This window comes from Ovis canadensis, chromosome 7 (genome assembly GCF_042477335.2).
Source record: "Ovis canadensis isolate MfBH-ARS-UI-01 breed Bighorn chromosome 7, ARS-UI_OviCan_v2, whole genome shotgun sequence".
NCBI lineage: Eukaryota > Metazoa > Chordata > Mammalia > Artiodactyla > Bovidae > Ovis > Ovis canadensis.
The window spans coordinates 38,177,338-38,249,426 of NC_091251.1; the positions used below are offsets into that span (position 1 = coordinate 38,177,338).

A 72,089-nucleotide genomic window follows, 5' to 3' on the forward strand; every position below is an offset into this window, starting at 1 on the left:
GGGATTGGGAGCAGGAGGACAAGGGGACGACAGAGGATGAGATGGCTAGATGGCATCACTGACTCGATGGGTGTGAGTCTGAGTGAACTCCGGGAGTTGGTGATGGACAGGGAGGCCTGGTGTACTGCGATTCATGGAGTCGCAAAGAGTCAGTCAGACATGACTGAGCGACTGAACTGAACTGAACTGAACTGAACTGAACTAGATTTATTAAAAAAGACACCAAACAAAAACAATTATTGTTCAGAATGTGTATTCAAGGAAATGTTATGCCTTGTGAGTGGGTGTAAATTGATTTAAGTACTCTGAATAATAATTTGTATTGTAAAGATGAACATGTGTATAAACTACATCTCAATAATTGTATCCTAACTGTTCCCTGTGGCCAAGTGCCTATTCTTACTATTACTAATAGTAAATCTCTCAAATATTAGCTGGATACATGAGTCCCCAGCTATACAGTAGATTTCCTATTCCCTATAGACAGTTGTATCTGAGTGACCAAGTTCTGGCAATAAGATGTGAGAAGTGATTTGTGCATCTTTCAAACCATTATTTTAAAGACATCAGCTCAGGATTCCTTTCCCTGTCCCAGTGACACAAAACACCTGGCAAAGATATCTTGTAGTCAGTAATGGATGCCACAAGTTGAGATGAGCAGAGACAGTGTTCCAGCCAGGAGATGGATGGACTCCAGAAGAAGATCAGACAACTTGAATGTTGATTGGTAATGTTCTATTTATCATTATACCATCTTCACTTGTGCATCGTTCTTCATGACATATTTATTTGGTTTGTTACAATTAAAATATTGTATAATGCAAAGTTAAGGAAACAATAAACAAAAGGCTTTCTCTTTGGATTTCTACAAACACGCACACACAAACCCAAAGTCCATGTGGTTCTGGGCTGTATAACTAACCAATATCTGTTATTCTAGGGAAAATGCCTTCTAGGGAATAAGCCTTCTAGGGAAGTTTTCACTCAATAACTTCCCCAAAAATATACATGTTCTTAGACACATGTATCATACTCAGAGAGTAAAATATATCTGGAAGGAAAATGAATGCAGTTTGGTGTTACTGTAAGTTGTTTACTAGTTATGTCTGCATCTTACAGACTTCTTAAATGAATCTGCCTGTGTAATAGTGCATGTTTCATAGCCCTAGTTGATACATGTCACTTGCAAATAAAATTATATTAACAAATCTTTACAGTATATTAATTGTTACTTTATTCCTGTGAACTGAAGAAAAAAGTTGATTTCTTGGGTCAGATCCCTATACCAGTAACTATCAACTCAATCATGACATATCAATCTTTATACCAGTAAGTTAAAACACTACTAATGATAATATAATTGACTTTAAAAGACATACTATTATTGCTATTAATTTCCTAAAAAATTTAAAAAAAAAAAAAAACAAGATGTACAAACTACACCAAGGAATAATTGCAGAAATTTACATTTGGCCAAACCAGATGATCAAGAAAGCATCACTTACATCAGTGTCCAGACACATTTGGGGACCTATAATGGCTTCTTGAAATATTTTTTAGATGAAAATATCTTAGCTGTGCTCACTGATATAAATCTTTAATTCTAGAAGCCACCATTCATTGATAAGTGATTTGAAGCCTGAATGTAATTTCCTTTCACATCCCTCTTGGAAAGGAATATAATAATGGCACTTCATCCTGATTGAGTCCTTACTAATTTGAATAATTAGTTCTGGTAAACTTACAAACTGAGATACTGCTATCCACCTAGTTTCAAAGCCCACAAATTTCATGTAATTCATTATCAATTTAATACAATTTGATTATAAAATCCATATTTAAAAAAAATCATAATAGAAATTCATAGAATCTGCCTGCCAATGCAGGAGACACAGGTTCAATTCCTGGGTCAAGAAGATCCCCTGGAGAAGGAAATAGCAACCCACTCCAGTATTTTTGCCTGGGAAATGCCATGGGCAGAGGAGCCTGTCAGGTTATATAGTCCATGGGGTTTCAGAGTCAGACATGACTTAGCGATTAAACAGCAACAATAAAAAATACAATATCTACATAAGAACATATAGAATGCAGTTACAGTCATGCTAGCAGAGACGTTACTACTCATGCATGTATTTTTAGAAAATAGAAGATGCATGTCAATGATCCAGGTGCTCATGTCAAGTTAAACTATAGAAAGTAAGGATGAAATATCAAGAACAAATATTAATTAATAAACATATTAAACCTAAAAATCCCAACAAAACTAAAATTGCTTATTTTAAAAGTACAATAGAGAATTGAAAGAGACACATGTACCCCAATGTTCATCGCAGCACTGTTTATAATAGCCAGGACATGGAAACAACCTAGATGTCCATCAGCAGATGAATGGATAAGAAAGCTGTGGTACATATACACAATGGAGTATTACTCAGCCATTAAAAAGAATTCATTTGAATCAGTTCTGATGAGATGGATGAAACTGGAGCCGATTATACAGAGTGAAGTAAGCCAGAAAGAAAAACACCAATACAGTATACTAACACATATATATGGAATTTAGGAAGATGGCAATGATGACCCTGTATGCAAGACAGGAAAAAAGACACAGATGTGTATAACGGACTTTTGGACTCAGAGGGAGAGGGAGAGGGTGGGATGATTTGGGAGAATGGGAATTCTAACATGTAAACTATCATGTAAGAATTGAATCGCCAGTCCATGTCTGACATAGGGTGCAGAATGCTTCGGGCTGGTGCATGGGGATGACCCAGAGAGTTGTTGTGGGGAGAGAGGTGGGAGGGGGGGTCATGTTTGGGAACGCATGTAAGAATTAAAGATTTTAAAATTAAAAAAATAAATAAATAAATAAAAATTTAAAAAAAATAAATAAAAAAAGAAAGAAATACAAAAAATAAAAATAAAAATAAAAGTACAATAGGAAAAAAAAATGACAATACAGCAGTAAGATTGATTGAGAAAAGACAAAAATAACCAATGCCAGAAATGAAAAGGGAGATATATCTACACATGCCAAGGTCTGTGCAAATATTACAACATGATATTATATAAAACTTTATACAAATACATTTTGAAATATATATGAAATCAGAAATTTCCTCAGAAAAACCAGCTACTAAGCAAAACATATTAATGATTCTATGTCTATTAAACAAATTTCATCTAAAATTAAAATACTTTCTTGTCCATTAGTTAGTGACTCCCAACTCTGCTTTCTGCTTTCTGCTTCCACACTCTGCTTTCTGCTCCTGGGAGTACGCAAATCACATTTTTATTTTCCCATCTGGCCACATTTTGTGCTCTGAAGAGCATGCTAGAGGAAGATTGCACGTTAGAAAAGGAGAAAAGGATCCTCTCCCGTTTGCTCTCTGGGCTTTCCCTCTGCTAGCTGCGCCTGTGTGGGCATTACCACAGCCACTACAGCAAGAGTTCCTTCCTATGGCATGAGTTGAACCCAAGGTGAACTTGTTCCAACAGGCGCAGCATTAGTCTCACCATGCTGCTTTAGAGGTAAGAGCATCACTAGGCTAGGTTGACAAGCTCATCTTTATCTTTCTTTATTTTCTGTTTCTTCAAAGTATAGAGTGTGGGTTTCAGACCTGATGCTAACTCTATTTCCTAGTTTATCTATGAAGTGGTATAAATTTGATATGAACACCAGAAAAATGCACTAAAATAAAAAATTTATAGGATATGCACTTACTCAACATCAACACAAAGTCAAAATAATGATAGTGGAACAATATATAATAAGAATAATATGTAACAACAAATTAATTTTATAATTGAAGTGCAAGGTCGATTTAACAACTGGAAATCAATCACCAGGCTAAGAAAGGAAAAATCATATATCTCCATAAATAGGGAAAGAGCATTTCATTAAATCAAATACACTTTCATAATAAAACTCCTAGTTGTAGATTTAGAATTAAAATTATTTATTCTTTTTTTTAATTAAATTTTTATTTTTACTTTATTTTACTTTACAATACTGTATTGGTTTTGCCATACATTGACATGAATCCACCATGGGTGATAAGTGATTAATGTAAAATATCTTCATCATAACTTATAGTTAATGTTAAAATATTAGAAACCCCTCTCCCATATCCCTAACATTGGGAATAAGAAAAAAATGCTTCCTCTCAACACCAACATTTGGCATTTTATTGGAAGTCTTGTCCAGTTGAATAAGAAAAGAGAACTAAATAAAATGAGTAAAAAGATATAAACTATTGTTCTTCACAGATAATATTTTTGTTTAAATGTTATATACACCTCTATAGTTTCCTCACTCTATGGCAGTGTACTTAATTATAATAGCTTAACACATAATATTCCTGTTTCATTTGTTTTTCTTAATAGATGACAAGCTTGATAAGCATAGGATTGTTGGAGAGTAAAGATAAATATAGATTTAATAGTGTTTCAGTCTACTGAATGGGTGAAAATATTAACATTTGTAAATCATATATCTGATAAGGGCTTATAATCCAAAATATATAAAGAGCTTATAGAATACAATAGCAGAAAATAAAAGGTTGGATTTTAAAAGGCAGAGGATCTGAATACACATTTTTCCAATGAAGACATACAGATGGGTCCAACAGACCCATTAAAGAATTTTCAATATCAATAATCATCAGGGTAATGTAAACCAAAACCACAATGAGAGATCTAACACCTGCCAGAACAGCTATTATTTATAAAAACAACAACAAATAACAAGTATCAATGAAGATTTGGAGAAAAAGGAATCTTTGTGTACTGTTGGTTGGATGTAACTTGGTGCAGTCAATGTGGAAAAAAGTATGGATCTTTCCCTTAAAATTAAAAAAATAGAACCACCATATGTTACAACAATTTCACTTCTAGGCATTTCTCTGAAAACAATTGAAAACACTAATTTGAAAAGATACATATATCCTCGTGTTCACTGCAGGACTATTTACTATGGGCAAGTTATGGAAGCAACTTACATGCCCATTTGTAAACAAGTAAAGAAGATGTGAAGGATGGAGTCCAGATGGTGGAGTAGGAAGATGGAAACTCATGGCTCCTCACCACTAGGGCACCTACCAGGCTCTGGTGGAGGACCTGGAACACCTCAGGGAACTGGATGAACCCCTACAAGACTGGGTAAGAGATGAGGAGGAAAGAGAAGGATGAAAAGTAGAGACAGAATGGAACCAGCACCCACTGAGGGGTGGCTGGGGGAGGGAAAGAGTTCCAAAACTTGGAGGGGCCCATTCACAGTGAGGAGAGCAGCAGACACAGAAAGAGACCTTTAGGAGATTAGGGGATGGGAACACAGCCAGTGTTTCCCGTGCTCTTGAGGGCTCTGGTGTGTCTCCTGGGATCCTGGGCCCAAACCTCAGTCCTCTGAGACCCCCTCAGGCCATAACATCCTGAGCCCAAACCTCCTCCTCATGGCCTTTTGTGGCCATGAGGGATTTGGACCTAAGCTCCCCCAAGGCACTCTTCCAGTCAGGAAGATAGAGGGGCTGAGCCTCCATCTCCCACCGAGGCTTTTCTGGCTTGCTTTCTTTTTCTTTCTTTCTTTTTTTTTTTTTTTGCCATCATGGTTCTATTTTGCTTTGTTGTTATTTCATGTTTATTTTTATTTTTTATATTTTTCTTTTATAATTTCTTCTTTGTTATTCTGCTTCTTTTATTGCTGGTTGTTTTTTTTTTTTTTTCACCATGGCATGCAATTTGCATGGTCCCTTGGTTCACTGGCTGAGGTTCAGGCCTAGCTCTTATGGTAGGAGCACTGAGTCCAAACCACCAGACTAACAGAGAACCTCAAACCACAGAGAATATTAATAGCTGTGAATTCTCTCCAAGGTCCTCATCTCAGCACCAAGACCTGGCTCCAACCAACTGCCTGCAAGCTCCTGTGCTGGATGCCTCAGGTCAAAAAACCAGCAAGACAGGAACATAGCCCTGCCCATAAAAGAAATAAAAAAATAAAGAGACAAAAAATATATTACAGACAAAGGAGCAAGGTAAAAATCTAAAATACCAAATAAATAAAGAGGAAATAGGCAACCTATCTGAAAAAGAATTGATGATAACAATGATTCAGAATCTCAGAAGTAGAATGGAAGCACAGATTGAGAAGATACAAGAAAAGTTTAATAAGGAACTACAAGAAGTAAAGAACAAATAAATAGTCATAAAAACACAAAATGAAAAATACACTAGAAGGAATCAATAGCAGAATAACTGAAGCAGAAGAACAAATTAGTGAGCTTGAGGATAGAATGGTAGAAATAACTGCCAAGGAGAAGAATTAAGAAAAAAGAATTTAAAGAAAGGAGAACAGTCTCAGAGATCTTTGGGACATTAAACACACGAACATTGAATTACAGGGGCACCAGAAGAAGAGGGGAAAGAGAAAGAGTCAGAGAAAATATCTGAGAAGATGACAGTTGAAAACTTCCCTAATATGAGAAAGGAAAGTGAAAGTGAAGTCACTCAGTCGTGTCCGACTCTTTGCGACCCCATGGACTGTAGCCCACCAGGCTCCTCCATCCATGGGATTCTCCAGGCAAGAACACTGGAGTAGGTTGCCATTTCCTTTTCCAGGGGATTTTCCCAACCCAGGGATCGAACCCGGGTCTCTCACCTTGTAGGCAGACGCTTTACCATCTGAGCCACCAGGGAAGTCCATGGGAAAGGAAATTGCCACACAAATCCAGGAAGCACAGAGTCCCATAAAGAATAAACCCAAGGAGAAACATGGCAAGACATATACTAATAAAGCTAACAAAAATTAAACTCAAAGAAAAATTATTACAAGAAACAAGGAAAAAGCAACAAATAACATACAAGGGAATCCCTGTAAGGTTATCAACTGACTTTCAGCAGAAACTATGCAGGCTAGAAGGGTTGGCTGGATATATTTAAAGTGATGAAAGAAAAAAACCTACAAAAAGAGTACTCTACCCAGCAAGAAGCTCATTCAGATTTGATGGAGAAAACAAAATCTTTATAGACAAGCAAAAGTGAAGAGAATTCAGCACCATCAAATCAGCTTTACAAAAAATGCTATGGAAACGTCTCTAGGTGAGAAACACAAGAAAAAAAAAAGAGCTACAAAAACAAACTCAAAACAATTTTTAAAAAGGGAAATAGGAACATACATATCAATAATTACCTTAAATATAAGTGGATTAAATGCCCTAACCCAAAGTCAAAGACTAGATAAATGTATACAAAACAATACTCATATATATGCTGCCTTCAAGAGATCCACTTCAGACCTATGGACATATGAAGACTGAAAGTGAAGGAATCATAAAAGATATTCTATGCAAATGGAGATCAAAGTAAAGCTGGAGTAGCAATATTCATATTAGAGAAAATAGACTTTAAAATAAAGAATGCTACAAAGGATAAGGGAATGATCAAAGGATACATAATGATCAAAGGATCAGTTCAAAAAGAAAATGTAACATTTATAAATATTTATGCACCCAACATAGGAGCACCTCAATACATAAGGCAAATGTTAACAGTCATAAAAGGGGAAAATGATAGGAATACAAAAACAGTGGAGGACGTTAACACCCCACTTATACCAGACAGAAAATTAATAAGGAAATGCAAGTCTTAAGTGAAACATTAGACTGGATAGATTTAAATTTATAGGATATCCCATCCAAAAGCAGCAGAATAAACTTTCTTCTCAAGTGCACAGAGAACATTCTCCAGGACAGATCACATCTTGGATAACAAATCAAACCTTGGTAAGAATATCATGCATCGAAAGCATAACAAGCATCTTTTCTGATCACAATGTTATGTTTTGGTTATCAATTATAGGATACTTTTTTGAATTGTGGTGTTAGAGAAAACTCTTGAGAGTCCCTTGGACTGCAAGAATATAAATCAATCCTAAAGGAAATCAATGCTGAATATTCATTGGAATAACTGCTGTTGAAGCTGAAGCTCCACTTTTTTCTTGAGGTAGAATTATATAAGAAACACAATTGAATGGAGGCTAAACAACATGCCACTAAATAACAAAGAGATTACTGAAGAAATCAAAGAGGAAATCAAAAAACATCCAGAGACAAGTGAAAATCAAAGCATAATGATCCATAATTTATAAGATGAAGTAGAAGCAGTTCTACCTCAAGAAACAAGTAAAATCTAACCTTACATAGGCTGCTCTGTCCATGGAATTTTCCAGACAAGAATATTGAAGCAGGTTGCCATTTCCTACTCCAGGGGATCTTCCTGACCCAGCAATCTCCTGTGTTACCACTAGTGCCACTTAGGAAGCCTGAGTGCTGAAGAACTGATGCTTTTGAATTGTGGTGCTGGAGAAGACTCTTGAGAGTCCCTTGGACTGCAAGAATAGCAATCAATCCTAAAGGAAATCAATGCTGAATATATATTGGAAGAACTGCTGTTGAAGCTGAAGCTCCACTATTTGGCCACTTGAAGAGCCAATTCATTGGAAAAGACTCTGATGCTGGGAAAGACTGAAGGCAAAAGAAGGATAAGGAGAAGGTAGAGGATAAGATGGCTAGATAGCATTACCGACTCAATATAAATTTGAGCAATCTCTGGGAGAGTGTAAAGGACAGGGAAGCCTGGCATGCTGCAAAGAGTCAGACATGACTTAGCAATGGAACAACAACAAATCTTACATTAAAAGCAATTAGAGAAAACATTTTTTAAATAATCCAAAATTAGTAGAAGGAAAGAAATCATAAATATCAGAGCAGAAATAAATAAAAAAGAATTGAAGAAAACAGTAAAAATCAATAAAACTGAAAGCTGGTTCTTTGAGAAGATAAACAAAATTGATAAACCATTAGCCAGATTCATCAAGAAAGAACAAGAAGAGAACTCAAATTCACAAACCTATAAATGAAAAATGAGAACTGACAATGCAGAAATGTGAAAGACCATAAGAGATAGCTATAAGCAACTATATACTAACAAAATGGACAACCTGGAAGAAACCAACAAAAATCTTAGAAAAATACAATCTTCCAAGACTGAACCTGGAAGAAATAGAAAATATGAACAGATCAATCACAAGCAGTATGATTAAAAATCTTTCAACATACAAAAGGCAGAGCCAGATGGCTTCACAGGAGAATTCTATCAAAAATTTAGAGAAAGAGCTAACACCTGTCCTACTAAAACTCCTCCAGAATATTGCAGAGGGAGGAACACTCTCAAATTTATCCTACAAGGCCACCACCAACTGATATCAAAACCAGACAAAGATGTCACACACAAAACAAAATTATAGGTCAATACCACTGATGAAGATGGATGCAAAAATCCTCAACAAAATTCTTCAAACAGAATCAAATAACACATTGCTTTTTGTTATTCAGTCACTAAGTTATGTATGACTGTTTGTAACCCCACAAACTGCAGCATTCCAGGCTTCCCTATCCTTCACTATTTCCCAGAGTTTGCTCAAACTCCTGTGCATTTAGTCAGTGATGTGATCCAACCATCTCATCCTCTGCCGTCCCTTTTTCCTCTTGCCCTCAATCTTTCCCTGCATCAGGGTCTTTTCAAATGAGTCAGTTCTTCGCATCAGGTGGCCAAAGTATTGGAGCTTCAGCTTCAGCATTAGTCCTTCCAATGAATATTCAGGGTTGATTTCCTTTAGGATTGACTGGTTTGATCTCCTTGCTGTTCGAGGGACTCTCAAGAGTCTTCTCCAGCACCATAGTTTGAAAGCATCAATTCTTTGGTACTTTCTCAGCCTTCTTTATGGTCCAACTTTCACATTCATACATGACTACTGGAAAAACCATAGCTTGGACTATGCGAGTTTTGTCAGCAAAGTGAAGTCTTTGTTCTTTAATAAACTGTCTAGGTTTGTCATAGCTTTTTTTCCAAGAAGCAAGCATCTTTTAATTTCACAGCTGCAGTCACCAACCACAGTGATTTTGGAGCTCAAAAAAATAAACTCATTGTTTCCACTTTTTCCCCTTCTATTTGCCAGGAAGTGATGGAACAGGATGCCATGATCTTACTTTTTTGAATATTGAGTTTTAAGCCAGCTTTTTCACTGTCCTCTTTCACCCTCATCAAGAGGCTCTCTAGTTTCTCTTTACTTTCTGCCCTTAAAGTGTTATCATCTGCATATCTGAGATTATTGATATTTCTCCTGTCAATCTTGATTCCAGATTGTGATCATCTAACCCAACATTTCATATGATGTACTCTGCATATAAATTAAATAAACTGTGTGACAATATACAGCCATGAAGTACTCCGTAAGGTTCTAACAATTTCTTCTTGACCTGCATACAGGTTTCTCAGGAGGCAGGTAAGGTGGTCTGGTATTCCCATTTCTTAAAAATTGTCCACAGTTTGTTTTGATCCTCATAGTCAAAGACTTTACTATAGTCAATGAAGCAGAACTGGATGTTTTTCTGGCATTCCCTTTCTGTATGATCCAATGGATGTTGGCAACTTGATCTCTGATTCCTCTGCCTATTCTAAACCTAGCTTGTATATCTGGATGTTCTCGGTTCACATAAACTGCTGAAGCCTACCTTGAGCATAATCTTACTAGCAGGTGAAATGAGTCCAAATGTATGGTAGTTTGTACAATCTTTGGCAATTGTACAGTAGTTTGTATATTCTTTAGCAGTGTCCTTCTTTGGGATTGGAATGAAAACTGACCTTTTCCAGTCCTTTGACCACTGCTGGGTTATCCAAATTTGCTGGCATATTGAGTGCAGCACTCATGTTAGGATTTTAAATATCTCAGCTGGAATTCCATCACCTCCACTAGCTTTGGTCACAGTAATGCTTCCTAAGGCCCACTTGGAGTTTGTTATAGAAACGCAAATCAAAACTACAGTGAGATATCCACTCACAGCATTCAGAATGGCCATCATCAAAAAATCTACAAAGAATAATTGCTAGAGTACCAGCAGAGGAAAAGGAACCCTCTTTGCACTGATGGTGAGAATGTATATCGATGCAACCACTATGGAGAAGAGTATAGAGCTTCCTTTAAAAACAAAAAATAGAACTACCGTATGACCCAGCAATCCCACTCCTGGGCATATACCCTGATAAAACTGTAACTCACAGACATGTACCTCAGTGTTCATTGCAGCACTATTTACAATAGCCAGTGTATGGAAGCAATCTAAATATCCACTGACAGATGAATAGATGAAGGTGTGATACATACATACAGTGGAATATTGCTCAGCCAAAAAAACTAACAACGTGGGTCATCTGTAGAGATGTGGATGGACTTAGCATCTGTCATAAAGACTGAAGTAAGTTCAGAAAGATAAAAACAAGGGAGCCGTTCCCTTCTCCAGTGGATCTTCCTGACCCAGGGATCAAACCCAGGGATCACACCCACATCTTCCACATTGAAGGTGGATTCTTTACAATCTGAGCCACCAGAGGAGCCCAAGAATCCTGGAGTGGGTAGCCCATCCCTTCTCCAGGGGATCTTCCTGACCCAGGAATCAAACCTGGGTCTCCTGCATTGCAGGTGAATTCTTTACCTGCTGAGCTATGAAGGAAGCCATTAAAAAGGAACAACATGGGCCATTTGGGGAAATGTGGGTGGACCTAGCATCTGTCATACAGAGTGAAGTAAGTTCAGAAGGAGAAAAACAAATAACATATATTAATGCATATGATATATACAATATAAAAAATTTTATATGTGAACCTATTTGCAGGGCAGGAATAGAGATGCAGAGAGAATGGACTTGTGGACACAGTGGAGGAGGGAAAGGATAGGGAGAATTGAGAGAGTAGCTTTGTTTAACATGTATAAAACTACTGTGTGTAAAATAGCTCTTGGAAGTTGCTATACATAACAGGGAGCTCAGGCGGGTGCTCTATGTTGACAAAGAGGGGTGGGATGAGGGTGGTGGGAGGAAGGCTCAAGAGGGAGGGGGTATATGTATACTTATGCCTGATTCACATTGCTGTACTGAAAAAAGCAATACAATATTGTAAAGCAATTATCCTCCAATTAAAAAAAAATTTTAAGGGGGAAAAAAAAGAAAAAAAATATTGCCATTGCAGCAACTTGAAGGTATTATGCTGAGTAAGACAAAGACAAATACCATATGATTTTATTTATATGTGAAATCTAAAAAATAAAACAAACATAAGACAAAACAGAAACAGCCTCTTAAAAAAGGGAACAAACTGATGGTTGCCAGATAGATTGAGTGTTGGAGAAATGAATGAAATAAGGGTATCAGAGGGACAAACTTCCAGCTATGAAATGAATAATTAATTGGATGTTATGTACATATAGGAAATACAGTCAGTAATACTGTAACAACTTCTAAAATGATAGAAGTTAACTGGGCTTATTATAAAGGTGATTATTTCATAATGTGTTTTTCACATAACTATGTGAAAACTGAAAGTAAGATAATAGTCTATGTCAGCTGTACATCAATAATTATATTTTTATCTATTTGTGTGTTATTAATACTTGCTATTTTACCAAGAGCTTTTCTTTTAATCAGGAATTTTGAAATGTATTCAGTAACATTCTGACATGTTCACTTTTTAAAATGTTTATGCAAATTCCTCTGAAGACAAATATTGTTCATTACTTCTCACAGTCTTCTGTGATATGCTGTGGGATTTCAGGAATTTTTTCTTGATTGACTGATTAAGAATATAAGTACAAAACCATGTGATCGTATTTGACTTTCAATGCACATAACTGGAAACAGACTACGCAATGAGCTGGAATTGGGGAAGAACGGAGAAGAGAAATGCATCAGTAGTCTTTTAATAGTCTTTTAAATTGTCAACATGGGAAAACATGTAGACTAGAAGCAAAACATGAAAACAGAAGTAAAGAGAAGAGATGCAAACTGAAACATATTTGAGAGTAAAAATTATATAACTAGAGATAAAAAGTGAAGTATGGACAAGAATGCCACATAGGTGTCTATTCTGGGCATCTGGGGGATTGGTAATGACATTTATCAAGGCATTGGGGTATATTACAATGTTATAAGTTCAGTTTTGACATGTTAACTTGAAGGTGGAAGTAGAACTTCCATTTGGGTATGTCATATATAGCTCTCGATAGATCTCTCTGGAGACCAATGATAAAGCTACAGATACCGACATGACCATGTACTAGAAGGCAAAGACGGAAGACCATTATGGGCTCTGATTAAGTGACTCAACACGCATCTTGGGTCCAGTTTCTTTCTAAACTTTTCACTATTACTCTTTGTATATGGGCTCTATAAGGCTTCACTTTTGGCATAACATTAGCAGCAAATGAAGAAAAAAAAATCAGGAAAATCCATCTGCACATGAAGATTTGTCCTTTTGTTTGGGAAAGACAGATCCCCAAAACTGACTTTGGTTTGTATCTCATTGAATAATTCTGGACTACATGCCCACCTGACAACACTCAATGGCTAAGAAAAACTAGAATATAGTAACTGGTTTAGAAAAAACATCATATCACATTAGAAAAGAGACACTCAGTTCCATCTACCTCTTGCTTGTTTCTTCCCTGCGACTGTCTTTTGCTATTCACATCAAACACTCCATCTCTGACACTTCTGATCACATGTGGAGGTTTTGCCCCATACAAAGCAATTATCGGCAACAACTTAATTCTGGGTGTCCCACAAACTCAGTTCAGTACTGTGTACTTGAAGCTATGCTACAGCTCATAGGTAAAGGGCTCAGTCCCACTAGACTCTCTCTTTCTTTAGATGCCAATCTAAGGTAATAGGTCCCCAGATTATAGACAACTTCTGTCTGATTTGTCTGTAAATCAGAGGCTCCCAGGGTCTCCTCCTCCATTGCAATTAACTTCCTAGAGTGGCTCACAGAACTTAGGGATCTATTTATCTAAACTTACTAGATTATTTTAAAAATATAATAAAGAATCTAGATAAATGTCCAGATGAAGAGATACACAGGCAAAGATTGAGATGGTTCTGAATGTAGCAGCTACTGTGCCTGTCACATTGGGATGCATCATCTCCAGGTTTGTGGATGTGTTCACCAACACTGCCTTTCTATAGTCTATGAAGTTCTCATATGCCCACATTGGGTGAAATCAGTTCTTAAAGACCCTTCCATTTATTCTAATATCTTCTAATTCCTTTTGGATTTCATTTGTTCTACCATTTTTAAAAGGATTATTAAATTGTGGTTTATTCATCTTTTGAATATTACATAGCTTAAAGAAATGAGACTAATCTATATACTCCAGGGAAGTCCATATTCTAATACAGACACACTGTCAAATCATATTGATAGATAAAAAATGAAATTACAAAATACAATTTGACACAAAAAAATTTAAAGTCCTTTTTTCAAGTATATGTTTATGAATATAAACTCTCAATAAAAATTTAGGAAGGATACATGCCAAATTCTAGAGGAAATAATTTTATTTGTAAACACTCAAACAAACTTTTTTCTTAATTTCTCAGTCTTTTATACATTTTTAAACTTGCAATTTATATATTTTAATACAATATTAAAGTGTCAAACATGAATAGCCTTAATTATTTCTCTAGCTTGAATAATTGCTTTAATGTTCTTGGTGGGTTCTGGGCTTTGCTGATGCATTTTTAGGACATAGAGAAAGAGGAAACAATCATTTACCCTCCCCCTCCCCCTTGTATATAAAAAAATCTCTTTTTTATAAAATACTTATATGGAAACCTCTTGCTCTTCTCTTGACCTTCCCTAAGTGTCCCTAAGAAATCTCGGAAATTTAAAAATAGGAATACAATAACTCTGGGTTGAAGCAAAGCTAAATTGGACCAAAGTCACCTTGGCAAATTGTTATGCTGTTTTTGTATTTTTTTTCTTTCAAAATTTTTTCACTGTTTAAGAAGGAAACCAGGTGTTTTGGGGGCACCCCCTTCCTCTTACCACTGGCCAGTAAACCATCTTTCTGCTTAAAACCTATTCAGTCTGAGAGAGATGGGATGATTTGGGGAAGGAAGGTGACCTCTCCCTTGTAAAGTGGACTGGCTCTCTTTTCTGATTGATTCAACTCATTGCCACCAATGTTTATAACAACACTTGTGCTGAATGTTTGCAGTAACAGTAATAGTCATAAATATGTCTCAAATTTAATTTTTAATTGAAAAATAGTTAATTTACAATGTTATGTTAGCTTCTAGTATACAACAAAGTGATTCAGTACATACATAAATATACACATATGTATATTTTATTACAGTTTTTTAAAGATATTAAATATAGTTCCCTGTACTATACTGTAAGTCCATGCTTATCTATTTTATATATAGTACTGTGTATATGTTAATCTCAAACTCCTAATTTATCTCCCTCCCCTTCCCCATCCCCTTTGGTAACCATAAATTTGTGTCTTATATCTGTGACTCTGTTTCTCTTTTGTAAATAAGTTCATTTATATCCACATTCCTTTTAGATTTCACATATAAGTTAAATCATATTATATTTGTTTCTCCCTTTGACTTTACTTCCCTTAATATGATAATCCCTAGGTACACCAATGTTATTGCAATTGGCAATATTTCATTCTCTCTTCTGGCTGAGTAGCAGTATTCCATTGTATATACAATAATCACATCTTCTTTATCCAGTCCTCTATTGATGGACACTTGGGTTGCTTCCATGTCTTGGCTATTGTGAATAGTGCAACTATGAACACCTGGGTGCATGTATCTTCTCAAATTAGAGTTTTCTTGGGGTATATGCCCAAGAGTGGACTGTAGGACCATTCAATAACTCTATTTTCAGTACTATCATTGATCAAATTTAGTAAATAGAGTAAATATTTGATGCAGTCAAATATTAACAAAGCAAAGCACCATACAATTTAAAGACAAAAATGAAAGTGAATTGATTTTAATGTAAACTTAAATCTCTTTCCCTATTGTTATTGGTTATTTACATTTGTTTCTTTTCTCAGTCACCTCTTTATAGAACAAAATATCTTATTTCAGAATTTTGTTTTTACTTTCTTAGTTTTCTCAAAATCAAGATTCCTACCACAAGCCATCTTTAGTAGGGAGGCAATCCTGGATGCACCTCAGTTTATTTTCCAGTTCTAATACTTTCTAAATTAAGACTTGGAAAAAAAAAACAAGTTTTTCTCCTACAAAATAGCAAGAAATGTTATTGTTAAAAGAGATGATGTGTGTGTATATAGATGATCAGATACTATGCTGTAAAATTACCAAAATTTGATAGCTCAGTTGGTAAAGAATCCACCTGCAATGCAGGAGACCCCAGTTCAATTCCTGGGTCAGGAAGATCCACTGAAGAAGGGAGAGGCTACCCACTCCAGTATTTTGGGGCTTCCCTGATGGCACCGCTGGTAGAGAATAGGCCTGCAATGTGGGAGATCTGGGTTCAATCCCTGGGTTGGGAAGATCCCCTGGAGAAGGGAATGGCTACCCACTCCAGTATTCTGGCCTAGACAATTCCATCGATTGTATAGTCCATGGGGTAACAAAGAGTCAGACATGATTGAGAGACTTTCACTTTCACTTTCACTTCACTTTACTTCACTTCTAAGATAAAGAAGTTGGAATTCAGTACTGAGATAATAGTCACACAGACATAAAACATGTTGATTTTTCATTTTAAAAAATAGTCTAAACCTGAAAAGAGCAAAACCCAATGGAGGAAAGAAAAAAAAAAAAATATATATATATATATATATGAATACAACAAATGGAGAGCAGGATAGTCAAAGAAAATAAGGCAAATAGTTGCAAAAATAGAAGAAAATCATTTATTAATATTGCAATAAAGAATTAAAATTCTAATACCACTTCTCATCATCATAATTGCGACATATTGTATTATCAATGCTGCAAAAAATGAGACAATCTTTACATTGCAATTGGAAACGCAAAATGCTTTGAGCCCTATGGAAGGAATATCTAGCAAATAAATATTTCTAAAGTTCTGAACATAGACTTGCTAGTTAATAAGGGCTAGTTATTCAACTTCATAATCTAAACTATATTGTTTAAAAACCAGGGTAGTAAGAATTAGAGATATGAAAAGAGACTAAAGAAGGAAAGAATAGAAATAAAGAAGGAGAGAAGGAAGGAACAGTTAGAAGCAACAGTTAGAAATGGACATGGAACAACAGACAGGTTCCAAATAGGAAAAGGAGTACCTCAAGGCTGTCACCTTGCTCATTTAACTTATATGCAGAATGCATCATGAGAAATGCTGGGCTGGAGGAAACTCAAGCTGGAATTAAGATTGCTGGAAGAAATATCAATAACCTCAGATATGCAGATGACACCACCCTTATGGCAGAAAGTGAAGAACTAAAGAGCTTCTTGATGAAAGTGGAAGAGGAGATTTAAAAAGTTGGCTTAAAGCTCAACATTCAGAAAACGAACATCATGGCATCTGATCCCATCACTTCATGGGAAATAGATGGGGAAACAGTGGAAACAGTGTCAGACTTTATTTTAGGGGGCTCCAAAATCACTGCAGATGGTGACTGCAGCCATGAAATTAAAAGATGCTTGCTCCTTGAAAGGAAAGTTATGACCAACCAAAACAGCATAATAAAAAGCAGAGACATTATTTTGCCAACAAAGGTCCATCTAGTAAAGGCTATGGTTTTTCCATTGGTCATGTATGGATGTGAGAGTTGGACTGTGAAGAAGGCTGATTACTGAAGAATTGATTCTTTTGAACTGTGGTGTTGGAGAAGACTCTTTTTTTTTTTTTTTTTACTTTATTTTACTTTACAATACTGTATTGGTTTTGCCATACATTGACATGAATCCACCACGGGTGTACATGCCATCCCAAATATGAACCCCCCTCCCACCTCCCTCCCCACAACATCCCTCTGGGTCATCCCCGTGCACCAGCCCCAAGCATGCTGTATCCTGCATCGGACATAGATTGGTGATTCGATTCTTACATGATAGTATACATGTTTCAATGCCATTCTCCCAAATCATCCCACCCTCTCCCTCTCCCGCTGAGTCCAAAAGTCCACTATACACAACTGTGTCTTTTTTGCTGTCTTGCATACAGGGTCATCATTGCCATCTTTCTAAATTCCATATATATGTGTTAGTATACTGTATTGGTGTTTTTCTTTCTGGCTTACTTCACTCTGTATAATTGGCTCCAGTTTCATCCATCTCATCAGAACTGATTCAAATGTATTCTTTTTAATGGCTGAGTAATACTCGATTGTGTATATGTACCACAGCTTTCTTATCCACTCATCTGCTGATGGACATCTAGGTTTTTTCCATGTCCTGGCTGTTATTAACAGTGCTGCGATGAACATTGGGGTACATGTGTCTCTTTCAATTCTGGTTTCCTCGGTGTGTATGCCCAGCAGTGGGATTGCTGGGTCATAAGGTAGTTCTATTTGCAATTTTTTAAGGAATCTCCACACTGTTTTCCATAGTGGCTGTACTAGTTTGCATTCCCACCAACAGTGTAAGAGGGTTCCCTTTTCTCCACACCCTCTCCAGCATTTATTGCTTGCAGATTTTTGGATCGCAGACATTCTGACTGGTGTGAAGTGGTACCTCATTGTGGTTTTGATTTGCATTTCTCTAATAATAAGCGATGTTGAGCATCTTCTCATGTGTTTGTTAGCCATCTGTACATCTTCTTTGGAGAAACGTCTATTTAGTTCTTTGGCCCATTTTTTGATTGGGTCAGTTATTTTTCTGGAATTGAGTTGCATAATTTGCTTGTATATTTTTGAGATTAGTTGTTTGTCAGTTGTTTCATTTGCTATTATTTTCTCACATTCAGAAGGCTATCTTTTCACCTTGCTTATAGTTTCCTTTGTTGTGCAGAAGCTTTTAATTTTAATTAGATCCCATTTGTTTATTTTTGCTTTTATTTCCAGAATTCTGGGAGGTGGATCATAGAGGATCCTGCTGTGATTTATGTCTGAGAGTGTTTTGCCTATGTTCTCCTCTAGGAGTTTTATAGTTTCTGGTCTTACGTTTAGATCTTTAATCCATTTTGAGTGTATTTTTGTGTGCGGTGTTAGAAAGTGATCTAGTTTCATTCTTTTACATGTGGTTGACCAGTTTTCCCAGCACCACTTTTTAAAGAGATTGTCTTTACTCCATTGTATATTCTTGCCTCCTTTGTCAAAGATAAGGTGTCCATAGGTGTGTGGATTTATCTCTGGGCTTTCTATTTTGTTCCATTGATCTATATGTCTGTCTTTGTGCCAGTACCATACTGTCTTGATGACTGTGGCTTTGTAGTAGAGCCTGAAGTCAGGCAAGTTGATTCCTCCAGTTCCATTCTTCTTTCTCAAGATTGCTTTGGCTATTCGAGGTTTTTTGTATTTCCATACAAATCTTGAAATTATTTGTTCTAGTTCTGTGAAAAATATGGCTGGTAGCTTGATAAGGATTGCACTGAATTTGTAAATTGCTTTGGGTAGTATACTCATTTTCACTATATTGATTCTTCCGATCCATGAACATGGTCTATTTCTCCATCTATTAGTGTCCTCTTTGATTTCTTTCATCAGTGGTTTATAGTTTTCTATATATAGGTCTTTAGTTTCTTTAGGTAGATATATTCCTAAGTATTTTATTCTTTTCGTTGCAATGGTGAATGGAATTGTTTCCTTAATGTCTTTTTCTACTTTCTCATTATTAGTGTATAGGAATGCAAGGGATTTCTGTGTGTTGATTTTATATCCTGCAACTTTACTATATTCATTGATGAGCTCTAGTAATTTTCTGGTGGAGTCTTTAGGGTTTTCTATGTAGAGGATCATGTCATCTGCAAACAGTGAGAGTTTTACTTTTTCTTTTCCAATTTGGATTCCTTTTATTTCTTTTTCTGCTCTGATTGCTGTGGCCAAAACTTCCAGAACTATGTTGAATAGTAGCAGTGAAAGTGGGCACCCTTGTCTTGTTCCTGACTTTAGGGGAAATGCTTTCAATATTTCACCATTGAGGATAATGTTTGCTGTGGGTTTGTCATATATAGCTTTTATTATGTTGAGGTATGTTCCTTCTATTCCTGCTTTCTGGAGAGTTTTTATCATAAATGGATGTTGAATTTTGTCAAAGGCCCTCTGTGCATCTATTGAGATAATCATATGGCTTTTATTTTTCAATTTGTTAATGTGGTGAATTACATTGATTGATTTGTGGATATTGAAGAATCCCTGCATCCCTGGGATAATGCCCACTTGGTCATGGTGTATGATCTTTTTAATGTGTTGTTAGATTCTGATTGCTAGAATTTTATTGAGTGTTTTTGCATCTATGTTCATCAGTGATATTGGCCTGTAGTTTTCCTTTTTTGTAGTATCTTTGTCAGGTTTTGGTATTAGGGTGATGGTGGCCTCATAGAATGAGTTTGGAATTTACCTTTCTCTGCAATTTTCAGGAAGAGTTTGAGTAGAATAGGTGTTAGCTCTTCTTGAAATTTTTGGTAGAATTCAGCTGTGAAGCCGTCTGGACCTGGGCATTTGTTTGCTGGAAGATTTCTGATTACAGTTTCAATTTCCGTGCTTGTGATGGGTCTGTTAAGATTTTCTATTTCTTCCTGATTGAGTTTTGGAATATTGTACTTTTCTAAGAATTTGTCCATTTCTTCCACGTTGTCCATTTTATTGGCATATAATTGCTGATAGTAGTCTCTTATGATCCTTTGTATTTCTGTGTCTGTTGTGATCTCTCCATTTTCATTTCTAATTTTATTGATTTGATTTTTCTCTCTTTGCTTCTTGATGAGTCTGGCTAATGGTTTGTCAATTTTATTTATCCTTTCAAAGAACCAGCTTTTGGCTTTGTTGATTTTTGCTATGGTCTCTTTTGTTTCTTTTGCATTTGTTTCTGCCCTAATTTTTAAGATTTCTTTCCTTCTACTAACTCTGGGGTTCTCCAATTCTTCCTTTTCTAGTTGCTTTAGGTGTAGAGTTAGGTTATTTGAGAGTCCCTTGGACTGCAAGGAGATCCAACCAGTTCATCCTAAAGGTGATCAGTCCTGGGTGTTCACTGGAAGGACTGATGTTGAAGCTGAAACTCCAATACTTGGGCCACCTGATTCGAAGAGCTAACTCATTTGAAAAGACCTTGATACTGGGAAAGATTGAAGGTGGGAGGAAAAGGGGATGACAGAAGATGAGATGGTTGGATGGCATCACCGACTCAATGGACAGGAGTTTGAGTAAACTCTGGGAGTTGGTGATGGAGAGGGAGGCCTGGCATACTGCAGTCCATGGGGTTGCAAAGAGTCGGACACGACTAAGAGACTGAACTGACTGACCGAAGGAAGGAAGGAAAGAAGATCTTGCTGTTTGGCTTACATAATACAGAAAAACTCATATACGTATATTTTGACAGAGACCAATTTATATAAGTGAACACTTTGGTACAAGTGATATTAAAATGTATGTGTTGTCTTCTAAGGGGAGTCAGGAGTAAACATAGCTTTCAGTATTTTATTATTTAGGCTACTCTCAAAGAAGAAATTTGCTTCAAGTGAGGGCCAAGGAGTAGTCAATATATGCTAATAATTGGAGTTACTCAGGCTCAGAAATATATAATTTTATGAATATATCCTATCATGGGGAGATTCAAAATGTGTGGAAATAAATATTAGCACTAGAAAAGTGCAACCAGCATCTGGGGTTTCTTTGTAACATGAACCTCTTCTCTCAAGCAACTTGATAAACTATTCTTTCTCACAGTTTTAAGACTGGTTCAATTCAGTCTGTTCATACACATCTACTTAGAAATAGTTTTGTTTCTGAGAAGCAAGTTTTGTGTGAGAAATGTAGTATTAGATTACTACCCTGAACAGAGCCTAAAAAAATAAAGAACTTCCAAATATATATTACACATTCATTTTCCCTGCAAAAAAATGCAGGTTAAAGTCTTGGAAAAACTGTTTATGAAATACATAGTAATGTGCCATACTGGCACTTGTATCCGAATATTAATTTTGCATAACCATAAGGACTATACCTTTGACAGGTAAAGTTTTTGACCTGCCCTTCTACATTTAATTAGCTCTGGAGCTAGGTGATTGTGACCACCATAAATTCGAAAAACTTTATTTTCATTTTGGAATTTAGTACACTGTTAAGGTTTCAATTTTCACGTGAGTGCACTTTATCTGCTTTCTAGCACCCAAACATAAATTCTGCTTTCCATTCTAGATGTTCTTAGTTCAGCTCTTCTGGTCACATTAGAAATGCGCTAAATGGAAGGAGCAAATCAGTCTGTGGTATCTGAGTTCATTTTTCATGGACTCTGTGATTCAAAGGAGCTCCAGAAATTCCTCTTACTGCCATTTTCTGCACTCTACCTGATGACCGTCCTGGGAAACCTTTTCATTGTGTTTTTAATCATCACTGACTCTCATCTCCATTCTCCAATGTACTTCCTCTTAGCCAATCTCTCATTTGTTGACTTCTGCCTTTCCTCAGTGACCACTCCTAAACTGGTCACAGACTTCCTAAACGATAATAAAACCATTTCCTTTGAGGGTTGCATGAGCCAAATCCTCTGTGTGCATGTATTTGCAGGAGGTGAGATGGTACTGCTTGTGTCAATGGCCTATGACCGTTATGTAGCCATCTGCAAGCCACTCCATTACTCCAGCATCATGAACAGACAGAAGTGCATCTGGCTAGTATTGACATCATGGATCATTGGCTTTGTCCACGCCACAAGTCAACTAGCTATGATTTTAGATCTTCCCTTCTGTGGACCCAGAATAGTGGACAGCTTTTTCTGTGATATTCCCGAAGTGATTAAACTAGCCTGCATGGATACTCATACTCTGAGACTGTTGATAAATGCTGACAGTGCAGTCTTGGCTACAACTTGCTTCATTCTCTTGCTGATCTCTTACACCTACATCCTGGTGACTGTCCGTCTTAGCTCCAAGCATGGGGCATCAAAGGCACTCTCTACCTGTACTTCCCACATCACAGTGGTGGTGCTGTTCTTTGGACCCTGCATCTTCATCTATCTGTGGCCACCTAGCATCACTTGGGTGGACAAGTTTCTTGCTGTATTTTACACAGTAATCACACCTCTCTTGAATCCAGCCATTTATACACTGAGAAATAAAGAGATTAAGAATGCCATAAAGAGACTGATAAGTTAGTATATGGATTCAAGGTGTAATTTTTAGATCTTTCATATAGTCAGCAATTCCACTGTGTGCTCCCCAATTTAGACATATTTTGACCTGTTAACTGAACTGAAAATATGTTCATATCTATAAGCTATAAGCAGTCTCAGATATATGATTTCTATTTATTCCATTAAGAATACAAATTCAAATTTCTAGTACTTATATTCTTATCACTTGAAGAGAATAAAAATTTGCCTATATATTCTTTTGTATATGATACAAAATTACTAGATGGTAATAATGATGATAACAAGAACTATAAAAAATAAATCTGCTGCTGCTGCTGCTAAGTCGCTTCAGTTGTGTCCGACTCTGTGCAACCCCATAGATGGCAGCCCACCAGGCTCCCCCTTCCCTGGGATTCTCCAGGCAACGACACTGGGTTGCCATTTCCTTCTCCAATCATGAAAGTGAAAAGTGAAAGTGAAGTCACTCAGTCATGTCCAACTCTTAGCGACCCCATGGACTGCACCCTACCAGACTCCTCTGCCCATGGGATTTTCCAGGCAAGAGTATTGGAGTTGGTTGCCATTGCCTTCTCTGAAAAAATTAATCTACTATTTATTAAATACTACCTATATTCCCAAGACTATGCTAAGCATTTTACCTAACTTATGTATACTTAATAAATCAGTTTGGTTTAATTATCATTATTCTCATTTCTAGAAATATTTGATTTACTCCTCCTAAATCTAAATCAGCTTATAAAGGTTAAGGAAGATATTTGAGTGGTCTGTCTCTACTTGGAAAACAAAATATAAATAAATCAAGCTACAATACTTGTATTGCACAATATAATCCCTGTAATTCAAGTTTTCAAGTGTCAAATGTTGATTTAAAAATGAAGTTCCCTTGAAAATTTTTTCTTAAATACACAAACAAATGGATTTTCACTGGATTGAAAAATTATCTTTTCTTATATTAATAAATTATTTTATTTACTTATTTTAACTTATATTGAAGAAATATTAAGAATTTGTTGCTTCAAAGCAAAAGAAATTCAGAGTGATGAGGTCAAAGTGAACCATCAACAAAAAACAATAATATTTTACAGAAATCAGAATACCTCCTATAAGTGAATAAAAAAGGTAAACATCCCAAAAGGGCAGAAAATGGGCAAAAGACATGAACGGGTATTTATTTCACTGAAAACTGTCTCATAAGTAATCTGGAATATGTAACAAGATCATGATGAAATGGTATTTTATATCTGTGAAACAGGTTTATAAAAAGGACATCAAACAACAGCAGTTATTGTTGAGAATGTGTATTCATGGAAATTTTTTGCCTTGTGTGTGGGTGTAAATTGATTTAACCTCTCTGAAAAACAATTTATATTGTTTTGTAAAGCTAAACATGTGAATAAACTATATATCAATGACTGTCTCCTAACTTTTCCCAGTGGTCAAGTGCCTATTCTTCCTATTACTAACAGAACACCTCTCAAATTATAGCTGGATACATGACCACCCAGCTACAGAGATTTCCTAATGTCCATAGATAGTTGTGGCTACATGACTAAATTCTGGCAACAGGATATGAGAAATGATGTGTGTGCCTTCAAGCTATCACTTAAAAGATATTGATATTAGCTCAGGATTCTTTCCTCTGTCCCAGTGGCTGGGATTAAGAAACACCTGGAACAGTTGCCTTGGAGTCAATAATGGAAGCCACAAGTTGAGCAAAGCCAATGCTCCAACCAGGAAAAGGATGTACTCCAGAAGAATACTTGAATGCTGTGGGTAATGTCCTATTTAGCATTGTACCATTGTTCAAATATGCATTGTTCATCCTGAGTTATTTATTTTGTCTGCTACACTTTAAATCTTGTATAATGCAAAGTTAAGGGAAAAATAAAGGAAAACCTTTCTCTTTGGCATTAAAAAAAAAATACAACTGCTCATTCATTCACTGCAGATTTCAGAAAGTCCTTGTAGTTCTGGGCTGTATACCTAATCGGTTTCGATTTCTAGGGAAGGGTTCACCTGATACCCCCTCAAAAAGTACATATGTACCTAGACACATATATCATATTCAAATAGTAAAATATATACAGAAGGAAAAGCCATGCAGTTTGGTGTTACTGTAAGTAGGAATGTACTAGCTATGTTTCCATCTTGTAAACTTTTAAAATGAGTTGGCCTGTGTAGTAGTGCATGTTTCATAACCCTGGATGATATTTGTCATTGGTTGAATAAAATTATATTAACAAATCTTTACAGTATATTCATTGTTACTTTATTCCTGTGAACAGAAGAAAAAAGGATTTATTGGGTCAGATCCCTATATTAACAACAATAAACTTAATCCTGACATCAATCTTTATCTCTGTGCCAATAATCAAAGCACCCATGATGACAATACAACTGACCTAAGAAAGATTACAAATAATTATAGTTATTAATTTTCTAAATATAAGAAAATACATTTTAGAAGAAGTGCATACTATATCAAGAGATAATTGAAAAATTTACATTAGTCCAAACCAGATGATCATGGAAACTTCATCTGTCTACAGACACATATTGGATCTTATAATGGCTGCCTGGATACTTCTTAAATAAAATTATCTTAGTTGTGCTCATTGATATAAATTTTTAATTTTAGAGGCCACCATTGATTCATAAGTGATTTGAAGCCTGCATGCAACTTCCTTTCATATCTCTCTATGAAAGAATATAATAACACTGCATCCTGATTGAGTCCTCTCTAGATTATATAATTAGTTCTAGCAGACTTACAAAATGAGGTCCTACCCTCCATCTAGTTACAAAGCATATAAATTTCATTTAATTCATGATCAATTTAATATAATTTGATTCTAAGTTATCCATATTTCACAAAAAAATAAAAATAGAAATTTAAATATTTTTGAATTTAATAGAAAAAATTATACAATACCTACATAAGAACATATGGAATGCAGCTATAAGATGCTTGCAGAGACTTTATATATCTGCACATATTTTTTTTTAATTTTTTAAAATTTTTATTTTTACTTTATTTTACTTTACAATACTGTATTGGTTTTGCCATACATTGACATGAATCCACCATGGGTGTACATGCGTTCCCAAACGTGAACCCCCCTCCCACCTCCCTCCCCATAACATCCCTCTGGGTCATCACCGTGCACCAGCCCCAAGCATGCTGTGTCCTGCGTCGGACATAGACTGGCGATTCGATTCTTACATGATAGTATACATGTTACAATGCCATTCTCCCAAATCATCCCACCCTCTCCCTCTCCCTCTGAGTCCAAAAGTCCATTATACACATCTGTGTCTTTTTTGCTGTCTTGGATACAGGGTCATCATTGCCATCTTTCCAAATTCCATATATATGAGTTAGTATACTGTATTGGTGTTTTTCTTTCTGGCTTACTTCACTCTGTATAATCGGCTCCAGTTTCATCCATCTCATCAGAACTGATTCAAATGAATTCTTTTTAACGGCTGAGTAATACTCCATTGTGTATATGTACCACAGCTTTCTTATCCATTCATCTGCTGATGGACATCTAGGTTGTTTCCATGTCCTGGCTATTAAAAACAGTCAGCACATATTTTTTAAAAATATTAATGAAAGATGTGTAGATGCATCAATGGTACAAGTATCCATGTCAACAAAAGTAAACTATGAATAGTAGAAGGGAAAAATAATAATAAGCATTAATAAACTTTTAAAATATTAAAAATCAACAGATCAACAAAAGCAATATTGGTTATTCAAAGAGGCCAAAGACCAATCAAGAAAAAGGGAAAAGGCACCCATAAAAAATACAAAAATAGAAAATGGGCACATCATTACAGCAAAAATGTTGCAAGTGGATATTATGCAAAATTTTTAAATTTACACAAAATAAGAAAGTTCCTCAGAGAAGCTAGCTACTAAAGCAGAAATATCTTGATGGTCCTGTACTACTAAAAAAAATGAACCCGCAATTAAAACATTTACTGTCTTATTTGTTATAGTCTCTCAACTGTGCTTCCTATTCATGGGACTCTGCAAACCACATTTCTGTTTTTCCCATCTGTCTCTATTTTGTGCTCTGAAGACAGAGCATGCTAGAGGAAGATGGCAAGACTATAAAGGAGAAAAGACTCTTTCCTCTGCTTTTCTGGGTTTTCCCTCTGCTTGCTGTGACTATGTGAAGTAAACTTACTCTTCATAGATAATTTTTTGTTTAAAAGTTACATATCCTTTCTATAGGCCTCTCAAGTATAGAATAGTCTTGTTGTTCAGTTTCTAAGTTGTGTCCAACTCTTTGTGACCCCATGGACTGCAGCAAGCCAGACATCCCTGGCTTTCACTATCACCCATGGTTTGCTCAAACTCACCCATTGAGTCAGTGATGGGTTTCGACCATCTCATCCTCTGTCACTCCCCTCACCTAGTGCCCCTCAATATTTCCCAGCAACAGGGTCTTTTCAAATGAGTTGGGTCTTTTCAAATGAGTCGGGTCTTTGCATAAAATGGTCAAAATATTGGAGCTTCAGCTTCAGTATCAGTCCTTCCAAGGGGTGTTTTCCTTTAGGATTGACTGGTTTGATCTCCTTGCTGTCCAAAGGATTCTCAGGTCTTCTCCAACACCACAGTTCAAAAGCATCAATTCTTTGGCTCTCAGCCTTCTTTATGGTCCAACTCTCCCATCTGTACATGACTACTGGAAAAACCGTAGCTTTGACTAAACAAACCTTTGTTAGCAAAGAGATGTCTCTGCTCTTTAACACACTGTCTAGGTTTGACATAGATTTTCTTCCAAGGAGCAAGCATCTTTTAATTTCATAGCTGCACTCACTATATACAGTGATTGTGGAGCCAAAAAAATAAAATCTGTCAGTCTTTCCACTTTTTCCCTATCTATTTGCCATGAAGTGATGTGATCAGATGCCAAAATCTTTGTTTTTTGAATGTTGAGCTTTAAGCCAGGTTTATCACGCTCCTCTTTTACCTTCATCAAGAGGCTCTTCAGTTCCTCTTCACTTTCTGCATGTCTGAAGTTGATATTTCTCCTGGCAATCTTGATTCCCGCTTGTGCTTCATCCAGCCCAGCATTTCACATGATGTACTCTGCATATAAGTTGAATAAGCAGGGTGACAATATATAGCCTTTACACACTCCTTTCCCAATTTTGAACCAGGCCGTTGTTTCATGCCTAGTTCTAACAGTTGCTTCTTGACCTGCATACAAGTTTCTCAGGAGGCAGGTAAGATGGTCTGATATTCCCATCTCTTAAAAAATTTCCACAGTTTACTGTGATCCACACAGTCAAAGGCTTTAGTGTAGTCAATGAAGCAGCAGTAGATGTTTTTCTGGAACTATCTTGCTTTTTGATGACCCAAAATATTAAAAATATTTTTTAATTTAATAATAATATCCATGTAAGAATATTCATGCTTCTAAACTAGTAGCCATATAAAACTGATCAATATTCCTGACTTTTGCCGTCAGTTTAAATAATAAATCATGTAATTACACATTCTTATTTTTTGCCTCACCTTTCCCTATAGTCCATACTCCTAAAATGAGGAGGAAAACAAATAGTCGATAGAGACTGTATTCTTAATTTTTAAACCCTGTACCTATTGCCTTCCCACTCTATAATTTTGCCTCACTGGGAACAGTAAATATTTATGGATTCAAGTTTGTAAAGAAAAGATCCTCAATTCACTTAGTTGTTTCTTCACTGCTTTCTTGTCTTGATTTTTCCTCTTCCACACAATTCACACTTCATACACTGTACTATATTATTACTCTGGTACAGTGTATGTTGGCAATTTGATCTCTGGTTATAATCTTATTGGAGAAGGAAATGGCAACTGACTCCAGTATTCTTGCCTAGAAAATTCCATGAACAGAGGAGCTTGGTAGGCTATAGTCCATGGGGTCACAAAGAGTCAGACACAACTGAGCAACTACACACTATAATCTTATTATTCTCAGACATTATATTCTCATCACTTTCTAATCCACTATTTGTCTAGCTCTATGAAAATTAGCCAATATACACATGACATAAAAAAACTTTGTTTGCCATTTTAGCCAAAACAGGACTAAAAACCTGGAGCTGATATCTCCAGAAAATAGATTCACCTTAAATAAATAGCTTCTCTTTCCTTTAGATGGGAACTGCATTATTTCTAGACAAAAAGGATCCCAAGCAGCAGCTCTACAGATAGAAATCAAAAGTGATCCTACAGTGAAGCCCTAGATAGGATGAGCTGTTATTAAGTGGTTTGTGAAGACTGTGAAAATACCAGTTACATGTTGCCTTCTACTAAAACAAATTTTGTCTCTAGAGTTCTACAGAATAATTTTAGGTATGAAAACTCCAAGTGAAATTTTTGAGTTTATATTCACACTATCTTCAAATTCCCATATTTTTCAAATACCAGCTCATTACTTCTCAAAATTCTAATTGGGATTAGTGATTAAAAGCATGCTATTGTATTTGGTCTTTAATATGATATCGATACTGAACAGATATAATCAATTATAATAATGGTATCAATAATTTAATGAACAGCTATAATCTCAAATTAGAAAAAAATATTGTCAGAACCACATAGTCACTACTTATAAGACCAATTGTTCAATCTCCCGATTACTCTGTTCTACATCTCCTGATACTTGGCCCTTGGGAAAAGCCAATGTTCATGACAGACCTAATTTCTATAAAAAGCCAATAATGGAAGAGATATTAGTCACTAATAACCATGGTAGGAACGGTTTAAATATTATATGTCTTTAACAATAATGATGAATATAAAAAGGAGTCAATCTACTTGTGTTTCTCAATCCTTTGAAGCTACTGAAAGAGAAATGTGAGCCTCTGCAGGTAGGGGAGAACTCTCTTAAATTCTTCAGCATCTGTCTCCACAATTATCACTTCCTTTTTGACTCGCCACAATTTATTTCTCTTTTTGTTGCCCTTCTCCTTTGTTAATTCACCTTATTTCCTTATGTGAATGACTTTCACTCATGTTGTTTTATATCGTATGGTCCTATTCTCATAGTTAATACTATTTTGTGCCATGAACATAAAATATCCTTCAAAGGTTTGTTTAAGTATAGCCATTTAATCCATTCTTTACTCAAACACTTAGTATTGTTCCAATCTGTTCCTATAAAAAGATGATAAGTAAACTAACATTAATACACATTGTTCATTTTATTTCCTTTCAAAATAATTCCAGTTGGACTTGGTGATACAGTTGAGATTTTTTGCATCTGTTACTCAATCGTCCTCTGGAATGATTGCACCTCTTCACATGCCCTTCAGCTGAGCATGAGAAGCATTGCTTCCTCCATCTCACAGCAATGGGGGTTGTTTCATTCTGTAGAGAATAAAATGTAAAACCGAATCTAATTTCTAAATCTGGATAGGACAAAGACCTCTTCCACCTTGCTTTAAAAACTAATTCAGAAATATTATATTAGAATTTTATAGTTTTACTATCAGATTTAAGGTTTTTAACTATCCCAAACTTACTTTGCTATAAATATGCAAGATGTATTATAAAATTTGAGGTTTCCAGTGTTGGGCTACATGTTTAACAACTATTGAATACTCTGAATGTGTTAAGTAACTCTTTACTTTTCTATATAATAGCAATGCCTTTTACCATATACTAAATTCCTTAATTTGTATCTAATTCTTAACTGTGCTTTGTTACATTTATGTTTTCAAATTTAGTCAAATTATTGAGGTTAATTAGCATATATTTATGATATATTTAAATATCTTTAGAAAACATTTCTTTTCTCCCCCAAGTGCCATTTTGCTATATTTTCAAAACCTGAGCTTTTAAATGAACTTTTGGATCACTTTTTAATGTTGTAAAATAACTCCACTGAACTTTTAATGAGCACTGTAATTATTTTACAGATTAGTTCAGTGACAATTTATATTTTTATAGCCTGAAGCTTTTAGCATGGTTTTCTCCATTAGCACGGTTTAATCTCCATTTTGTCTGTTTCAGATATCTCAGAAAAATTTGTTTTTTTCAATAGAATGCATACATAGTACATTTGTTTAATTTACAAATGAGATCTTTCTTATACTTCATAGGTTTTTGTTAAATTCAATATATCTGTTTAAACGATTTCACTAAAAAGTTTTTATCAGAAATCATTTTTGAGGTTTATTCAGTAATATTTTGATATATTCATACCCTAAATTTTCTATATAAATATCTTCTAAAATCAAATATTGCTCATCTCCTCTCAGATATTTTGTGATATGCTGTGGGATTTCAAGAATTTTCTCTTGATAGGCCAGAGTCTTTAAGTGGGAAAGCCCTTTGATTTTATGTGACTTTAGATAAACATCTGTAATCAGACTATAAATTAGTTGGATGCAGGGAAGCATGGATCAGAGAAATCATCAGACAAGGTAGGAAAATATGAAGTCTAGAACAACAACACAAAAAAACAATAAAAATGAAGAAAAGGGAAGTGAATTGAGAAATATTTGATGGTAAAAACTATACAACTAGAGATGGAAAGTGAAGTACAAACAAGAGTACCACACAGGTGTCTATAGTGGGGACCTGAGGGAGTAGTAATAATATTTATAAAGGCATTGGAGTGGATGTAATATGAGTTCAAATTTCCATGTGTTAACTTGAAGGTGCAGGTGGACTTCCGTTTGTATATGCTCCATAGAGCTTAAATAGACTACTCTGGAGACCAGTGGTAAAGCTACTGACGCTGATGTGACCATGTAGATACTAGAAGGCACAAGAATAAAGACCATTATGGGCTTTGATTAAGTGATTCAACATGCATTTTGGGTTCCTGATTCCTCCCTAACTTTTTGTTATTTCTTTTGTATATGGGCTTTCGAGTTGCATGATTGCTTCACTCTCAGGCATAAAATTAGCATCACGTGAAGGGAAAAAATGGGGTGGGAAAATCCTTTTCTTTTATTGTGAAAGATAGTTTTTATTGGTTTACATGTTGTTGAAAAGTTCCAGACTACATGCTCCTCTTTACAATAATCCATGGCCGAGGAAAATGTGATTACAATATCTGGTTTAGAAAAACCATATAACATGCTCTCAAGCTGGAATAGGGCTACTCTCTCCTAAAACTGAGAGATTGTAGTCCATTAACTGAAAAACTGAATTTTTATTGACAAAGAGTGAAAAGGTGAATAGCTTTAGTGAGGCAAGAATCAAGAGCAGAGGGTGGAGTCACAAAAGTCACATAATAAACAGTACTAAACCTCACAGGGAGATTAGGGTAAATAATCATTGAAAAGTGATTATTATATGATATGTTGAGAACACAGAGTTCCTTTCTATAAATAAGAAATCTGTGGGTACCAGTATTAGCTAATGAAGTGTGAGAATACGCTTGCCAATGAATAGTTGAGAAAAAAAGGAATAATAACAAGGGGACAAAAAATCCAGAGTTGTTTTTTTTTTTTTAACACAGTTCACTATACTAATAAATCAAGGAAAATATAAACTTGAAAGTTCATTGATGGATCCTTGGGAAATATCTAGGGTATACTTGAAGAGTCTGGCCTTTGAGAGCACAGTGCCAAGGTTTAGGGTATGCATTGCGGTACCTTTGAATCTAATCAAATAGTGCTTATCATATGGAATTTTATATAGGTAAAAAAAAGATCATGTGCTTATTACAGTGCCTTGCATGAAGGAATCAATAAATGTTATTAATAACAACTTTATTTTTTAAACACTTACTGGTGTTTATTCTATTATATCTAATATTTTATTTGAAATATAGGCTAGTGCAAGCACAATTATAGTAATGTATTGAATAGAACATTATGAATAATCTCAATCTGAGCCTCTTACTTCCCAGGTAAATCACACACACACACATACAAATAAAAACAAACAACAACCACATACTGGGTGAAGCAAGGTGAAATACAATTACATAAACAATTTTGGATGAAAGATCTCCATTTGACCAGTGAACAAGAAATTCAGATAAGTAGGACTACAAGTTAGTATGAGAGCATTAATATCAAGGTGACAGAAATGGCTAAGACTATTCAGCTGAGAGAATACCAAGGTCAGTAGTCAATGAAAATGTTTAGCAATTCTTGAGAGGTGAAACAAAATAATTATCTTAATAATGGGATAAGAAGGAATGCAACCATAATTATCCCCATCTGAAATATTCATTTTTCTCTCTTTATGTAAAAATTCTCCTGATGGTCAAAATATTTCTAGGTTTTTTTTTTTCTTTATCCAATTAAATTATTTCACACTCAGGAAAGTGGAACCCACAGGAAACACTAGCAAAAAAAAACTGGAAGTCTGCCTTTGTACTACTGACTGTGATTTTTCTTTCCCTATTCTCAGGTGATTTGAGAAAGAGCTCTTCTGCCCAAGTCAATGGATAGACCAAATGATTCTGTGGTTTCTGAGTTTGTGTTGTTAGGATTCTCTACTTCTTGGGAAATTGCACTTTTTCTCATGTTGATATTCTCCTTGCTCTATTTAGGAATCATCCTGGGAAATCTCTTCATTTTGTTTTTGGTAATTTTGGATTCTCACTTACATTCTCCTATGTACTTCTTATTAGCCAACCTGTCACTCATTGATGTTGGCCTTTCCTCTACCACAGTCCCCAAGATGATTACAGACCTTCCAAATAAATACAAGATAATCTCTTTCAAAAGTTGTATGACACAAATATGCTTCATTCATATTATGGGAGGAGTGGAGATGGTGTTACTCATAGCCATGGCATTTGACAGGTACACAGCAATCTGCAAGCCTCTTCACTACTCGAACATCATGAACCCTAAAATATGCATTTCATTTGTAATCACTGGCTGGGTAGCTGGGGTGATCCATGCTATGTCTCAATTTGCTTTCATTATAAACTTGCCCTTTTGTGGTCCTAACAAAGTAGACAGCTTTTATTGTGACTTTCCCAGGATCATAAAACTTGCATGCACAGATGGAGCCAAATTTGAGTTTATTGTTGCTGCCAACAGTGGTTTCATGACTATGGGTACCTTCTTTCTACTAATCCTCTCCTACATCTTCATTTTGGTCACTGTCTGGAAACGTTCTTCAGGAGACTTGTCCAAGGCATTTGTCACTTTGTCAGCTCATATCACTGTGGTGGTTCTTTTTTTCACTCCATGCATGTTTCTCTATGTATGGCCTTTCCCCACATCAACAGTTGATAAATACCTCTTCATTGTTGACTTTCTTATTACCCCTATCTTGAATCCTTCCATATATACATTAAGAAACAAAGACATAAAGGTAGCTATAAAAAGATTGAACAAAGAGGGACATTATGTCAGATTTTGCTGACTAGAGCTGTGTTAGGAACTCTAAAACTATCCATCTATCTGTCCCTTAGATATCTACACTAGGCATCTGATATTTAATATGGCCAGATATGGACATGGTGTCTACCCCACTGAACATATTCCTTCAGCTCTGTAGAGAATCAGCTCTTTGCCTTAACTACTACCGGAAAAGTGAATCCAACAACAAAAAAAAAAAGGTTATTTTAGTATACAGTATCACTCTTTACTAAACCATATTTATAATTTAAAATGTATCATCTTGATAATAGAAATAATATAATGGCATCTCTTCTGTTTCTCATAAGGTTTGAAAATAAGTGGCAGACTTGCTTTGCTGAATGTTAGGAATCATCACATAGAATATATGTAAAACTAGTAGCTCTACCTAGCTACTCTTTAGTGTTCCCTCAGAAGAAGACCTAAAGACAAAATTTGATTATGGGTGATTTACTTGAAGAATGAGATGGTTGGATGGCATCACCAACTCAATGGGCATGAGTTTGAGTAAACTCCGGGAGTTGGTGATGGACAGGGAGGCCTAGCGTGCTGCAGTCCACGGGGTCTCAAAGAGTCGGACACGACTGAGTGACTGAACTAAACTGATTTACTTGAAAGCTTATTTTTAGAAACATCATTATTTAGCAAAGTGAGACAAGTGAAGAATGTAAATGTAGCTGGCAGATAGTCTTACTGTAGCCCTCTGGGGGACTCAATAAAGTCTGAGATTTAGAAATGTCCCAAGTAAGGAAAGGAAGCTGTAGTATTCTTTAATTTCACCTTTAAAGAGTACATTAATTCCTCGGCATACCCAGCCTTTCCCACACAGGATACTGTATATGTGAGAAAGCCAGAGACAAGTCATCAGGTATACTTTCAGTTGCTGGCAGTGGGAAACCATATCCTTGTTTGAAAACAATAAATGTCCAGGCATAGCCCACTTTAGTTCCTGTTTAACTCTACTTCATCCTGTCATAGACTCTTCAAAATGGTGGTTTTCAATTTCACAAAAGAAAGACTCTAAACAGGAGAGACAGGCTATGGCAGCACTGTTGTTCCTCACTGATATTTTCTTCTGTTACTCATTTAAATCCCCCTCATCCTTATGCACTTCTTCCAATGATCCATGTTGCTTACCCAGTGAGATGACCCAGTTAATTTATGAGCATTTGAGTTGCTGGTTAAAATGTTCTTGCCAGCCTATTGTTGCTACAATTGCACTTTTACAGCTACCATCAACCATGGAGCCAACCATGTAGCCTAAAAGGATCTCTCATTTTAGAAATATTCTTCATTGTATAACCCATTAAGAAGCAGCAACCCTATCGTTATCCAATATGGGATAAAAATGAGATTACTCAGCCTTCTCACTGTTGTTCTTCTAACATGAGGAAACCCAAATGACAGAAAAGCAGCCAAAAATTGTTTTTTAGAAACCATACTATGTGTCATCAAAAAAGCATTCTCCCCACTTCAGCAGATCCTAAGATTTCAGGAATAGAAAACACAAACTGCACAAGAAGTTCACTGAAATTCATGATAAGAGATAGTACTGTTTTCTCTATCCCTTTGTTTTATAGGGGAAGATCCCCTGTAGAAGAGCATGGCAACCCACTCTAGTATTCTTGCCTGGAAAACTCCATGGACAGAGGAGCCGGGCAGACTATGGTCCGTGAGGTCACAAAGAGTCAGACATGACTGCACGACTAACACTTGCTTTACAGAGATGTGCATTTAATGTGTTTCCCAGGTGGCTCCGTAGTAAAGAATCTGCCTGTCAATACAGGAGACATGGGTTTTTCGATCCCTGGATCAGGAAGCTACCTTGGAGTAGGACATGGCAATCCACTCCACAATTCCTGCATGGAGAATCTCACGGACAGAGAAGCCTGGCGGGCTACAGTCCATGGGGTTGCAAAGAGTCGAGCACGACTGAGCACACATGCACATATTTATCTGTGGGGGACATAGCACTTATCAAAAGACACTTCAAAGCATGTTATTTTGAAGCACAGACCCCAACTCTACAGTGTATCATCTTCAAACTAGTGCCTCGGTTGTAATTTTAATAGGCTTTGCCAATGAGCTATCAGATCTCAGTTGTGCAGTATATGATAAGTTGAATTGGTTCCCTAGTTATGTTTGCTTTTGTGAATTTTCTTTGCTATAAAGTGAGCACTTTCAGCCTAAGGAAATATTATGCATGATTTCATGTTGAAAATCAGATACCGGGAATACTTGGCTAGTTGTGCTGGACAAAGCGCTAAAAATGGGAAAGATAATCTATACTCAGAATTATTTATTAATGCCAGGAAGGAAATATTTCTGTCTTTTCCATTTTAGAAGGGGTTAAATATTAATAACTACCTTTAAGGGATTGATTTCCATCCTAAAAAGACAGTATCATTTGAAGGACCTATCTATGCTGCCAACAGGCCAAACATTCTACAGGGGTAGAAGCTAGAAAAAGCTTGTGTAAGAGGCCTACTCCATAGTTCTTCTCCACAGGTGAACCCATTGTGCAAAAATTAGGTGGACTGAGAAGAGATTAACAATCATTTATCCTTTCAATTACCTAGCTAAACACTTTAACAAAGGTAATGATTGTTTAAATTCTCATTGCACAATTTAGTTGTGTGATTCCTATCACCTAGCTGCAATCTGATACATTCCACTCCAATAAAAAGAAAAATACTTAAATGGTTCTACTAGTGAATTTGCCAAACATTTAAGAAGAAAACAAGAATTCTTAAACTCCTTTAGAAATATATATATTTTTAAGTTTATAAGGTTGAGACAAAAGGTTTGAGTGTCAAACCAAACACACAGGAATCAGAGTTTTTACAGTTTTACAGTTTCAAACTATCATAATAATTCAAAGGATTCAGGTAACTGGAAGACACAAAGTGAAGCAGGAGTCTGAGACTGCCAATGTAGCTTGCTCAGGTTCTTTCTTATTGCAATAGGATGCTCTCTGACCCAGATATAAAATGTGATCTCCAATGATGCATTAAGAATATCACTTAGAAAAAGTCATGAAATCTATTTTGGTCATGAAATCTCTCCCTATAATATCCCAGTAATTACAGAGGAACACTAATATTTTTCTATAGGTCATGTACCCCATGGAACCTAAATTCCATATTAATTTACCAAGAGCAAACTAGAAGGATGAGATATATCCTGCTATTAATAACATTCCATTATCCATACTCTAAAAAACATCACTAGGAAGAGATCCACTAAGTATGTATTCATGAAGATTTGACCAGATCATCTCTTCCTCTTATTCTCATTCAGTCTCTCCCAGCCCATCATTCTACCTTTCTCTGTCTTCTCTGTTTCTACCTCTATGACTCCTTTCTCCACTTGCGCACTCTCTCTCTCCCTTCCACCATACCTCTTTCTCTTGGTTACCATGAAACAGCAGATGAGTTACAGACCCATTATCAACCCTTTCCTTTCAATAGCCATAATATTTTTAAAGGTCAGTAACATTGCAAGAAAGGGAAATTACAACCCAATTTGTGTATCTCTTCAACACAGACACAAAACTCTAAAAAGTAATAGCAAACTATAGCCACTTATATATAAGTAGGATGAAACACCAGGTTAAGTCAGTTTTACACACAGAATGTAAGATTTTTGGAAATCAACCAAAGGAATCCACCATGTTAAGGCTACAAGGGGGAAAAAAAAATCATACAAACAACATGGTAGATATAGAAAAAAGTATTTGATGAAAACAAATATCCATTCTCAATAAATTTCATAGCAAAAGCTGTAGCAAATTAAGCATAGAAGGTATAGTGGGTTGAATAGTGTTCCCAAAAAATTCACATTCACTAAAACCTCAATGTGGCCTTATTTGGAGATCAAACCATGTAGATTTAATTAAGGTAAGGTTCCAGATGAGGTCATCCTGAGCTAGAATGGACCTGGAAATCAAATGAGTGACCTCAAGGTACAAAGAAGGACACAGAGAAGCAAAAGAAAGGAGGCTCTATGAAGACAGAGGCAGAGGTTAGAACTATGCCTCCACAAACCAAGGAATGTCAGCAACCACCAGAAGCTGGAAGAGGCAAAGAAAAATTATTTCCTAGAATCTTCAAAGGGAGCATGGCTCTGTCAGCACCTTGATTTTGAAGGTCTGTCCTCCAGAACTTTGAACGAACTAATTCCTGAGCTTCCCTGGTGGCTTAGTGGTAAAGAATCCGACTACCAATTCAGGAGACACAGTTCCATCCCGAATCCAGGAAGATCCCACCTGCCGTGGAGCAACTAAGCCCATACACCACAACTACTGAGCCTGTGCCCCACTGCCTGGGAGGTGCAACTACTGAGCCCAAGGGCAACTACTGAGCCCACGTGCAACAGCTACTTAAGCCTGTGTGCCTAGAGCCCATACTCCGCAACAAGGGAAGAAACTGCAGTGAGAAGCCCATGCAGTGCAACTGGAGACTCACTCCCATCACTGCAACTAGAGAAAAGCCCAGCAACAAAGACCCAGTGTAGCCAAAAACAAAAAAAAATCTTTAATGTTCAAGGAAAGTCAAGAAAAATTAAAAAATAACAAATTCCTGAATGAATAAATTTTTTAAGCCACCAAGTTTGTGGTATTTTGTACAGGAGCCCTAGGAAACTAATTCTGTATATTTACATAAAAAATACCATATATATTGCAGATAACATGAAATATTAAGAGCTTTCCTCCAAGATCAAAAATATGTCCACATTCTTGTTATAGCAATGAGGGTTTTATGAGTAAAATAAGGTAGGAATACTAAATAAAATGTATACATATTTAAAGTTTTAAATAAAACTGGCATTCTTCCTAGACAACATTGTCATGTACAAGTTAGTTATCTTTCTCGTAGGCTCATGTAGCATCTTCATAATAGTACTGAGAACCCTACTTTATTTGAAGAAGGAAATGGCAACCCACTCCAGTATTCTTGCCTGGAGAATTCCATGGACAGAGGAGCTTGGTGGGCTATAGCCCATGGGTTCACAAACACACAACTGAGTGACTAACACTTTCATTTTTAGACAGGAAACCAACTGGTATAAGGCCAGGTATCTCACCCTCAGCATCATTAATATTAATATTGAGGCTATTAAGTCTCTGTTTGGGAAACTGTTCTATATGCTGTGAAATTTGGGACAGTATCCCTGCCAGTAGCAGCAAATCATCCTCCCAAATTTTGATAACCCAAAATACCTCCATACAGTGCCAAATGTCACCTAGAGACAATATACTGAGATGAAAATCACTGTTTTAAGGGCTAACATGGGATACCCCCTCAGTTCATTCTTATGGAGTTTAGGTCATGTACAAACTGGTCTAGCAAAAAAGCAAATCTACCCACTAAAAACTATAAGATAATGATGAAAGACTGAAGATGACACAAATAAATGGAAAGGTATTCTGTGCTCATGCATTGAAAGAATTAGTACTATCAAAATATCCATACTACTCAAAGCATGTATAGATTCAACACAATCTCTATCAAACTCTAATGGGATTATTTACAGAAATAGAATAAACAAATATAAAATTGGTATGGAACGTCCCCCATAAAAAACAAATAGCCAGAGGAATCTTGATAAAGGAAAAAGCTGGAGGCATCATGCTCCCTGATTTCAAAATCTATTACAAAGCTACAGTCATCAAAACAGTTATTGTATGAATGCAAAAAAAGATGCATTGATCAATGGAACAAATTAGAGAGCCCAGAAATAAACCCACACATAACCATTCAATGAATATATGACAAAACAGCCAGGAACACTTACTGGGAAAAGGACAGTTCTTTTCAATAAATGGTGTTGGAAAAGTTGTATAGACACATGCAAAACAAAGCAACCGAATCACCACCTCACTTCAGTTCAGTCACTCAGTCGTGTCCAACTCTTTGAAACCCCATGGACTGCAGCACGCCAGGCCTCCGTGTCCATCACCAACTCCCAGAGTTCACTCAAACTCATGTCCATGGAGTCAGTGATGCCATCTAACATCTCATCCTCCGTCATCCCCTTCTCCTCCTGCTTTCAATCTTTCTCAGCATCAGGGTTTTTCCAATGAGTCAGTTCTTCGCATCAGGTGCCCAAAGTATTGGAGTTTCAGCTTCAGCATCAGTCCTTCCAATGAATATTCAGGACCAGTTTCCTTTAGGATGGACTGGCTGTATCTCTTTAAGTCCAAGGGACTCTCAAGAGTCTTCTCCAGCACCACAGTTCAAAAGAATCAATTCTTCGGGGCTCAGTTTTCTTTAAGTCCAACTCTCACATCTATACATGACTACTGGAAAAACCATAGCTTTGACTAGACGGACCTTTGTTGGCAATGTCTCTGCTTTTGAATATGCTATCTAGGTTAGTCATAGCTTTTCTTCCAAGGAGAAAGTGTGTTTTAATTTCATGGCTGCAGTCACCATCTGCAGCAATTTTGGAGCCCTCTAAAATAAAAGCAGCCACTGTTTCCACTGTTTCCCCCTCTATTTGCCATGAAGTGATGGGACCAGATACCATGATCCTAGTTTTCTGAATGTTGAGCTTTAAGACAACTTTTTCATTCTTCTCTTTCACTTTCATCAAGAGGCTCTTTAGTTCTTCACTTTCTGCCATAAGGGTGGTGTCATCTGCACATCTGACGTTATTGATATTTCTCCCAGCAATCCTGGTTCCAGCTTGTGCTTCATCCAGCCCAGCATTTCTCATCATGTACTCGGCATATAAGTTAAATAAGCAGAGTGACAACATACAGCCTTGATGTACTCCTTTTCCTATTTGGAACTAGTCTGTTGTTCCATGTCCAGTTCTAACTGTTGCTTCCTGACCTGCATACAGATTTCTCAGGAGGCAGGTCATGTGGTCTGGTATTCTCATCTCTTTAAGAATTTTCCACAGTTTGTTGTGATCCACACAGTCAAAGGCTTTGGCATAGTCAATAAAGCAGAAGTAGATGTTTTTCTGGAATGCTCCTGCTTTTTTGATGATCCAGCGGACGTTGGCAATTTGATCTCTGGTTCCTCTGCCTTTTCTAAATCCAGCTTGAATATCTGGAAGTTCATGGTTCACGTATTGCTTGCTGAAGCCTGGCTTGGAGAATTTTGAGCATTACTTTTCTAGCGTGTGAGATGAGTGTAATTGTGCGGTAGTTTGAGCATTCTTTGGCATTGCCTTTCTTTGGGATTGGAATGAAAACTGACCTTTTTCAGTCCTGTGGGCACTGCTGAGTTTTCCAAATTTGCTGGCATATTGAGTACAGCACTTTCACAGCATCATCTTTCAGGATTTGAAATAGCTCAACTGGAATTCCATCACCTCCACTAGCTTTGTTCATAGTGATGCTTTCTAAGGCCCACTTGACTTCACATTCCAGGATGTCTGGCTCTAGGTGAGTGATCACACCATTGTGATTATCTGGGTCATGAAGCTCTTTTTTTGTACAGTTCTTCTGTGTATTCTTGCCACCTCTTCCTGATCTCTTCTGCTTCTGTTAGGTCCATACCATTTCTGTCCTTTATCAAGCCCATCTTTGCATGAAATGTTCCCTTGGTATCTCTACTTTTCTTGAAGAGATCTCTAGTCTTTCCCATTCTGTTGTTTTCCTCTATTTCTTTGCATTGATTGCTGAGGAACACTTTCTTATCTCTCCTTGCTATTCTTTGGAACTCTGCATTCAGATGCTTATATCTTTTCTTTTCTCCTTTGCTTTTCGCTTCTCTTCTTTTCACAGCTATTTGTAAGGCCTCCCCAGACAGCCATTTTGCCTTTTGCATTTCTTTTCCATGGGGATGTCTTGATCCCTGTCTCCTGTACAATGTCATGAACCTCTGTCCATAGTTCATCAGGCACTCTGTATAACAGATCTAGTCCTTTAAATCTATTTCTCATTTCCACTGTATAAGGGTCATATGATTTAGGTCATACCTGAATGGTCTAGTGGTTCTCCCCACTTTATTCAATTTAATTCTGAATTTGGCAATAAGGAGTTCATGATCTGAGCCACAGCTCCCGGTCTTGTTTTTGCTGACTGTATAGAGCTTCTCCATCTTTGGCTGCAAAGAATATAATCAATCTGATTTTGGTGTTGGCCATCTGGTGAGGTCCATGTGTAGAGTCTTCTCTTGTGTTGTTGGAAGAGGGTGTTTGCTATGACCAGTGTGTTCTCTCAGCAAAACTTTGTTAGGCTTTGCCATTCTTCATTTTGTATTCCAAGGCCAAATTTGCCTGTTACCCTGGGTGTTTCTTGACTTCTACTTTTGCATTCTAGTCCCCTATAATGAAAAGGACATCTTTTTTAGGTGTTAGTTATTTTCTCAGTTAAATAAATCAAAGAAGGGCAAACATTGTATTATCTAAATTATATGAGAAATAAAATATCAAACAAATACCCAAGCTCATGAATATAAAGAACAGATTTCTTGTTGCCAGAGTAAGGGCTGATGGAGTGCAAAAATGGGTGGAGGGAGTCTAAAAGAACTAGTGTTTATTTCTAGTTAAAAAATAAACAAGTCATGGAGATACAATGTTCAGCATGGTGACTATAGTTAATAACTATACTGTATATTTGAAAGTCACTAAGAGAGTTATCTCAAAAGTTACTATCATAAGAAAAAAATTTTCATAACTACATATAGTGACAGATGTTAATTAGATTTATTGTAGTGAACATTTCATAAGGTATACAAATACTGAATCATTGTATAAACCTAAAAAGAATACATGTAATGTTGCATGTCAGTTGTACCTCAATTTAAGAAGATGCTGTCAAGAAAATGAATAGACTAACCACTGAGAACATACACACACATAAACACACTGAGAAATAATATACAGAATAGGTATCTAATTTAGAATATATAAATAGAACTCATATATCAAGAAGGTACAAATCTATAAAAAACTTTAACAATAAAAAGGCAAACATCCCTTAAAAGGTAGATTTCTTACAAAGTTAAACATAGTCTTACCATATGTCCAGAAATTGCACCATTTGGTTTCACTGAAATGCATTGAAAATTTATATCCAAACAAAAATCTGCATATGAATGTTTATGGCAGTATTATTCATAATTGACAAAACTTGGAAGCAACAAAATGCCCTTCCATAAATGAGTGATATATACAGACAATGTAATATTATTTAGCAATAAAAAGAAATGAGCTATCAATCCATGAAAAGACATGGTAGAACTTTAAACGCATATTGCTAAACCAATCTGAAATGGCTATAAACTATATGATTTCAACTATATGACTGTTTGGAAAAGGCAAGACTGGAGATGGTAAGAAAGATTAATGGTTGCCAAGGGAAGGTTAGGGGCTAAGAATAAATCAACAGAGCATTGAGGATTTTCTGTGAGTGAAACTATTCTGCATGATTATATGATGATGGATACATGTCATTATATCCTTCTCAATACCCATAGAATGTACAACACAAAGAATGTAGTGTAATGTAAACTGTCAGTCAGTCAGTTCAGTTGCTCAGTCATGTCTGACTCTTTGTGACCTCATAGACTGCAGCACATCAGGCCTCCCTGTCCATTACCAACTCCCGGAGAATGCTCAAACTCATGTCCATGGAGTCAGTGATGCCATCCAACCATCTCACCCTCTGTTGTCCCCTTCTCCCGCCTTCAATCTTTCCCACCATCAGGGTCTTTTCTAATGAGTCAGTTCTTTGCATCAGGTAGCCAAAGTATTGGAGTTTCAGCTTCAGCATCAGTCCTTCCAATGAGTATTCAGGACCAATTTCCTTTAGGATGGACTGGTTGGATCTCCTTCCAGTCCAAGGGACTCTCAAGAGTCTGCTCCAACACCATAGTTCAAAAGCATCAATTCTTTGGGGCTCAGCTTTCTTTAAGTCCAACTTTCACATCCATAATGACTACCGGAAAAACCATAGCCTTGACTAGATGTACCTTTGTTGGCAAAGTAATGTCTCTGCTTTTGAATATGCTGTCTTAGTTGGTCATAACTTTTCTTCCAAGGAGCAAACGTCTTTCAATTTCATGGCTGCAGTCACCATCTGCAGTGATTTTGGAGCCCCCCAAAATAAAGTCTGTCACTGTTTCCACTATTTCCCAATCTATTTGCCATGAAGTGCTGGGACAGGATGCCATGATCTTAGTTTTCTGAATGCTGAGTTTTAAGCCAACTGTAGACTTTAGTTAATAATAATGTATCACTACTGGCTCATCAGTTGTAGCAAAAACACCACTCTATGGCAAGATGTTAATGTAAAAGGACTTTGTGGAGGGCATGTGAGGAGGAATATGGGGATTCTACACATATTTTTTCTGTAAATCTAAAACTGTGCTAAAAACTGAAGTTTATTCACTTAAAAAATACCAATTGAGATTTTCCCAGTCTAATTTGGCACTATTTTGAAACTCCCCTAATTTTTTCAAATATCAATTCACTATTGCTCAAAATTCCAAGTGTGACAAGTGGCTAAGAGTGTAGATGATGGTTCTCAAACTTATATTGGTGCCAAAAAGTTGTTCATATAACGTGCAATAACTCAATGAACATCTAAAGCAAACCTAAAATTATCTAATCTTTGAGAAAAAAAGAATATATTTTCAGAGTAAAAAGTTACTGCTCAATATCATATTGAATTTTTTGATTTCTCAGTAACTCTTCTGCAAATTGTAATAATTTACTCTTGGGAAAACCAATGTGCACAGAAGATCTGGTTTCCACTAGAAGAAATTATGGACAATATCCAGTCCTGCTAATTGACTTCCTTTCTAATGGTATGAACTATTTTTAACTCTCTGTATTAAGAAATGAAGAAATGGTGGCAATTCAAAAAGATTATTAACTTCCTGTGTGCTTCAGTCTCTTGCAGCTGCTGCTGAGTGAAGTGTGCAACTGAGCAGGTACCTAGAAAACCTGTTCTCCAAAGCCTAGCAACTGGTTTCAGTTTGCTTGCAAATCTTCCTTCCTCTGTCTCCAGTTTCCTTTTGAATAATTTTCACTCACATTTTTTATATCCTTCCAGTCTCATTTTCATTATTTCAATTGTATTGTGAGGTAAATTTATCTTCAAAGAGCACTTATCTTTATTAAATTGATCTGTGAAGGGGCTTCAATTTTCCATTATTTTTCTCTCTGAAATTAGATTCATGGAAATAAAAATGTATGTCTTAGCTATTTCATTCCAACAGGCCACATATGGCAGAGCATGCTATCTTTATTTTTGGAAAGAATTGAATATCAAGTCTTAAAAATTAAAATTACTAAAAAAAAGTTTATTGAGTACTCATTATATGCCAGAGTATGGTCTGATGTTTTCCATTTATTACTTCACTTAATCCTCACAACAACACTATAAGGTAAGTACTATTATCATCCTTATTTTACAGATGAGGAAACTGAGGAAAAGAGAAATGAAGTAACTCACCCAAGGACAACCTAACTAATAAATCAAGCAGATGGAGATTTGAACCCAGGTAGTCTGGCCCTAGAATCCATGCTCTTAGTTATGACATTATACTATTTATGAAATTGTTCTTATATTATTTTTATTTCTTTCACTAATTTCAAATTTTTCTTAGAAATTAGAAAATCCATAAACATTTCTTGTAAAATACAGGAAACAAGAGGTAATATTTAGGAAAAATATGAAATCATCTGAAACCCTACAAACTAAAGATCTTGCAGTATATAGTCTAAATATTTCCATACACATTTACTTTATATGCAGTTTTATACTCTATAATCTCTTTTAACTTAATGACAAATTATGTATTTTAGGTTAGTTTATCAGAACTTCTAATTTATTATATGTGCATCAAAAATCCAGAGGTATTTAAAGGTTCTCTTCCTTATTTATGTAGCAAATTGCTTTTTACAGGAACCTTGCTTATCAAAACTGTACTGTTCTTTTGAATTGCTGATCAAATATCTGATAATGTTTTTCTGCTCAGCAATATTTCTATACTATGTTTTATGTTAATACTCCACTATAACTGGAGGGAAATTGTCAGATACTCTGTAGTGCCTATAAACATTTTGTTTGAGGCAAAAGAGAAAGGTATCTTTCTAGTTTTATTGTATTAGGTGTAGAATCTAATTGGAAATGCAGGGTGTTGATATCACTCTAAGAGGCACATGACAGGAAAGTGGCTGGTTTTCAGATTGTCTCAGTGTACAAGTATCAGTGAATTCAATTCCTGAAGTCATTTGGTGGCTATTTGCTCCAAATTCATCACAGGGGCTTCAAGGCCCCTGATTTTACTTATTAATCTCTACAATAAGGATGTTAGTGAAGATTATCCTTTAGTAGTTCCTACATTGTGCCAGAAATAGTGCAAAAATATTGGGGCATACAAAATCAGCTAACAGCTCCTTTCCTTGAAAATCTTAGCTGAAAATAGAGAACTAATATACAAAAAATTCTAATATATTTTATTATAAAGAATACATAAAATATAACTAATGATAGTTTATAGAGAGAAGCTATTTACTCTGGTTAAAGTCTTCAATAAATTTTCCAGAGTAGGTGACATTTAATGTATGTCTTGAAAAATAAAGGGGAAAAGGACAAATAAATTCCATATGTCACATTATTTTTTCACATTTCTCTGTCTTTGGATATGTTTTTATTTGGGTTATTCCTGGTCATCACAAAGCAGAACCATTAAGCCTTTTGAAACTTTGGTTGACATTCTAACTCTGCCAGTTAGAAGCTATATAAACCAGAGCAGGCTAACAAATAATGGTGATGAAATGTATTCACCTATAAAGTAGGAGAAGTATAACTCATTTCTTCTGATATTTTGAGGATTTGAGAGGATATGAGTAAAACTATCTAGCACAAATGTTGCTTCCCTTTTCCCTTTAGGCATCACACTAACATTGAATGCAGGAACAAAGGGGCCAGGAAAAGAGCCTTCTACATATGAAGCTTTGTATTTTAAACTGGGAAAGAAAACTTTGCCCAGAAGACATTATTCTATATGTCATTGTACAAATCTAGGTTATATGCTCCTCATAAACCAGTTCATGGCTAAGTGACATTGGATTATCATGCTTCATCTGGGGATGAGGATAAGGATTTACCCTTTTTTAAAATTGAGAAATCTCTACCAAGTACCTAAATAGGTAGGTATTCCATTATCCAGAAATGGGGAGGGAAAATGCTTTGGGATGGGCAACATGTAGAGTAATTAATTGGGGATAAAGGAAATGGGTTGATTGATGCTTCTAGATCCATAGGGAAATCTAGTATACTTGGAGGTGCTGGCTTTGAAAAGCATAAAGCAGTTCTTGGAGTGAGTACTTCTGTGGCTCTTGATTCAAATTCTGGCTTTGCCACTTACCTTTATGGGGCTCAGTTTCTTCACTGGTGAAATAGGTATAATAAAACTGAACATATCTTAAGGAGACATTAGGAGGTTTGTACTCCCAATGTACTTTGATAATGTACTTACAATTACCTGAGTATAGAAGACATTCAAATGTTAGCTGTGATCATAGCTGATTCTTAATTATCATCATATTTACCATTATTTACCTCAGCCAATATTTTATTTTTAGTTTCTCATTAATTAACATATTTATTAAAAGTGATCATGGACCAAAGAAGATATACCACAAATCAAGTATTATAATTATTAAGTCCTGTGCACCTGAGCTCCATTTAAATTTTAAAAGCTGATGGTAAGAACTGATTAAATATGTTCAAGTGTTTTTGTCCTGGTGATCTCAATAAGCTCAAAGAAGTTTGAGAATATTAATGGACCAAGAAATGTTTAGTTTAGAGCATACAGAATTAGTGTAAAAGTTGTATTAAACTATTAATACAACTATTAATAGTTGTATAACAGAAGAGGTGATGGTTATTTGATGTGAGAACACAAGCAATGATGAGAAAAATGATCTAAAATTTTTTGAGAAAAAATAAAAAGAGACTTAACTATGGAATGTTAACTCTTTTTGGTTCTATCTGCAAAAATTACAGTCACAATTTTACCTTCAGATATTATCTATAGTACAATGAATTTGTTGCTAACCTTATTTCTTCCAAATTCTTAAGCTTCTCCTCTCAATCAATTATATCTAATTTAATTACCAATAAAATAGACAATATATGTCTGAACTAGTGATACCTATTCTTTTTAATTTTTATCCTCAGGTCACTTAAAAATCAGCTCTTCTGTCCCTATCAATGGGTGGACTAAATGACTCTATGGTCAATGAGTTTGTGTTATTGGCCCTTTCTTGCACTTGGGAGAAAAGGCTTTTTCTTATTTTGATATGTTCTTTGCTCTACTTAGGGGTCATCTTGGGAAACCTTTTTATTTTGATTTTAGTAATTTTTGATTCTCACTTACATTCTCCTATGTACTTCCTACTCGCCAACCTGTCCCTCATTGATGTGGGCCTTTCCTCTACCACAGTTCCCAAGATAATCACAGACCTCTTAAATGAAGACAAAATAATATCTTTCCAAAGCTGTATGACACAGATATGTTTCATCCACACCATAGGAGGAGTGGAGATGGTGTTACTTATAGCCATGGCATTTGACAGGTGCACAGCAATATGTAAGCCTCTTCACTACTTGAAAATCATGAACCCTAAAATATGTGTCTCATTTGTAATCACTGGCTGGGTAATTGGGGTGATCCATGCTATGTCTCAATTTTTATTTGTTATTAAATTGCCATTCTGTGGACCTAATGAAATAGACAGCTTTTATTGTGACTTTCCTAAGATCATAAAACTTGCATGCACAGATGGAGCCAAGCTTGAGTTTATTGTGACTGCCAACAGTGGCTTCATGAGCATGGGCACCTTCTTCCTGCTAATCCTTTCCTACTCCTTCATTTTGGTCACTGTCTGGAAACGCTCTTCAGGAGACTTGTCCAAGGCACTGGTCACTTTGTCGTCTCACATCACTGTGGTGTTTTTGTTTTTTACTCCATGCATGTTTCTCTATGTCTGGCCTTCTCCTCCACCATCACTTGATAAAAATCTGTTCATTGTTGACTTTGCTATTACCCCTGTGTTGAATCCTGCCATCTATACACTGAGGAACAAAGACATAAAGGTAGCAATAAAAAGCTTGCTCAAAAAGATACTTTCTTCCAGATTTTGTTGACCACAGCATTTTTTGAAGCTTGAAAACTGTATATATCCAGCTGGCCCGTCTCCACTTAGGCACCTCAGATTTATCATTCCCAGAATAGACTCATCATCTGCCATCTTATATCTGCTACTACTTTACCTGTGGAGTATAAGACCATTACCATCATGGGAAATGTAAATATATTATACTAAGAATTGATATCCTTACAGAGAACAGAGTGATCTGACAAGGAAAATTTTGAATTTGGGGTTATTTTTCAAATAAAAAGATATAATGATATTGCTTCTGTTATTCATGAGGTGTAAAAAAATAACCTGTAAATGTGTTGTGATTAACGTTAAGAATCACCACATTGAATTGCTATATATGTAGTTGCAATGATTTTACTTATTATTTAAAAGAGACAAAATCTGAATGCAAGTAGTTTATTTAGAAAGGTTTCCTAGAACACAATTGTTCAGAAGTGGGAACACGAAACAACAAAGAGAAGATGCCAATAAAGAACATATTAATTGGTATCCTACTACTATACACAAGTGGGGAGAAATCTTGCTGTGACCCTCTAAAAAACTGTATAGAGTCTATGACTTACAGTTGTCCCACCTGAGATGCAAGGAAGGTGTTTATTTCTGTACTAGTATAGCTCTCATAGGGACTTCCCTGTAGCTCAAACGGTAAAGAATCCGGATGCAATGCAGGAGAACAGAGTTCGATCCCTGTGTCAGGAAGATCCTCTGGAGAAGGGAATGGCAATCCACTCCAGTATTTTTGCCTGGAGAATCCCATGGACATAGAAGCCTGGTGGACTACAGTCCACGGAGTTGCAAAGAGTCAGACATGACTGAGCAACTAACACACACGTAGCTCTGAGGCATTAACTCCATGGCATTTCTAGGCTTCCCCACACAGTGGGTTGAACAATTTGATAGCCAGGAAAATGTCTTCAGGTAGAAAGTTTCTGGAACTCATAGTGTTGCAGAAACCAGTAATTGAGAAACCAAGCACCACACTCAGAGAGTTGAAGAACTCAGGTTTATTACACCAGCAGGCCCAGAGGAGCTAACACTCTAAGCTCTGAGCCCTGAACAAAGGGGTTACAGAGTTTTTATAGACAGACTATAGAGGGCGACAATAGATGTTAATAGGCCGGTTTGAACTAAGGGGCTTCACGTGCGTGGGAACAGCAGTCAAGATGGGGATGCCTGACCTTTACACGGACAGGCATGATTAAGCAGGTTTGCAGGGGCTGGGCAATAGCAAAGAGCAGGACAAGGGTGAGTAAGATAAGCTCCAGTTCCTAGTATTGTAAGCCCCCACTTTCTGAGACTACATGGATCTCCAGATTTTGCAAGGAGCAAGCTGAGTTACAGAGGCAGAATGAGCAGGATGTTACGTAAAAATTTAACTTTTCTTCTTCAATAATAGAGAACAATGTACATTCTTGGAAATATTAAGTGCAGAGGGACATGCATCAGGTGCTAAGAGCATCAGATGTCTTGCTTAGAGGCATTCACATCCCATGTAAGTTCACCCCATCATTAATTTTTTTAACTTTTTTTTTAATTTTAACTTTATTTTACTTTACAATACTGTATAGGTTTTGCCATACATTGACATGAATCCGCCACGGGTGTACATGAGTTCCCAATCCTGAACCCCCCTCCCACCTCCCACCCCACATCATCTCCCTGGATCATCCCCGTGCACCAGCCCCAAGCATCCTGTATCCTGTATTGAACATAGACTGGCGATTCATTCCTTACATGATAGTATACATGTTTCAGTGCCATTCTCCCAAATCATCCCACCTTCTCCCTCTCCCTCAGAGTCCAAAAGTCCATTCTATACATCTGTGTCTCTTTTGCTGTCTCGCATACAGGGTTATCATTACCATCTTTCTAAATTCCGTATATATGTGTTAGTATACTGTATTGGTGTTTTTCTTTCTGGCTTACTTCACTCTGTATAATCGGTTCCAGTTTCATCCATCTCATTAGAACTAATTCAAATGTATTCTTTTTAGTGGCTGAGTAATACTCCATTGTGTATATGTACCACAGCTTTCTTATCCATTCATCTGCTGATTGACATCTAGGTTGTTTCCATGTCCTGACTATTATAAACACAAGAGTGTAAATGGAACAAGTGTTCATTTGTCTGTCATTGCACATGCACCTAGGATGATATTCATCATCTTTTTAAAATTTATTTTTACTGAAGCATAGTTGATTTACAATATTATATATCACTTTCAGTGTATAGCATAGTGCTTCAGTATTTATGCAGATTACACTCTATTATAGGCTATTACAAGATATAATGGCTATAATTCCTTGTTCTGTACAGTATATTCTTATGGTTTATCTATTTTATACAAAGTAGTTTGTATCTGGTATCCATCAGCTTCCTCCTCCACAACCATTTCTAGATCATCCTTACATTTATCCATCACTTTTGCTAATCCAGATTACTTGCCCAGATACATACCTTCCTACTTGAGCAGTGTAAGTCCAAGCCCATAATCTTCTCAGACTGTAAGTTCTACAGCTGCTCATTTAAATTTATCATCCATTACTGTTGATGCAAGTGTAGCAGCAACTATATTTATTCATGATAATTAAGGTTAATTATCCCTAGAGTGATAGAAACTTGTTTCATTGTCTGATGATCTACTGACACAAGAAAATCAAAATGACCAGAGAGCTACCAAAATTTCAGGTTTATTGGAATGCTTACTCTATCCTCAGAAGGAGCATTTTCCCAACCCTGTAGAGTTCAAAGTTGTAGGTTCAGAAAGCTCAAGTTCTCCAGTGAAGTGATGGTGAATAAAGCTACTTACTATCTACCCTTGGCTCCCACACCTATGCATTCTGGGGCACAATACTTTATACTAATGGTTCAAAGTTAAAGCGCAGAGTGCCATTTCCAAACTGGGACTAACTTGCATTTTAACCTATACCTTTAAAAAGCTATCCCCACATTCTAAGAGCTGACAGCTTCTGTTCACTGAATCACCAGTGGATCACTTGATTGTGTGCTTGTTTTTTCTTTCTTTCTTGTCAACATATTCCTTTGTCCTAAGCAATGTTGTGAAGGACATTAAGCATCCTATGTGTTTTTGGATCACCTAATGGCCAAGGTCCATCTAATCAAGGCTATGGTTTTTCTAGTGGTCATGTATGGATGTGAAAGTTGGACTGTGAAGAAAGCTGAACGCCAAAGAATTGATGCTTTTGAACTGTGGTGTTGGAGAAGACTCCTGTGAGTCCCTTGGACTGTAAGGAGATCCAACCAGTCCATTATAAAGGAGATCAGTCCTGGGTTTTCTTTGGAAGGACTGATGCTGAAGCTGAAACTCCAATACTTTGGCCACCTGATGCAAAGAGTTGACTCATTAGAAAACACTCTGATGCTGGAGGGATTGGGGGCAGGAGGAGAAGGGGACGACAGAGGATGAGATGGCTGGATGGCATCACCAACTCGATGGACATGAGTTTGGGTGAACTCCGGGAGTTGGTGATGGACAGGGAGCCCTGGCATGCTGCGATTCATGGGGTCACAAAGAGTCGGACACGACTGAGTGACTGAACCGAATGGCCAAGGTATTGCTGTAAGAGTAGTCAAAGTGATACCTGGAAAATATATGTATACAAGAAAAACAATTTGTTGTTCTTCCAACATGGAAGGAATCCAATGTAAATAACTTGCCATTAAGTTGCTGATAAAATGACTGAATAGATGGAACCATATCAAGCATTGAGCACTCATCCATGTGTGCTTCTGAAAGGTCAAACTTTTAAGGGTGGTGATAGCTAGAATTGCCTTTATGAGAAGTAACTATGCTGAAAGAACTCATAGAAAGACTTCATCCTTGCCTTTTAAAAGTTCTTCATTCGTGGGCCATTATGTAAGCACTGGAGTGCCTAATCGATTATGCCATCCAGCCATCTCATCCTCTGTCGCCCCCTTTACCTTCTGCCCCCAATCCTTCCCAGCATCAGAGTCTTTTCCAGTGAGTCAACTTTTTGCATCAGGTGGCCAAAGTATTGGCGTTTCAGCTTCAACATCAGTCCTTACAATGAGCACGCAGGACTGATCTCGTTTAGAATGGACTGGTTGGATCTCCTTGCAGTCCAGGGACTCTCAAGAGTCTTCTCCAACACCACAGTTCAAAAGCATCAATTCCTCAGCGCTCAGCTTTCTTCACAGTCCAACTCTCACATCCATACATGATCACTGGAAAACCATAGCCTTGACTAGACGGACCTTAGTCGGCAAAGTAATGTCTCTGCTTTTCAATATGCTATCTAGGATGGTCATAACTGTTCTTCCAAGGAGTAAGCATCTTTTAATTTCATTGCTGCAGTCACCATCTGCAGTGATTTGGGAGCACAAAAAAATAAAGTCTGACATTGTTTCCACTGTTTCCCCATCTATTTCCCATGAAGTGATGGGACCAGATGTCATGATCTTCGTTTTCTGAATGTTGAGCTTTAAGCCAACTTTTTCACTCTCCTCTTTCACTTTCATCAAGCTTTTTAGTTCCTCTTCACTTTCTGCCATAAGAGTGGTGTCATCTGCATATCTGAGGTTATTGATATTTCTCCCGGAAATCTTGATTCCAGCTTGTGCTTCTTCCAGCCCAGCGTTTCTCATGATGTACTCTGCATAGAAGTTAAATAAGCAGGGTGACAATATACAGCCTTGACGTACTCTACTCCTTTTCCTACTTGGAACCAGTCTGTTGTTCCATGTCCAGTTCTAACTGTTGCTTCCTGACCTGCATGTAGGTTTCTCAAGAGGCAGGTCAGGTGGTCTGGTATTCCCATCTCTTGAAGAATTTTCCATAGTTTATTATGATCCACACAGTCAAAGGCTTTGACATAGTCAATAAAGCAGAAATAGATGTTTTTCTAGAACTCTCTTTTTTGATGATCCAGTGGATGTTGGCAATTTGATCTCTGGTTCCTCTGCCTTTTTGAAATCCAGCTTGAACTTCTGGAAGTTCACGGTTCATGTATTACTAGTGCCAAAAATCATAATAACACTCTACCTCTAATATCACATATATGCATACTTCATTCCCTCCATAAATCTGTGTTCTTTTTCATTTTCTTGGCCCTCTTTCTCCTCTGTTGCTCTCCTTCCATTTTCTTTTCATTTTTATTGCAAACATGTGGCCAATTTAGAAAAATATAAAATATATTCAAAATTTTAATATTAAAATGACATTCAGTATCCAAAGTTATCAAGATATGTTATTGTATATGTGAACATATTTTTGCAATGTGAACATATTTTTGCAATATAAACATATCAACAGCACATCACAAAAAACACTCATTTGTAATCAGTTTTTGTCACAATAATTTAGTGGACATGACAACAAAACTATATTTGCATCTATGATAATGGCCATATTTATTTTGGTACCAGTCTTATCAACTTCCCCTTTCTGTATACCTTTTCATAACTTATCTCTTTTAATATACTTCTATTTTTTCTCTTTAGATTGGATAATGAATGGATTCAAATATGTCTTATAGATAGACATCTATAATCATTCTGTTTATATGAAGTGATGATAGATACTCTCCTGTATTTAAAAGTTGTTGGTAGCAATTTCACTTACCTGCAAACAGCATTTTAGCAGAACAAAGCTTCAAATACTTGAAGACAAGCTGTCATGACCTTTATGGTCTGTAGTTTTTACATTTTCTTAGTTTATCATGACTAAATATTTTGTTTCAGTGAAGACATCATTATTTCTCAGTTTCATATTTGAATTGCCAGTCATTAATCCTATAACACAGTGCTCAAAACACAAAATCTCTCTCAATCCTAATAAAGTATTGAAAAATCCTCTTTTTGAGTCTTTTGAAAATCCTTCTTTGCAATTTTGAGTTTCCCTTGATTTAAAGTGTGTTGTAATTCTCCAAGTGTCAGAAACAATCAGAGAAGTAAACCTTTTAATTTCATGCTACCATCCTACGTGCAACATTCATGCCTTCATTAGTTGGTAACTATTCTATGTGTGATTAATGCCTGAGATTTCTCAAGTGTGAAGTAAAAGAAAAATAGAGAGTACATTCTCCTAGAGTGTGTGTGAACAAATATGATTTGCTTAAACACTCCAAATATAACTGATTATTCATGATATGTAAGATGTTATATTAAATAAATATGAATAACATGGAAGAAGTTGGAATTATTGCACAATAAGCTTGGTAAAGTAGCTCTCTGCTAGGAATATGTTACTCATTTTTCCTAATTCCTCCACCTTACCTGCCATGTTTCCACATAATTTCTTTGTCGCCCTGGACTAACTTTTGATTATCTCATTTCTCTTATTCACTTATCATCATTCTTTCAGCTCCCCTATCTGTAAGTCTTCTCACTTCATATTTTGGCATTTACAATATGTTTTCCACAGATTCATTGATGAACAAATAATGTATTAATTTTGGTACTCACATTTCTCATTTCTTTCTTATTTTCTACCTTCAGACTATTTCAGCTTCTTCTCTACTGATTGAGTCAATGGATGGAGTAAATGACTCTGTGGTATCTGAATTTGTACTAATCGGACTTTCAAATTCATGGAAAATGCAACTTTTTATTTTTATTTTTTTGGTTCTCCTTTGTGTTCTACATGGGAATTATCCTGGGAAACTTCTTTGTTGTGTTCACAGTAATTATTGACTCTCATTTACACTCCCCTGTGTACTTCCTGTTGGCCAACCTCTCTATTGATCTAGGTCTTTCCTCTACCACGGTACCCAAAATGATCTCTGATCTTTTCACTAACTGCAACATCATTTCTTTCCCAAAATGTATGACACAGATATTTTTTTAATTCATGTCATGGGTGGAGTTGAGATGGTGCTGCTCATAGCCATGGCATTTGACAGGTATACTGCAATCTGTAAGCCTCTCCACTACCTGACAATTATGAGCTCCAAAATGTGTGTTTCATTTGTAGTGGTTGCCTGGATAGTGGGGATAATCCATGCTGTATCTCATGTTTGTTTGTTTTTGTCATAAACTTGCCTTTTTGTGGTCTCAATAAAATAAACAGTTTTTTATTGTGATTTGCCTCGGGTCATGAAACTTGCTTGTGTAGACACTTACAAGCTGGAGTTTGTAATTATTGCTAATAGTGGGTTTATTTCCATGGCTGCCTTCTTCTCTTTAATTATATCCTACATTTTCATTTTGGTCACGGTCTGGAAAGCTTCAGGAGACTTATCCAAAGCGTTTGTCACACTGTCAGCTCACATCACTGTAATAATTTTGTTTTTTATGCCATATATGTTTCTCTATGTGTGGCCTTTCCCTGCAACATCACTGGATAAGTATTTGTTTATTGATGCCTTTGCCATCACCCTTGTCTTGAATCCTGCCATTTATACATTAAGAAACAAAGATATGAGAATTGCCATGAGAAGACTGGGCAAACGGATTCTAGGCTCTAGTGGGATCTTACAGTGAATGGAGCAAATCTAGAGTACAAGATACTTCAGGCTCACTAAAAACACTGAGAGTCATGTGACTATCATCATTACTATGGTAAGAATTACTATTTTGAATGATAGTTCAACAAAGTTACACCTGTAGAAACTGATGTGTCAAGTCAGAGTTGACTTTATTTTGCCAATCACAGAGAATAAATTGACTTCATCTACTTTCATGGAGAAGAGAGATGAGAAGAGAAAACTGAGCTGATTTCCAGGCATAAACTTAACATTCAAATACCATTTTCTGTGTGACATTTCTTACTTCTTTCTTTATTAGGTGTGATTACTGTCAATTACAAATAAATATCTCAAAAAGTGCTAGAAATTTCTCATAGCAAAATAATGGATTAAATAGATTAAATGTAAGATGCTAAAGCTGAAACTCCACTTTGGCCACCTCATGCGAAGAGCTGACTCATTGGAAAAGACTTTGATGCTGGGAGGGATTGGGGGCAGGAGAAGAAGGGGACGACAGAGGATGAGATGGCTGAATGGAATCACTGACTCAATGGACGTGAGTCTGAGTGAACTCCGGGAGTTGGTGATGAACAGGGAGGCCTGGCGTGCTGCGATTCATGGGGTCGCAAAGAGTCTGACATGACTGAGCGACTGAACTAAACTGAAGTTTAATTATGGGGAAACAATGGAAACAGCGACAGGAGTTGTGATTGACAGGGAAGCCTGGCATGCTGCGGTCCATGGGGTCACAAAGAGTTGGACACAACTGAGTGACTGAACTTAACTGAAGTTTAATTATAAATAAAGTATATTTTTAAAATTTTCTATCTCAATTTTAGTTTGATTTAAAATAAGAATAAAATCAGCTATGTATTTCCTATGTTAAGCCTTGAACTCAACACTTGACTATACTTTGAGCTTTTTAAATTTAGGATGCTATTTCAGTTTTGAGTTTAGACTTGAATGAGATTTGAGTGACTGCAGGTAGAAAATTTTTTTAACACTATCAATACTTTAGATAAATACAGACCAAAGATTTTTGGACTCTTACTTTCCTGTCATTCTGAAAATGAATGTCTTCTAATATTCAATCAGCCTAGTTTATTCTTTTTAAAAAGCATAGCCATAATAGCTTTTTCACAAGATAATAATCACCCAAAGATGGCATTTAGAGGTCCTGGTTTCCTTGAATATGTTTTCTTATCTATCAGACTATCTTCTCCCACAAGAGTTTATGTATCTTAGTTTGATAGCCTTGGATAAATGGAAAGCCAAAAATGTTGAGGCATAATCAATTTAAATGAGGATTTCTACATCTGGATTCCTCATTTTAATAGATGAGATTTTGTTGAAGATACACATAACTTTTTTTTCATCTCCTATTGCTCTGGAAATAAAATCTGCTCAATTAAAAGAACTGAAAGCTTATTTTTTGTCCTTTTTTCAGGAATCTACAATTACATCTTTGACTTTCTCTGTATAAATAAATCAATAATACTTCTTTTTAATTTTTTTTATTCATCTGGACAGGAATTATTTTTTTTACTTAAGTATTGCTGTCAGCTCCTTCCTTTAAATACTCTATTGGGCCTCTGAAACACTACAATCTCCTGGTTTTCCTCCTACACCTTGGGTAATTCCTTCTCAGTATCTGTTTGTTGCTTTTCCCTCATTTGCTCAACCAACAAACTTAGGATTCCTCAGAATTGCATCTTTGGCCTATTCTCACTTTGTATTCTGTCCCTAGATGACATCCATTCCCACGGTTTTAATTACTATGCCTAGCTTTTAGCTTGGGGCTCTCAAAGCCAGGTTACTAGTTCTTAAGTTCCTAATCCACAAATCTGTCTTCTTACTTGGATACTTCACAGACAATGCACACTCAGCAGGTCTACAACTAACCTGTCTCCTTTTTCTCACACACTTTCTTTCAGAGTCACAGTAAATGGGTTAAACACTCAGTCGCTCAATTTAAAATGTGGTGTAGTAATAGACTGTCTATGAAAGAGACATGTGGACTCACTTATAGAAGAAGGCAAAGTGGTTTAAAAGGCTTTACAAATAGCTGAGGAAAGGAGAGAATCAAAAGGCAAGGCAGAAAGGTGAAGATATACCCAACTGAATGCAGAGTTCCAGAGAATGGCAAGGAGAGATAAGAAGGCCTTCTTAAGTGAAGATTGCAAAGACATAGAGGAAAACTATAGAATGGGAAAGAATAGAGATCTCTGTAAGGAAACCAAAATATCAAAGGGAACATTTCATGAAAGGATGTATATAATAAAGGACAGAAACAGTAAGGGCTTAACAGAAGCAGAAGAGATTAAAAGAGGTGGCAAGTATACACAGAAAAATTAGACAAGAAAGATCTTAATGACCCAGATAAGTATGAAGATGTGGTCACTCACCTACAGACAGACACTCTAGAGTATAAAGTCAACTGGGTCTTAGGAAGCATTACTATAAACAAAGCTAGTGGTGGTGATAGAATTCCAGCTGAGCTATTTCAAATTCTAAAAGATGATGATGTTAAAGTGCTGCACTCAATATGCCAGCCAGCTTGGAAAACTCAGTAGTGGACATAGGGCTGGAAAAGGTCAGTTTTCATTCCAATGCCAAGAAAGGCAATGCCAAAGAATGTCCAAACTACCATACATTTGCACTCATATCACATGCTAGCAAAGTAATGTTCAAAATTTTTCAAGCTAGAGTTCAGCATTATGTGAAATGAGATGCACAAGCTGAGTTTTAAAGAGACAGAGGAGCCAAAAATCAAATTGCCAATATTTCTTGGATCATGGCAAAATCAAGAGAGTTCCAGAAAAGCATCTACTTCTGCTTCATTGACCAAAGCCTTTGACTCTGGATCACAACAAACTGAAAAATTCTTAAAGAGATAGAGTACCAGACCACCTTACCTGTCTCCTGAAGAACCTGTATGAAGGTCAAGAAACAAGTTTTAGAACCAGACATGGAACAATGAACTGGTTCCAAATTGGGATAGGACTATATAGTCACCTTTTGGTCCCAAGTTGGGACAAGACTGTATATTATCATCGTACTTATTTAACTTACATTCAGAATAAATCATGTGAAATACCAGGCTGAGTGAATCACAAGCTAGAATAAAGACTGCCAGGAGAAATATCAGCAACCTCAGATATACAGATGATACACTCTAATAACAGAAAGAGAAGAGGAAGTGAAAACCCTCTTGATGAGGGTGAAAGAGGAGAGTGAAAAAGTTGGCGTAAAACTCAACATTCAAAAGACTAAGATCATGGCATCCAGTCCCATCACTTCATGGCAAACAGAGGGGGAAAAGTGGAAGCAGTAACAGATTTTATATTTTGGGGCTCAAAAATCACTATGGACAGAGATTGCAGGCATGAAATTAAAAGATGCTTGCTTCTTGGAAGAAAAGCTATGACAAACATCAGTTCAGCTCAGTTCAGCTCAGTTCAGTAGCACAGTCATGACTGACTCTTTGCGACCCCATGTATCACAGCATGCCAGGCCTCCCTGTCCATCACCAACTCCCAGAGTTCACTCAAACTCATGTGCCTCGAGTCGGCAATGCCATCCAACCCTCTCAACCTCTGTCGTCCCCTTCTTCTCCTGCCCCCAATCCCTCCCAGCATCAGGGTCTTTTCCAATGAGTCAAATCTTCACATGAGGTGGCCAAAGTATTGGAGTTTCAGCCTCAGCATCAGTCCTTCCAATGAACACTCAAGACTGGTCTCCTTTAGGATGGACTGGTTGCATCTCCTTGCAGTCCAAGGGACATGCAAGAGTCTTCTCCAACACCACAGTTCAAAAGCATCAATTCTTTGGCACTCAGCTTTCTTCACAGTCCAACTCTCACATCCATACATGATGACTGGAAAAACCATAGCCTTGACTAGACAGACCTTTGTTGGTAAAGTAATATCTCTGCTTTTTAATATGCCTTCTAGCTTGGTCATAACTTTCCTTCCAAGGAGTAAGCGTCTTATAATTTTATGGCTGCAATCACCATCTGCAGTGGTTTTGGAGACCCCCAAAATAAAGTCTGATACTGTTTCCACTGTTTCCCCTTCTATTTCCCATGAAGTGATGGGACCGGATGCCATGATCTTCGTTTTCTGAATGTTGAGCTTTAAGCCAACTTTTTCACTCTCCTCTTTCACTTTCATCAAGAGGCTTTTTAGTTCCTTTTCACTTTCTGCCATGAGGGTGGTGTCATCTGCATATCTGAGGTTATTGATATTTCTCCCGGCAATCTTGATTTGAGCTTGTGCTTCTACCAACCCAGCCTTTCTCATGATGTACTCTGCATATAAGTTAAATAAGCAGGGTGACAATATACAGCCTTGACGTACTCCTTTTCCTATTTGGAACCAGTCTGTTGTTCCATGTCCAGTTCTAACTGTTGTGTCTTGACCTTCATACATATTTCTCAGGAGACAGGTCATGTGGCCTGGTATTCCCATCTCTTTCAGAATTTTCCACAGTTTATTGCGATTCACACAGAAGATATTGAGAAGAGGTGTCAAGAATACAGAGAAGAACTGACAAAAAAGATCTTCATGACCCAGATAATCACGATGGTGTGATCACTCACCTAGAGCCAGACATCCTGGACTGCGAAGTCAAGTGGGCCGTAGGAAGCATCACTATGAACAAAGTGATCCACACTATGCCACTTGACTTGGCATAGTCAATAAAGCAGAAATAGATGTTTTTCTGGAACTCTCTTCCATTTTCCATGATCCAGCAGATGTTGGCAATTTGATCTTTGGTTGCTCTGCCTTTTCTAAAACCAGCTTGAACATCTGGAAGTTCATGGTTCACGTATTGCTTGCTGAAGCCTGGCTTGGAGAATTTTGAACATTACTTTACTAGCGTGTGAGATGAGTGCAATTGTGCAGTAGTTTGAACATTCTTTCACATAGCCTTTCTTTGAGATTGGAATGAAAACTGACCTTTCCAGTACTGTGGGCACTGCTGAGTTTTCCAAATTTGCTGCCATATTGAGTACAGCACTTTCACAGCATCATCTTTCAGGATTTGAAACAGCTCAACTGGAATTCCTTCACCTCCACTAGCTTTGTTCATAGTGATGCTTCCTAAGGCCCACTTGACTTCGCATTCCAGGATGTCTGGCTCTAGGTGAATGATCACACCATCATGATTATCTGGGTCGTGAAGATCTTTTTTGTACAGTTCTTCTGTGTATTCTTGACACCTCTTTTCAATATCTTCTGCTTCTGTTAGGTCCATACCACTTCTGTCCTTTATCAAGCCCATCTTTACATGAAATGTTCCCTTGGTATCTCTACTTTTCTTGAAGAGATCTCTAGTCTTTCCCATTCTGTTGTTTTCCTCTATTTCTTTGCATTGACTGCAGAGGAAGGCTTTCTTATCTCTCCTTGCTATTCTTTGGAACTCTGCTATTCTTTGGAACTCTGCTACTCTTTGGAATTCTTTGGAACTTCGCTTTTCGCTTCTCTTCCTTTCACAGCTATTTGTAATGCCTCCTCAGACAGCCATTTTGCTTTTTTACATTTCTTTTCCACGAGGATGGTCTTGATCCCTGTCTCCTGTACAATGTCATGAACCACCATCCATAGCTCATCAGGTACTCTATCAGATCTAGTCCCTTAAATCTATCTCTCATTTCTACTATATAATCATAAGGGATGTGATTTAGGTCATAACTGAATGGTCTAGTGTTTTCCCTACTTTCTTCAATTATGTCTGAATTTGGCAACAAGGAGTTCATGATCTGAGCCACAGTCAGCACCTGATCTTATTTTGGCTGACTGTATAGAGCTTCTCCATCTTTGGCTGCAAAGAACATAATCAATCTGATTTCAGTGTTGACCATCTGGTGATGTCCATGTGTAGAGTCTTCTCTTGTGTTGTTGGAAGAGGGTATTTGCTATGACCAGTGTGTTCTCTTGGCAAAACTTTATTAGGCTTTGCCATTCTTCATTTTGTATTCCAAGGCCAAATTTGCCTGTTACTCCAGGTGTTTCTTGACTTCCTACTTTTGCATTCCATGCCCCTATAATGAAAAGTACATATTTTTTGGATGTTAGTTCTAAAAGGTCTTGTAGATATTCATAGAACCATTCAACATCAGCTTCTTCAGCATTACTGGTTGGGGCATAGGCTTAGATCACTGTGACAAACATAGGCAGTCTTTTAAAAAGTAGAGACCTCACTACCAACAAAGGTCCATATAGTCAAAATTATGGTTTTTCCAGTAGGCATGTACAGATGTGTGAGTTGGTCATGAAGAAGGCTGAACACCAAAGAAATGATGTTTTTGAACTGTGGTGCTGGAGAAGGCACTTGAGTGTCCCTTGGACTGCAAGGAGATCAAACCAGTCAATCCTAAAGAAAATCAACACTGAATATTCATTAAAACAACTTCTACTGAAGTTGACACTCCAGTACTTTCACCACCTGATATGAAGAGCTGATTCATTGGAAAAGACCATGAGGTTAGGAAAAAGTGAAGACAAAAGAAGGGGGCAATGGAGGATGAGATGATTAGGTAGTATTACCAACTCAGAAGACATGAATTTGAGCAGACATCGGGCAATAGTGGAGGGCAGTGGAGGCTGATGTGCTACAGGCCATGGGGATGCAGGCAGACATGACTTAGTTATTAAACAACAACAGCCTTGTAATCCACAGTGGATTAGTCCAGGATTCCCCCACAGACCAAAAAAAAAAAAAAAAAGATCTGAAGATGCTCAAATTCCTTATACAAAGTCATATAGTTGTATAAGGGATTTGCATACAACGTACACAAGTGTGGGAAGGCCTTCTGAGACAAGAAAAGTTTCCTATGACACCACATGATCCACATGGGACAGAAGCCCTTCAAGTGCATGGAATGTGGGAAAGCCTTCCACCACAGGTCACAGCTCACAACGCACCAGCGGATCCACACCAGGGAGAAGCAAGTGTGAGAAGGGCTTCTGTGACAGCACCAGATGCATTCAACACTCCATCACCCATACTGGGGAAAAGCCCTATAAGGGCAGCGAGTATGAGAAGGCCTTCCAACACAAGACAGGTTTCCTGTGACACCACATCATCCCCACGGGAGAGAAGCTCTTTGAGTGCATGGAGTATGGAAAGATCTTCCACCACAGGTCACAGCTCACGACACATCAGTGGATCCACACCAGGGAGAAGCAAGTGTGGGAACGGCTTCTGTGACAGCAGACCAGACTCATTCAACACTCCATCACCCATACCGGGGAGAGGCCTTACAAGTGCCTCAAGTGTGGGAAGGTCTTCTACACAAGCCATACCTCAACGAGCACCAGTGGATCCACAGAGGGGAGAAGCCCTATGTATGCACTGAGTGTGAAAAGGCCTTCATCTACTGCTCCGCTTTTATCTTACATAAAAGGGCCCACACTGGAGAGAAACCCTATGAATGCAAAGACTGTGGAAAGGCCTTTAGCAATCGGTCAGGCCTCAGCTGGCACTTCACCATCCACAGTGAAGAGAAGTCCTACAAGGGCAGAGCGTGTGGCAAAGCCTTCAACCACAAGTCATACCTCACCAGCCACAAGCAGATTCACAGTGGAGAGAAGCCCTACAAATGCGTGGTGTGTGGGAAGGTCTTCTGGTGGAGCACAAGCCTCATTCAACACTCCATCATCCACACCAGAGAGAAGCCCTATGAGTGAAGTGAGTGTGGAAAGGCCTTCAGTCGCAGCTCATCCCTTACTGAGAATCAAAGGGTTCATAATGGGAGAAACCCTGTCAATGTGACAGATGTGGGATGACTCTGCACACTTATGTAGTTTCACTCTTAGGAGTTCAACCTCTAAGAACTCCTTCTGGGGAGAGACTTCTGCATGTAACCCCTGAGGAAAATCTGAGGAGGGAACAACTTACTCAGAATCTGATCATTCATACCCAAAAGAAATTCCATCATTTTTCTTCCCTGTGAAAAAAACCTATTGCAGGATATCAGTTTTCATCTAAAGAGTCATGTTAGAAATGGACTCAGCCTGGAAACTTATTCTATATCTGATAATTCACACAAAAGAGTGGTCCAATCTTTATTGTGCATATAGCAGAGACTTCAGGCACATCTTCCTCCTCGATTTACACTGCAAAATTATATCAGGGACATTTAACAAAAAAGGGGGAGACATGGAAGAGAAAAGAGAGAAATACAAACACAGCTTTCATATTTCCATGATAAGCCTATGGCATTTGTCATCCCTTAGTTTATCCGAGGTAAGAGGAGTGTTGTTGCAGAGATCAGAGGACCTCGTTCCTTTTATTTATCTTGTATATACATGCATTGCTGTCCATTGCCAGGAGAGTTAAACAGTTGAGAGTACATCTGAAAAGATTTACTGAAAGCCACCTTTGCTTCCTAGTAGCTCAGATGGTAAAGCATCCACCTGCAATGCAGGAGACCAGGGTTCTGTCCCTGGGTCAGGAAGATCCTCTGGAGCAGGAAATGACAACTTACTCCAGTATTCTTGCTTGGAGAATTTCATGGACAGAGGAGACTGGCAGGCTACATTCCATGGGGTCACAAGAGTCAGACACAACTGAGCAACTGACACACACACTACATACATTCTTCCTTATACTTGAAATCTTCTAGACTATTTATAATATCTAATAGAATATAAATGCTATGTAAATATATGCCAGCATGTGGCAAATTAAAATTTTGCTTAATGGAACTTTCTGGAATTTTTTCTAATATTTTTTATCTGTAGTTGGTTGAACCCTCACATATGGAACTAGAGATATGGAGGGCCAGCTATATGTACCACAATTTCTTTATCTACCCATCCATCAGTGGACACTTGTGTTGTTTCCATATCTTGACTATCGTGAAAACTTCTGCTATGCACATGATGGTGCAGATATCACTTTAATTAGTGTTTTTGTTTCTTCTGGTTTTGATTTATCATTGTATATAAAATCATATATGGATTATATGATAGTTTTAATTTTTAGGAACCTCTATAGAGGTTGCATTAATTTGCATTCCCACAGAACAGTACACATGGGTTCCCTTTTCTTCAAATTCATGTCATCACTTTTTTATTTCATATCTTTATGATAATAGCCATTCTGACAGATGTGAGGTGATACCATTGTGGTTTTGATTCACATTTCCTTAGTGATGGTTAACATCTTTTCATGTATCTATTGGACAACAGTATGTCAGTTAATAGGCAAAAATCACTAAATGGGAATAAATCAGGAATTGTTATGAGAATATGCCCCATGCATAAAGCCTAAGCCTTGTCTCTTGAAAAAAAAAAATTGATAAATGAACCTCATTCTCTCCCAGTCAATGAACGAGAGTGTCAGGAAGAAGTGTGAACGACTTCTTACCCTTCCCCACCTCAGTAACTGTAAGTGAGTTTGTGGTTCCAAATTTTCTGTTCCAAATGGTACTTATTTCTTAGCCATCCAGCACGTTATCTCTCTCAATATAAAGGAGATATTCTTATATCTTCTTTTTTTTTTCTTACTTCTCATCACCAAGTAACTGTTCTGATACTTTTTCTCTTGGGAAAATTAACATGACTTGTAGACATGGTTCCCAGGAGAAATCAATAAAATGCTGGTTACTAGGGATCTCAGAATATCAATGGTCCCCCAAACCTAGTGCTACTAATTAACTATAATCTCACCGGGAAAAAACTTATGTATTTTTGTTCTAGAGGTGATTACACTACAAAGCAGAAATCTAAATTATTGTGTTTCAACAAATGCATCCTAGAAAAGTTAAGTCATAAAAATTTACCTAAAACTGAACCATATCACAGCAATCTCATATTTCTCTAGCACTTTCTTTCTTTTCTCCAGTTCCGATTATTCCCAATCCTTTTGACACCATTCTTCACCAGATTATATTATGCCTGAAGAAGGGACCAATATTTATGATGGCTGTCCTTGGTGAGTTAGTATCTCAAAGTTCCTGTATCTCTCACCATCTTCTTTATCATCTTATATGATGAAGTCCCCACATTTCCCATTGTGGAGACTGAATATGCCCATATCTTGCCCATTCCATTCCTGTCCATGCTTCAAACAGATTACACCATTTGAAGTGACTATTTGCCCTCATATGAATGGTTGGATTCAGTGAGTTCCCTCCATTTGGCATATCTGATAAACCTTTCAATGATATTAGTGATGAGTGGGTCAAGAATTAAAGACAGAGTGATAAGAATGAACATAGCTGAATAGAACTTGTGTCCATTAGTTCTTTAAGTATTCTATAACCAGTGAACTAAGGTGGTTAAGGGTAGAAATTAAAAGAAAAAATAATGAATATGGTATATCAGTGAAGAACTGAGTTTTGAACAGCTTTCCTTCTGTGTGTTTTCAGTCTTAAGATGGTTATAATTTCTCTTGGCTCCTTAGAGGAGAGGGAATTTTTAATCACTAAAGTCAGAATACCTACATTCTATCTGATTTTTTGCTTGAAAAAAATATTTTGATAAGGTTTCCATGGTCTAAATGTTAAAGCCAAAATATCCAACAGAGATAGCAGCCAAATCTTATGAGACTCTGCCTCTGGAGAAGTTCTGAGTTTTTTAATGTTTTCTAAGAAAGCAAAACAAGACTTCCCTGGTGGCTCAGATGGAAGAAAGCAAAAGAAATAAATATTTTAAACTTGTTTGGATATACTCTTCCCTCTAAGCAAGAATTAACTATCAGTAATTCACTATTTCAGAATTAACTAGCTAAATGTTAGAACCAATTCCTGATAAGTTTTAAACAGATTAATCAGTACACCATAGTGTATGTAGAGTTATGAGAAAGTTTGATTGCACTATGCACTATGCTTGTTTATCTTTTCTTTTTAGCCATATTTCTTCACTCAACCTTATCTTTTTTGGAAAATATAAGGGACTATTGGAAAGAATAAAATTCAATTGATGAACAAAAGTGGGAGAGTTTCCTACTGTTTTCAGTGTATGACTTATCTATTCCAAATAATGAACAAACCAGGATTCTATAGAATGTCACATATATTAACGTTTCTCTAGAGAAGGAAGCATGTACATATCTGGTCCAAATCTGACATAGAACATCCAGAGTTTTCTTCATGTACTTCCAGTAATTGTCATTCACCAACCAAGAAATGGTGGTTTGACCAAGGCTAATAAAACTATTAAACTAGTGCCAAAAATCATACTGCTACTCTAACCACCACATATATGCATACTTCACTACCTCCATAAATCTCTGTGTTATTCTTTTTCATTTTCTTGCCCCTCTTTCTCCCCTCTTGCTCTCCTTTCATTTTCTTTTCATTTTTTATCACAAATATGTGGTCAGTTTAGAAAAATATAAAATATAGATATTCAAATTTTTAATATTAAAATTACCTGAAGTGTCATTATCAAAGTTATCTTCTTGAGATGTTATTGTATACATAAACATATTTTTGTAATGTATAATATTAATAGCACATCACATAAGACACTCATTTGTAATCATTTTTTGTCAACAATTTAGTGGGCATGACAAAAAAATAATTGTACATCATTTATAATGGCCATATTCATTTTGGTACCAATCTTATCAATTTCCTGTTTCTGTACGCATTTTCATAGCTTCAGTTCAGTTCAGTTGCTCAGTCATGTCCAGCTCTTTGTGACCCCATGCACCGCAGCACTCCAGGCCTCCCTGTCCATCACCAACTCCTGGAATTTACTCAAGCTCATGTCCATTGAGTCAGTGATGCCATACAACCATCTCATCTTCTGTTGCTCCCTTCTCCTCCTGTCTTCAATCTTTCCCAGCATCAGGGTCTTTTCTAATGAGTCAGGTCTTCACATCAGGTGGCCAAAGTATTGGAGTTTCAGTTTCAGCATCAGTCCTTCCAATGAATATTTAGGACTGATTTCCTTTAGGATGGACTGGTTGGATCTCTTTGTAGTCCAAGGGACTCTCAACAGTCTTCTCCAACACCACAGTTCAAAAGCATCAATTCTTCGGCTCTCAGCTTCCTTATAGTCCAACTCTTATATCCATACATGACTACTGGGAAAACCATAGCTTTGACTAGATGGACCTTTGTTGGCAAAGTAATATCTCTGCTTTTTAATATGCTGTCTAGGTTGGTCATAACTTTTCTTTCAAGGAACAAGTGTCTTTTAATTTCATGGCTGCAGTCACCATCTTCAGTGATTTTGGAGCAAAAAAAAAAATTAATCTGTCACTGTTTCCCCTGTTTCATAGCTTATCTCCCTTAATATACTTATATTTTGTCTCTTCATATTGGATAATGAATGGATTTAAATATGTGTTATACATGATGTCATCAATGTTTACATTTATTTGTAGTGATAATAGACTTTCTATTAAAAAGTTGTTGGTAGCAGTTTCATTCACCTTCAGATAGCATTTTAGCAGAACTAAGCTTCAAATACTTGAAAGACAAGCTGTTGTGACCTTCATGGTCTGCAGCTTTTCTCATTTTCTTAGTGTATCATGACTAAATATTTTGTTTCAGTGAAGACATCATTGTTTCTCAGTTTCACATTTGAATTGCCAATCACTACCGTCTGATGCACCAGGGAAGACCAATCCTATAGCACAGTTCTCAAAGCACAGAATCTCTCTCAAGCTTAGCAAAGTACTCAAAAGCTCTCTTTTGGGGTTTTTAGACACTCCTTCTTTGGAGTTTCCTTTGATTTTAACTGTATCTTAATTCTCCATGTGTTGTAAATGATTAGATAAGTAAACCTTTTCATTTTATGCTACCACTTCAGTTCAACATTCATGCCCTCATTGGTTGGAAACTATTCTATGTACGATTAATGCTTTTGTGGACAAATGTGATTAAGAGTTTGAACACTTCAGACATGCTGATTATTCATGACATGGAAGATGTTATGCTAAAATATATATGAACAAGACTAAAGAAGCCAGAACTGGGTTTTACTGGTCGGTTAGATGGTAAAGAATCTGCCTGCAATGCAGGAGACCTAGGTTCAATGCCTGGGTTAGGAAGATTCTCTGAATGAGGACATGACCACTCACTCCAGTGTTCTTGCCTGGAGAACCCCCATGGACAGAGGAGCCTGGCAGGCTACAGTCCATAAGGTCGCAAAGAGTTGGACACAACTCAGCAACTAAGCACAGCATAAGCTTGGTAAAGAAGCTCTCTGCTGGGAAAATATTACTCTTTATTCCTAATTCCTCCATTTTACCTGCCATATTCCCATGTGATTTCTTTCCTTGTCTTTATGGTCTAACTTTCATTATCTCTTTTCTCCTATTCAATTATCTTCCTTTAACCTGTCCCTCTCTGTATTTCTTCTCACTTCATATTTTGGCATTTACAACATGTTTTCCACATAATCATTGATGGATAAATAAGATATTAATCTTTGGTACCCATATTTCTCAATTCCTTCTAATTTTCTACCTTCAGAATACTTTAGCTTCTTCTCTGATTGAGTCAATGGATGGAGTAAATGACTCTGTGTATCTGAATTTGTACTAATTAGACTTTCAGATTCATGGAAAATGCATCTTTTTCTTTTTTGGTTCTTCTTCGTGTTCTTCTGCTGCTGCTGCTGCTAAGTCGCTTCAGTCGTGTCCGACTCTATGCGACCCCATAGACGGCAGCCGGCCAGGCTCCCCCGGCCCTGGGATTCTCCAGGCAAGAACACTGGAGTGGGTTGCTATTTCCTTCTCCAATGCATGAAAGTGAAGAGTGAAAGTGAAGTCTCTCAGTCGTGTTCAACTTTAAGCGACCCCATGGACTGCAGCCCACCAGGCTCCTCCGTCCATGGGATTTGCCAGGCAAGAGTACTGGAGTGGGGTGCCATTGCCTTCTCCTCTTCATGTTCTACATGGGAATTATCCTGGGAAACCTCTTCATTGTGTTCACAGTAATTATTGACTCTCATTTACACTCCCCCATGTACTTCCTGTGGCCAATCTCTCCCTACTTGATCTAGGTCTTTCCTCTACCACGAAGCCCAAAATGATCTCTGATCTTCACACTAACTGCAACATCATTTCTTTTCCAAAATGTATGACGCAGATATTTTTCATTCATGTCACGTGTGGAGTGAGATGCTGCTGCTCATAGCCATGGCACTTGACGGGTATACTGCAATCTGTAAGCCTCTCCACTACCTGACAGTTATGAGCTCCAAAATGTGTCTTTCCTTTGTAGTGGTTGCCTGGATAGTGGGGATAATCCATGCTGTATCTCAGTTTGTTTTTGTCGCAAATTTACCTTTTTGTTGTCCCAATAAAGTAGACGGTTTTTACTGTGACTTTCCTTGGGTCATGAAACTTGCTTGTGTAGACAGTTACAAGCTAGAGTTTGTAATTATTGCTAATAGTGGGTTTATTTCCATGGCTGCCTTCTTCTCTTTAATTATATCCTACATTTTCATTTTGGTCACTGTCTGGAAACATTCTTCAGGAGACTTATCTAAAGCATTTTTCACACTGTCAGCTCACATCACTGTAGTAATTTTGTGTTTTATGCCATGTATGTTTCTCTATGTGCGGCCTTTCCCTACAACATCACTAGATAAGTATTTGTTTATTGCTGCCTTTGCCATCACCTCTGTCTTGAATCCTGCCATTTATACACTGAGAAACAAAGACATGAGAGTTGCCATGAGGAGACTGGGCAAACGGATTGTAGGTTCCAATAGGATCTTATAATGAATGGAGCAGATCTAGAGTACACGATGCTTCAAGCTCACCAAAAACAGAGTCATGTGACTATCATCATTACTATGGTTGAGAATTGCTATTTTGAATGATAGTTCAACAAAGATGCACCTGTAGAAATTGATTGTCAAGTTAGAGTTGGCTTTATTTTGACAATCACAAGGAATAAATTGACTTCCTCTACCTTCTTAGAGAAAAGAGATGAGAAAAGAAAACTAAGCTGACCTCCACTTATATGCTTAACATTCAAATACCATCTTCTGGTGCTATTTCCTAGGACTTGCTGGGTGTAATTACTGTCAATTA

At 36.9% G+C, this 72,089-nt stretch overlaps 3 protein-coding genes and 3 pseudogenes across 3 annotated transcripts; all 6 read left to right on the plus strand.

The window, feature by feature from the left end:
* Window positions 1-22,236: 22,236 nt before the first annotated feature.
* Window positions 22,237-23,148, plus strand: LOC138444135 (olfactory receptor 4K15-like). The gene has a single exon (XM_069597464.1). The coding sequence runs from the start codon at window positions 22,237-22,239 to the stop codon at window positions 23,146-23,148; it is 912 nt and encodes a 303-aa protein (XP_069453565.1).
* A 10,410-nt stretch (window positions 23,149-33,558) lies between these two features.
* LOC138444136 (olfactory receptor 4F21-like) lies at window positions 33,559-34,494 on the plus strand. Its single transcript, XM_069597465.1, has one exon. The coding sequence runs from the start codon at window positions 33,559-33,561 to the stop codon at window positions 34,492-34,494; it is 936 nt and encodes a 311-aa protein (XP_069453566.1).
* Window positions 34,495-48,678: 14,184 nt separating this feature from the next.
* On the plus strand, window positions 48,679-49,614 carry LOC138444137 (olfactory receptor 4F15-like). The gene has a single exon (XM_069597466.1). It carries the CDS (start codon window positions 48,679-48,681, stop codon window positions 49,612-49,614), a length of 936 nt encoding a protein of 311 aa, XP_069453567.1.
* Window positions 49,615-56,142: 6,528 nt separating this feature from the next.
* Window positions 56,143-57,093, plus strand: LOC138444063 (olfactory receptor 4F15-like; annotated as a pseudogene).
* A 6,832-nt stretch (window positions 57,094-63,925) lies between these two features.
* LOC138444138 (zinc finger protein 805-like) lies at window positions 63,926-64,870 on the plus strand (annotated as a pseudogene).
* A 5,678-nt stretch (window positions 64,871-70,548) lies between these two features.
* LOC138444064 (olfactory receptor 4F21-like) lies at window positions 70,549-71,774 on the plus strand (annotated as a pseudogene).
* The last annotated feature ends 315 nt before the right edge of the window (window positions 71,775-72,089 follow it).

What these genes read in the sequence shown, in the direction of transcription:
- LOC138444136 (XM_069597465.1), top strand. Translation starts at nt 33,559, where the DNA reads ATGGATAGACCAAATGATTCTGTGGTTTCTGAGTTTGTGTTGTTAGGA.
- LOC138444135 (XM_069597464.1), top strand. Translation starts at nt 22,237, where the DNA reads ATGGAAGGAGCAAATCAGTCTGTGGTATCTGAGTTCATTTTTCATGGA.
- LOC138444137 (XM_069597466.1), top strand. Translation starts at nt 48,679, where the DNA reads ATGGGTGGACTAAATGACTCTATGGTCAATGAGTTTGTGTTATTGGCC.